The sequence below is a fragment of the Thalia democratica genome, chromosome 5 (assembly GCF_965202585.1).
Source record: "Thalia democratica chromosome 5, ktThaDemo2.hap1.1, whole genome shotgun sequence".
NCBI lineage: Eukaryota > Metazoa > Chordata > Thaliacea > Salpida > Salpidae > Thalia > Thalia democratica.
Genome location: NC_139169.1, coordinates 44,081,652 through 44,153,740, shown reverse-complemented (window position 1 = coordinate 44,153,740; position 72,089 = coordinate 44,081,652). Strand labels below are relative to the sequence as shown.

At 25.3% G+C, this 72,089-nt stretch overlaps 3 protein-coding genes across 3 annotated transcripts; 1 reads left to right on the top strand and 2 right to left on the bottom strand.

Moving 5' to 3' along the window:
* Nucleotides 1-4,893: 4,893 nt before the first annotated feature.
* Nucleotides 4,894-7,959, bottom strand: LOC145837044 (uncharacterized). The gene is made up of 2 exons (XM_082944813.1): nt 7,071-7,959; nt 4,894-5,112 (listed from the first exon to the last, which is right to left on the bottom strand). The coding sequence occupies exons 1-2, from the start codon at nt 7,947-7,949 to the stop codon at nt 4,912-4,914; spliced, it is 1,080 nt and encodes a 359-aa protein (XP_082800939.1). The 5' UTR covers nt 7,950-7,959; the 3' UTR covers nt 4,894-4,911.
* Nucleotides 7,960-18,686: 10,727 nt separating this feature from the next.
* On the top strand, nt 18,687-38,759 carry LOC145836576 (sodium- and chloride-dependent GABA transporter 2-like). Its single transcript, XM_082944369.1, has 14 exons — nt 18,687-18,754; nt 28,231-28,378; nt 28,567-28,701; nt 29,664-29,916; nt 30,741-30,873; nt 32,243-32,377; nt 33,636-33,740; nt 35,138-35,261; nt 35,572-35,684; nt 36,215-36,349; nt 36,693-36,795; nt 36,978-37,078; nt 37,504-37,671; nt 38,562-38,759. Exons 1-14 carry the CDS (start codon nt 18,689-18,691, stop codon nt 38,757-38,759), a joined length of 1,917 nt encoding a protein of 638 aa, XP_082800495.1. The 5' UTR covers nt 18,687-18,688.
* A 2,751-nt stretch (nt 38,760-41,510) lies between these two features.
* LOC145836574 (uncharacterized) lies at nt 41,511-47,943 on the bottom strand. The gene is made up of 8 exons (XM_082944368.1): nt 47,925-47,943; nt 45,771-45,968; nt 44,695-44,913; nt 44,259-44,477; nt 43,656-43,874; nt 42,978-43,145; nt 42,610-42,751; nt 41,511-41,817 (listed from the first exon to the last, which is right to left on the bottom strand). The coding sequence occupies exons 1-8, from the start codon at nt 47,941-47,943 to the stop codon at nt 41,511-41,513; spliced, it is 1,491 nt and encodes a 496-aa protein (XP_082800494.1).
* Between the last annotated feature and the right edge of the window lie 24,146 nt (nt 47,944-72,089).

Here is a 72,089-nt window from a genome sequence, read left to right as displayed (position 1 = left end):
GTGTATAGATTTGTTAAAAACATAAATCATTATTATTTTACTAGTATTAAATGAAATTTAGATAATTACCTAGTTAAAAAGTTCTAAACAACGATTAAAATGTAACAGCATGTGAGTTTTATTTTCGTTTTTCTTTTACCACTTCTTAAAATAAAAACTAAAATGACAGTTATATTTTAAGTAATTTGTCGAAGTATTAAAATTCAGTAGCCGTACATAAAAAAGTATACAAACTGATACTGAAAACTAATTTAAAAGTTAATTTTAGATTACGAGTAGTTACTGCAATAATATAATTTGGAGTCGTTTTAAAGTTTGGATCTTTTAAAGTAAAATACTTTGAAACGAAGAAAAGCTGCATATAAAACTAATTTTCAAATGCATGAACTTTTCGAAAAAAAAGTAAGTTTAGCTAAGCAACCAAAATAGCACTATTGTTCTTGAAAGCGTAATTAAAAATGTCTTATGGCAAATAAGCTATTTTTATTTAGTCAGTGTTTGTAGAATCCATATTGATTTCTCGACAAAATTTACTTAAAGCTAAGATTCTATATAAATATTTTTTAAGCTACTAGTGCAAGAATTGTAGAATCACATGCTTGCCAAATCCAATTTTTATTTATGTTTTTTTTTAGCTTGATCTTAAACATTATAAATCATTTACTTTTTTATTATTTAAGATATAAAACCATTATCAAAAAATTATTTCGAAAATATGGATATCAAAATTTATAAAATAAAGTAAAACTTTTCCAATCTATTTTTCGGGAAATTTTAAACTTTACTAATAAGTTCTTATACAGTCGTTGAGTGTATTGATAGAATATACAATAATTATGCAATTTTTTTTTTAAAGTTTAGATTGAAAGGTTTTAATTAGAGCAAACTAACTTTTTCTAAAACTTAAAGCGGTATTGATGTTTTAAGTTTCATCAAATCATGATTATTGCCCTTATATACTTAAACTTCATGTATGTATTAGTTTCAGATTTTTCATTTTAAAATATCTTTTCAGTATATCACTCTATTTGAAAAATTTTACTTAATTGAGTTTTTTTGTGATTAAAAGATCGAAACACTATATCCAGTCACCCTGTTTTAAACCTTTGTATTTTTCTGGTGATATCACAAACTAATATTGTAATCAAGCTAGCTTTAATTTCAACAACATAAAAAATAATAATTTTCAAAACTTAATTTAACATTTTTGAAATTAAAAATAACTAATTCTAAAAACGTAAAAATTTATCAAAAAACAAATTATTAGCTACTAGTTCACACCCGAATAGCTAAGTTTTACTTTATAAGTCATAGGAAACACAACAAAGTTTATATGTTTGTAAAAACAGCATTAGAATCTTGAGTATTAAAACTGTTTGTAAAATAAACCAAAGAAAAACTAATTTACAGTTATATTGAATTTTAACTTGAAAGAAATGGTTAAAAAAAGTCCAAAAGAAAAGTTAAATTAAGGTACAACAAATACCCAAAAAACTTAAACAACTAATATGGCGAATTATAAACCATTAAAAAAACTGCATTTAAACAAATCATCAGATAAACAAATATTATTAAGTTGTACATAATTCACCAAAATGCATAGTAAATAAGTACTAAAATAGATTTATCGAAAACTCAATAAAATACTACATAATTGAAGAAACTAGTTTAAAACTAAATTAGTTTTGAAAAAGTAGTTTGCTTTTGTACTAAAAATGTTAACATTTCAACCGATACTATTTAATAAAGTCAACGGTTTTTTAAATGATGTACACCATGATTTTTGTACCTTTATAAAAGTTTCGAGACATACTCCAAGTATCATTGTATAAAAATTACTTTGCTTGAGAAAAAATAAGATTACTAAGAATTTATGGTGCGATCATGATGCAATGTAAAATTTAAATGAGCTCTGAATCCTAATTTCATTAAGAAAAAGTTTGCGTTATCATCAAATTTAATTCATTATTTTATATAATCAAAATTAATTCTATTTTCTTATTCTATAATTATAATCAAACTTAATACATAACCCAAGTAAAAAATTACAGGAAAAAATAAAGCACGTATATCTAGTTACTGCAGAAAAATTCTGTTAAGTAGAAAACGAACTTTTAGTTTGAACAAAAAAAAATTACTACAAAATTTTAAATAATGACCTTAATATTAAATAAACAAAAATAACTCTTCGTCACAACATCTTTTTGATCCAGAAGTTTATATAACTACAATGACAAATATTCATGAAAACAAGTTTATTATTGAAATGATTTTATTAGAAAAATTGATGCTAAATCTATCTTTACTTGCATGAGTTTATAGGAAACTCAACATTTTGAAATACCAAGGGTAGCCATAAATTTTTTAAAATTTAATCTGACAAAAGATCTAATAAAAATTCATATTACACGATATTATTCAAGTTGAAAAGTGATATAATTTTGAAATTATTGCAACACTATACTTAGGTTATAAAAATATCTTTAAATTCTTTCTGCAACCATAATAACTAACTAGTAGCAAAAAATACTAGACAGATGTAATAACTTCTGGGAGTTAAGTAAGTTAAATGAAAGAGTCAAATTTTATTTAGTTTAATGTTACCACCTAACAAAGATAATTATAAAAAATTAAATTGTTAATATAGTACTGGATAAAAATACAACGTAAAACGTTATCTCTTTTTCTTTAACAAAGTACTTGCTGTGTTGTAAGTTTTTTTTCCTGTGTTATAACATAAAGTTATAACTATATAAAAAAAAGTGTACTTATACTTTTTGTTTAAGATATTTATATACACATATATTAAGATATTTATAGTATAAATAATAACTAATTTTCGAATCGTTTACTAAGTTTCAATTTTTAGCACATGTCTTCAGAACGAAATAAAGTACAAAGCAAAATTTTTAAAGAATCAAACAAAAAACACATTGTGACGTTTCAAACAAAATTGAATAATTTTAGTTAGCCTTTTCTAAAAACAATTTATGTACAAGTCAACTTATTTATTGTTTTGTTTGTTATTGTTTTTCTTTTATTGTTATTAATTAGTGGTTTTTGTTCTTTTAAAATACATGTTTTGATTATGGAGGCAGGGTTGCTGCCTTTCTTTTCTTCTATTTAATGATAAACCTTTTTTAATTTTTTCAATTTCGTACTTTTTCAAGCAACATAAATAGCATGTTTTGTTGTATTTCGGTTTTGTTTTGGTCCTGCAGAGTATTTCCCATTTTAAATTATAGTGTTTGTTTGCGTCTTTTAATTCCTAAATATAGTTCGATAATTCGGTATTGTGCCTTTTTAATTTTTTAGTAAAGCTTGCTTTATGGTTGCTATTTCTTTTTCAAATGTTGTGCTAGTGATATATCATATTAAGTTATATAAATTTAACTACAAACAACACTTTATTTAACTCAAAAAATGTAAATAGGAAAGTTAAATTTTGTGTTTTATATATTTCCTAGCTACATCTTGTGTTTTAGAGAGTTGTTTTAACCAGTTTTTCTCCAGAGTTTGCTTGTGGTAGTGGGAGCTATGAAATGAGGTAAAAAAAAACAATTATTGTTCAAATTAAAAATTTCCTTTTTGAAATATGTTTGTTTGTTGTTTTTAAATATTAAGATAAAATATAATTACTATAAGTTAAATTATAAGCACTCTAGATAGTCTTATAATTTTATTTCTTGATTGAAATGCTTCTAAAAAATAACGCAATATTTCTTGGTCCAATTTATTTCCAAAGAAAGAAATTTAAACGTACAAATGTATATACACGACCTTTTACTTGGCAAACAAGAAAACTAAAAGTACCACAAAAAAATATTCGAAACACTTTCAAAAATAAAATAGAAGAATATCAATAGACAAAATAAAACTTTTAAAAGTTTAATTAAAACACAAACATTTATAAAACTAAGTTTTGATTTATAATAAGAAAATAAAACTTTTATTTATCTTGAATTTAAAAAATCAAACTTAATTAACAACTAAAATTAAAAATTTTTAAGCTAGCAGCTCTAATAAATCTTCAAAGTAATTTCTTAGTGAAAAAATCAAACATTTTTTGACTAGATATTAAATATATCTATTCTTCTTATCTAAATATAACCTATTATAAAAGTATTTATTTACTAAACATGATTTACTATATAAAAAACTTGTTAGATTAGTTAGCAGGAAAATTATCTAAAAAAGGAACTATATTTAAGTGCAAACAATAACGAAGTATTAATATATTATCTATAAACTCTAAAACTACTTTTAACAATGTAAATTATTTTTTTATGTTAACAACTTTATTAAGTTTTGTTACTAACTCAACACTATATTGACGAACAATCAAAAATTTTCACGGTCCACATGATAACTTTAAGCTATGCCTTTAAAATCACTAACTTATTGTGAAAAATATTATAAAATGTAAAAAGCCATGTATCTTACAGTTCTATCGTATTTATCACATAATTAACTTGAAATATACAATATTTATATAGCAGATTAAAATCATAATCTTTCAACATAATAAGTTTATAGTTTTAAATAGATATTATATCATAAACTTTAAAAATACTACTTTTTAACTAAAAGCGAAGTTTACTTTTAAGTGTAAATTATTTTTGAAGACCTCGTGGTATTACGAACAATATTGTGTTTTTTGGTATATAATTTTATTTCTAAATAGAATGAGGGTTTTATATAAAAAAATCATGATCTTTTATTAAAAAAATGTACTTAAATATTTTACTTTTTTTTTTCTCTTAAAAAGTTTGCATTAGTTTGAAAATATTCCAAAATAGTTAAGAACAATAAGTTGTGTAAAAATTTACTAATATAAAATTAACAATATTTCTAAAATACACTTGAAGAATGGAAATTATGTACCATATAAAAACAAATCCATGTTAACTCCTAGTAACCGTTTATACCTAATTTTAGTACAAACTTTTCAGGCTTTTCAAGGCCCATAAAAACTCTTAAATCTTCAATCTTGGCTAAAATGCAAGCCACTGTGAGCAGCTTGTTACCTTCATAATCTTCCAACACTCTCCATGCGCGGTCTGGGAATTCAGTCTGCATTTTTATTTCTTTGATACAAAGTCCTCCTTGCAACTATAAATAAAACATTAATAATTTAGAACAAAAAAAAAAGAAATTATTAAAGGGTGGTTAATTTTTGATAACTGCCTTAAGCGTATAGAAAACTGAAAAACTTAATTTAATTAAAAAAAAATTAAGCTAAAATACACTATTTGCTTAGCTTTTTTCATTAAAAAATTAAACTTATTATAATTAAACTAACGATACATAACAAACAATATTTAATTAGCTTGAATAAAAACTCCACTTAGGTATACTTAAAAAATACACTGTTTTAATTTATTTCAGTTTAAAAAGATTAAGCTTGGTGGATTTGAAGGATGCATACCTAAAACTAACAAATTTACTAGAATTATTCAATTTTATAAAACTTTTAGATTTAAAGAAAATGAACAGAATCAAATCCATTTAAAAATTCAATGTATCTGAAGTAAGTTGGTCCACAATTTAAAAAAATTAAATTTTTAAGGCAAAATTGAGCTAGTTGAAAATAAATTGTTATACTAATTATTATAGCTTTATTATTATTTTTCTGACTGTTTCAAAAACTAATCTTAATTAAAATGTTATGGTTTTATGTTAGATTGGGGACACGCTAATCCACCCGCGATCTAAATCCACCCAGTCAAATTCCAGAACAGCTTACCAATCAAGGGTAACAATGATAGTGAAAAATTAATAAAAAATAAACAAAAAATTTATAAAATAAATTAATAAAAAAAAAGAGCATTAAAAAAAATCGGGTGGATTTTGAACACAGGTGGATTTTGATAGTATACCAGATTAAGGCTGTAGGTGAGTTAATGACTATTTGTTAAATTAGTTTTGTTGTTTACATATTAAACTAAACTACCATTTATAATTAAACACTTATATTAATTCAAAAAAATTTAAAAATATTAGTGATCAAGTTAGAGAGTACAACAGGTTCTTTATGATAGGCCAAACTAAAAAGGCAAAAATAGACTATTACACTAAAATTCTATCTCATACTTAAGTTTTTGAGCAATTGTTTTAAACTTTCTCAGTTTAATCATAAAACACTTTTTTCATAATTTGATCTTATTTTAATAAGTTTTTACTAGGCTATAAGATACTTTTTACAGATTTTAAAAATTTGAAATAATTTTTGAGACATGGCCGGTCAAAATTGGAGGCAACAATAGTTTCCTAATGGGAGGCTCAAACTATAACGGCAAATAACTAGAAATCACTAAAATTCTATCTCCTCCTACGTTTTTTGAGATAATTGCCTCAAATTTTCAGGAAATGTTCCTTGCAATATTTATAAAATTCTATCTGTACAAAATTTAACAAAATTAAAATATAAAAAAATTATAACAAAAAAAAAACTGTTTTGTTTATTTTCAACTTTTTTTAAATTCCAAGGACAGAATATTTTAAATATTCCAAGGAACATTTCTTGAAATTTGAGGTAGTTATCTCAAAAAACGTAGTAGAAGATAGATTTTTAGTGAAATAGTCTATATTTGCCATTTCAGTTTGTGCTTCCCATAAGGTACCTATTATTGCCTCCAACTTTGACCTGCTATATCTCAAAAATTACTTTGAATTTTTAAATCTGTAAAAAGCATCTTGTAACTTGGTAAAAACTATATATAATAAGATAAAATCGCGAATAAAGTGTTTTACCCCCCACTCTATGCCCTTAATTGATTTCTTTCTACAAAAAGTATCTTATAGTCTTTATTAGCTTTTAAATAACAGCCAATGTTAAATTTTGTAAAAGAAATGTTAGGTCCCCTATGGCTTTAACTTTCAAAATTTTAGTTAAATAACAAGTATATATAACTAATTACATAAAAACCAGTCGTTTCGGACATTTCTAAATGTTTATAACTCTTTTTATAATTAAAATCTTATATTTGAAATAAAACTATCTCAACCAATGGTCAATAAATGAAAATAGGTGATTTGATAATACATCTAAAGTCTAACAATAAGCATACCTTGAAGATATTATTGTTTTCTATAGACAGCTTTTGATTAACTCTGCTTCTTGCTTCTTCTCTGATTTCTTGGATGGGTGTCTTTGGTAGTACAAGAATGTTCATGTACATGTGATCCATCTGCGTTCTTTTATAACCATCTACCCATTTTGGCCTCTTGTACCACTCTATAACTGCATCAATTTCTACCCGCTCTTCATAACCATAATTTGATGTTTCATAGTGACCAGAGTTTTCATTGCTTACTGCATTATTTACTTGAAAAGTATTTTGCATTTCCTGATGCACCCCAATAAGCTGCTGTCCATTTTGTGTAACTTCACTTTTAATCTCTGACATATTAAGTTGCGAAGAATTGTTGTTATCAATTTTAGGTGTAACAGCAAAATTGTTTATCACTGAATGATTGAGATTGGTATTACTGCATGACACTGGTGTTGCGGTATAAATTGCCTGAGGGTTACTTATTGGCACAACCACTGGACTATGACTTTTTTGAAATGTAGTTACTACAACTGGAGCAGATGTAACTTTAATCAAACTTACCTTATTTGTTATGTCTGGAGCTTTTGGAGTGTCATTTATTTCTTTTTTTATTTCCAAATTTTTATTTTTATCAAGTAGATCATGATTGGACGTAAGGGGAAGTTTTTTTGTAGCATCAGTAAAACCACTTAAATTGACATTCTGTTTTAATACGGAAGCAATAGGAGGAATGATAGGAGTGGTTTGGTTAGTTTCCATACTGTTGCAAACAGCAGTATTTACTTCTGGCTTATCATTATTATAAGACATGTCAATATTATTCTCAGACATAATCCGGCTTGCACCAACCGGAGAATCTGTAGCGTTGTTGATATTTGGTGCCTCTAAATGCATTTGATGTCCATTTTTGTTGGTAGAAACCGCTTGTTGCATTACTACTGAACTTTGATTCATACCAAAAATTTATATGTATATTTACTGTAAATTTTCACTAGGTTTACTATTTTTTCAACAACAAAATATACAACTAAATATTATCAAATTAAATTATTATTTCTTTTAATTAACTAAAACATAACTTACCTTGATCCTTTTTATATTTATTTGAACATAAAAATTATCTTTAGTTGAGTAACACAGTTGAGTATTTAGCTTTTAGTAGTATCTATAAGCAATGATGCATATATGTAAGGACAAGTTTTTTTAAGAACACTGAAAAGTTTATCTTATTTGTAGAGTTTTATCTTTGCTACTAGACACCTTTAACATCAAAGTTCCTGATAATTTTAAGACATAAGCTAGCAAAAATTTCGAGTACAATAGGTTCCTAATGGAAGGTGCAAACACAGTTGCCACTCTTGAGGTAATAAATAATAATAGCTTAAAATAAATAAAAAACTTTTAATCAAGATTAATCTTCTTATAATACCAAAATAATAACTTGAGAGGACTTGGTAAAAACAATTAAATAAAATGACTTATAGTTTTAAAACTATCTTCATATTTAGGAAAAATATTAAAATTAGTCTGAATTTTAAAAAATAAATCAAATGAAGTTAAGTAAGCCTGAGTTTTTTAATACATTCCAAACCATCCTGAGTAGCCTGACAGTTTGTCAACTGGGTTATCTTATCTAAATTAACATGACTGCCACTCTTAAGTTAGAACAAAAATATCATAAGTGACAAAAAACTGTATTGGGTCATCTGAGTTATTTGAAATACTTAAAAAAAATTTAACGTTTCAAAATCAATAAAAATCTATTTTTTTAACAAGTTCAGCTATAAAATAAAAAGCATTGAACTAAATCAATTAAATACTATTCAAATTTATAAAAAACTGGCAGGAGATTTTCAGAAATCTTAAAACTATCCTTAGCCTTTTACAAAAAACTAAACTGATATGAGTCATCCTGATTTAAAAAATATAGTAGCTCTGATAATATTTTCAAAAAATACAAACTGTCCTGTATCATCTTAAATACCCTGAGTGTGTAGCAACTCAAGTTTAAAGACAAAAATATAATAAAAAACTAAGAAGAAAAATACTAGCAGTAAAACAAAAGTTCAACTTTCATTTTAAAAACTAAAAACAGGGTTGCAAAAGATTTTTTGTAAAAAACAACTAAGATTAAATAAATGTTTATTATGTTTTTAATGAACAAGTTTTTAAATTAAAAAGTAAAACTATTAAGGGCATAGGAGGGGGGGGGGGGGGGTAAACACCCTTTTTTGGTTTTGGATCTTATTTTGTATAGTTTTTACTGAGCTACAAAATGCTTTTTACAGATTTAAAATTTCAAAATAATTTTTGAGATATAGCCGGTCAAAGTCGGAGGCAACAATAGGTTCCTTATGGGAGGCGCAAACTAAAACGGCAAATAACTAGAAATTACTAGAAATCTATGTCCTCCTACGTTTTTTGAGATAACTACCTCAAACTTTCAGAAATGTTCCTTGCAATGTTTAAAAAATTCTGTTGGAACAGAATTTGAAATAATTAAAAAAAAAAATTTATAACAAAAAAACTAAAAACAACTCTAGTTGTATAGTGTACAAGTTTAATTGCTCTTGCAAAAAGAGCTATATTGGTCAGACCTCTAGGCACTTAAAAACCAGGATAAAAGAACATCTACCTGCTTGTGTTTTGAAATTCATTGAACAAGAACCTGAAATTAAGACAACAGCAACAAAAAACACAGCAAAAAGATCTTTAGATGCAGAACATCTAATAAACAATAGAGATTGTGCTAGGAAACATGACATATACAGATTTATAATAATCCATCATTGCAATAGTGTGTTTAAAAAAAAACTGTTTTTTTGTTTATTTTTTATATTAAATTTTTATTTTTTAATTAAAAAAAAAAAATTCTGACAGAATTTTTTAAATATATCAGAGAACATTTCCTAAAAATTTGAGGTAGTTATCTCAAAAAACGTAGGAGGAGATAGATTTTTAGTAATTTCTAGTTATTTGCCGTTTTAGTTTGCGCCTCCCATAAGGAACCTATTGTTGCCTCCGACTTTGACCGGCTATATATCAAAAAATATTTTGAATTTTTTAAATCTGTAAAAAGCATTTTGTAGCTTAGTAAAAACTATATAAAATAAGATCAAAAACCAAAAAAGGGTGTTTACCCCCCTATGCCCTTAAATTAATTATATATTAAATATGATTCAAATTTTTTTTATCTATTATAATTATCTATTAATAGTTATCTTTTATCTATAAATAATACTATGAACAGGGTGACCACTGGTTTTTAAGAAATTTCTTCCAGATTTTTTGAATTTTTTCCAAGTTTTTGAAAGTATTTGCTCTTAGGTCTATTTTCAGTTTAAAGATAAGTTTAAGGTTAAAAAATGTGTTCAGTAGTATAACAACATTTAAAAGATACAGTAATGCTATTTTAAATGCATTTTGTGGTAAAAAATATTTGATGATGACAAAAAATTTTTATTTATGTGATATATTTTGTGTCAAATCAAAATTTTACTGCTTAACATGTAAAAACTGTTTAAAATTCTGAGTCTTTTCAGGTTTTTTAGTAATTTTTGTTCAAAATTTCAGGTTTATTTTAACATTTTCAAAGTTTTTTTAGCCTAAATTGTCAAAATCTAGGTTTTTCAGGATTCCAGGTTTTGTGGCAACCCTGTATGAATAAAGTAATAAAACATGACAGTACAAAATTTATGCCAATGAAGAAATGTGCTGTCAGCTTTAAAAACTTACTGAGTTGGAAATTGCAAAATCCAGTATCCAACACATATGCAAAAATAATTTATTAAAAATTCACTTATTTTGAAATACACCACTTATTTATGATAAAAATAAGAAAAATTCAAACAATCTTATTTCCTTTCCCTACAAAAATCATCAAAAAAAGCATTAAAAGCAAGTGGTTGTAATTATTTTGGCTCTTACTGAAATTTACAACAAATGTTGTACTACTCAGCTATATAAAGAACTTTTATTAATACTTTACCTTCGTATTCAATTTTAATATTTTATAAGTGTTTTAGACAGGTTTCATTAGTGAAAATTTAGTTTGTTTACAAAAAGTAATAATTTTCATTAAAGGGTTGTCAATTTTTTGGCAAATTTTCTTCAAGATTTTAAAAGTACACATTTTTGGGTCTATTTTTAGTTTGAAATTAAGTTTAAGGTAAGAAACTGTGATAAATAGTATAAAAACATTGAAAAGATACTGAAAAGCTACTTTTGATGATAAATTTTTTTTAATCTATATGATAGATTGTTTGTGTCAAATAAAAATTTTACTACTTAACATGTTAAAATTGATGGAAATTCCAGGTTTTCATTCAAAATATCTGAAATTCCAGATTCCAGGTTATTTAGCCTAAATTGTCAAATTCCAGGTTTTTTGGTACCCCTGCATTAATAATATGTCCTGGACATGACATCAAACAGTTCTGGTGTATAACTTTATAACCAAAAAGTTTTTTTGTGCACCAATCTTTTTGAGCCTTTTTTGTTCTTCAATGAACAATATATAATATGAATTAAAAAAATTTCTGATAACTCTTCAATATCTTAAAAAAACAAAATGATGTTAATTTTTAGTTAAAACAAGGTTTTTACATTAAAATTAATTACATTAATTTCAATGTTATAATAAATTTGACAGTCTAAAGGAAATCATCAGTTTTAAGTAAAAATTGTAGGATAAGAATTGATAACAACAAATTAACAAACAATAGATTGAAATATCAAGCTAAAAATTTTTTTAAATGTAAACGGTAAAATTAAAATATTCCTTAATAAATAACAAAGTTAATGTAATACATCTAAAATCACTGTAAGAATGATGAGATCATTAAAAAAATAAGTCTAACCTAGAAATCATAGATATTATTGATTTTTCAATGCATGATACTGTAGTAAGAAAACTAGCTTTAAAGCGCTCCTTGATAACTACGTACAAAATGGATTTTTTTTATAAAACTTATTTGTTTTGCAGTGTAGTTTATCATTAGCTATGCAAAAAAAGTGCAAAAGCAATTTAGCTAATCAATAAAGTTGTTCAAAAGAAGTGGCTAAAAGTATTTTTTATAAATATTTCTTAATTCTTGATAAGATTATTAAAGGAAATTATAGTGAGTCTAATTATTTCTAATAAAACTTAAAAAAATAGTTTATAAAATGTAAATATTGTTTAAATATATTGTTTATTGAACGACAAAAAAGCGCTTAAAATTTTGGTCTGAGGACTTTGTGTACGAAAAAACCTTTCGGTTTTTCAGTCGTACACCACGGATACCTTTTAACGTCTTGTCCAGGACTGTTCTAATGGAGCTGTTCTAAATGTTCTAAACGTAGCTTTTCTAAATACTATAGTTTCTAAGTTTAATATTTCAAGCATCTAATTCTGACAAACTAAACTAAGATCAAATAAAAAATAGTTTTAAAACAGTTAAATTTGATAAAGTTTTATTTTTAAGGACTTATTTAAATATAGGGGTTGTTTTATACAATAGGTTCTATAACTATATTTAAAAAATTTGTATTTTTGTGGTCATTTAATTATAAATTAAAAAAAAAAATTGAGCGAAAATATTATATGAAGTTATGAAAAATAATATTAAAAATATAATTACTCGATTTTAACAGCAAATATTCACACAATTACTTGAGCACGACCTTTTAAGATAAAAACAAGCTAATATTTTAATTTATTTAAAACTTTTTACTTTTTAGAGTCTATTAACACTGCTGCAAAGAATATTATAATAATTAAAAATAGTTTCACTTTTTTTTTTAATAAAAAACAGCATTAACAAAAACATCGGCAAAAGTCTACGGAGCAGAAGCCTGGACTTTCGTTTGCTGTGAGACATTTTTAAAGATAACAGGATCTATGTATTTTTATTTATTTTATGAATATAAAAAAATCTCTTCAAATCATAAATGTGCTTATAATAATAAAATAGACAATGTTTTAGTTTTATAACTGACAAATGTTTTAATTTTTTACTTATACTTTAAGCAACATTACAAGATAAAAGAAAAAATGACATTTTCAAATTACTTTGTTACACATTTCACAGGTTCAGTTTTCGTTAAAAAATTTAATGCTTAAATTTAAACATTTTTAATTAAATTTATATAATTACTTTTGTTGTATTTAAAAGACATAAGGTTATTAAAATTAAAAAAAAAAATTGTTTATATATTGATTTTCTTAAGTTTTCTAGCTGCAAATTTTTAATTGTGAAGGTAAAACTTAGGTAAGTTGCGTTTCTTTATTTAATAAATGAACTTAATTATCAAATTAAAAGCCTTATAATCACGGCTTGTAGTTTAGTTTAGAATTTGTAAAGCACGTTTTTATATCAATTAGCATTGTTTTTTTAATTAAAAAAAAATATTTAAATGTTCATTTTTTTGAACTTAGTTCCTTTATTTAAAATGATTGTTGCCACAATAAAATTTATAATAAGAATATAAACCTAAAATTTAAACATCAATTAATCAAACTAAAAAAAATCTTTAACATCAGGAATTACAAGCACCTTGAATCATGTCAACGTCTGTGGTCAAAACTTAGAAATTTAAAAGCACTGACCTCCCACTAAAGGAGATAATGACCGCGAAAATTTGCGATCTTCTATACTCAAATAAACGAAAGAAAAGGAAACAATGCTTTAAGATATCCACGTAAATAATGACATCAGAGTATATTTCTATTAGGTTTTTGATATATTTTTGTTATTACTATATTGTTAATAATTTTCTTGCATTACTGTATTAATATATATATACGTAATGTTAAAGAAGTTGTCACTTTTAGATATTGTGCACGATTCATTATTTATTAGTTTATTTTACGATTTATTTTAATATGTGTAGTATTATGTCTAAAAGTCAACAAACGAAATATGCTATAAACCAAAAGTTAACAAGCTTTAAATGTTTAAAAGTTACAAGTTTAAGCTTCAACAAAACTTTGTGTTTAAATTGTACTAATAGTTATTTTAAAACAAATCTTAATTTTTTTCTTAATAAGATAAAAGTAAATTAAAAACTTTACTTATATATTTTACTATAAAACTTTAACAAATATATTTCTTTACCTTTGCTTTTATACTTTCAAAATATTTTTTTTATAAACCTAGAAAAATATACGAGATCTAGGTTTCTTAAAACATAATTTAATAAGCTTAAATTAGTTTCAATACGGTTAAGTTTTAAGCGTAAACTTAAATAAGAGGTGTAAAATATAAATATTTAAAGATATTAATAAATGATTTAGCTTTTCATTTAAAGTTCTGATAACTTGACATATTAATATTTTATATACACATGTTATTTAAATATCTTTATACAAAAGATGTTAAGTGCCTCTTATTTCCACATACACGCGTCTCGCAACTATTTTTATTACTTACCTATGGCTTATAAGTTTAAATATATACTAATACAAGGGTAAATAAACTTAATTTGAAACTTTTCTATCAGTTTAGTTGTTTTATCATTTTTATTGTTTTAATACTCTAAAAATCAGCTTAATTTAAATTACCACTAGAAAAAGAAAATTTGAACTTTATTAAGACTATACTTTGAAAAGTGTTAGAAATAATTTTCTTATTTATTAGTTTCTTAAGCTAAATAAGTAATAAGCAACTGAACACCATTTTAATGTAAACTAAAAAAAAAAAGTTATAAAATTACTGACATTCAAAAAAATTATATTTGTTAAAAAAATTCCTAAACACAAACAGATAAACAGACAAACCTTTATTTGATCAATTTTCATAATATTGTTTCTAAAACTATTTAAAGAATTTTCGAATGCAAAACTAGAATAAAATATTTTTAACAAATCTAACTGTGAACAAAAAAATAGAAAATATAAATAAAATATTTACTCTTACCTTATCAGCCTAGTTAAATGTCAAAATAAATTTTAAAGGATTCATATGTAATTTACATGAATTAATAATAGTTACATAAATTTATACCATATAAAATTTACGAATTTTTTATTTAGTGTTTAATAGTTTAATTACTATTAAATTAACCAACATCTTGCTTTATTTCATGGTACTTATTTTTATTATTTAGCATAGTTTTTCTCACAGCTTATAAATGATTTATTTTAACTTTTTGCTACCGGCGAGCGATTTCCTTAAGTATATATAGTACTTTATTTAAATAGACTGCCGAGCTTTCTTTTTCAATTTCCTCTTCACTGAAATGTAACTCTAAATGAAAATAACTTTGGTAAGTATTCTACCTCTTGAATTCACACTTTGAAAGGTCTAAAATGTTTACTGAAGAAAATGGTGACTGTATAAAGTTCAATAATAAACATTTTATTCAATATTATTTTAGGTACTACTTAACTTATCAACAAAAAGTATCATTCGTGCTTAATTACAGCTACATGGAAAAGTTACACTTCGTGCAAAAATTACGCCTTGCTTTAGTGTCACTCTGTGCTAAAGTGTCACTCCGTGCTATAGTCATGCTGTGCTTTTCTGTAAAACTGACTATAAACATTTTTACTAGTCAAATTATATCATATTGTCCTAAACATGACATTAATCTGTATCTATAAAGTATGATAAGTACAAAAAGACCAAGATTTTAAACAATATTTTGTTGTTTAATAAAACATTTTACTGTTTTAGTCTTTTACTTAAGAGCAAAAATTTAATTACTTCTATAACTAAAATTTGTTTAAAAACTCTAGAGAGTTTTCAAAAATTAAGCCTAACTAACAATATTTTTTACACGTTTGTTTTTATTGAAATTTGAATTTAACCCTTGTATTTAATTTAACATGTTACTAAGGAATAACAAATCCAAAAACTAACTAACTCGAACTCGTGAACAGCATAACAAGTTAAAGCTTTAACAAACTAGCGCAAAGCATTAAGGAGTGTTTAAATCTTGATTGAAGAACTTTACTGTTCAAATTTCATAAACATCACCGGATTTCTCGCGCTCGGAGGATTGTATTCTATGCAGAATTGGACAAAGTCAAAAAATTCACTGCCGGTTAAGTTTTTGATTACATAAAAACATAACTTAATAGTATCATACTACTAATGCAGTTTGCATTGGAAGGTAACAACAAAGTTGTTGTTCTGTCAAGTAATACGTTAAACTACTCTTTATAATTTGTTTTTTTTACTTGTACTCGTGTTATTAAAAATTAAGTTTTAGATGTTTCGTTAAGTTAGAACCGAATTATAGCTAGAACTAATTCACTCAACGTGATAAAGAAACCGACACTTAAAAATATGATCAAAAACCTGTTGTATAAAAACCATTACTATATTAAATAACTATATTTATAAAAACTAAATAGAAATATTTATTAATTTGTACAATAACTATTTTGGGTAGGTGTCAGAAAAGCACAGCGTCACTTTAGCATGAGTCGTCATTTTTGCACGAGGTGACACTTTAGCACGGAATGACACTTAAGCACAAAAAGACACTTTAGCACAGACTGACACTTTAGCACGGAGTTACACTTTAGCACGGGTGACACTTTAGAATTGAGTGACACTTTAGCACGGAGTGACACTTAAGCACGATTGATACTTTAAAGTAATTAAACTATATATTAATAAGAATATATTTCAAAAAATGTTAAAAACTAAACTTTATATAATCAGCATCCTGTTGATTACGCATTTTAGGCTCTTTAAAGTGTGAATTGAAAGGAAATTATGTCTACAAAAGTCATTTTTATTTAAAAATATAGCTAAGTAAGGAGTAAATTGTAAGACAAAGCTGGGCAGCCTTTAGAGTAAGTTACGAAATATACTTAGAGAAATCACTCGTAGGTAGCAATAAATTATAAAACATCTTTAGTAGGCTATATTTTTTGAGAAGAACTATACTTAATAACAAAAATAAGTACTTGAAAACAAGAAGTTGGTAAATTAATTGGTAATTAAACTATTAAATACTTAATTAAATGTTCTTAAACTTTATACTAGTTTAAATCACATAATAAAATACTAATATTTTACTTACAATCAATTTAAGCATTTTGCTTGGCTGACAACGTTAGAATAAATACTTTATATATGTAAAACACTAGTTCAAACTTTATTAGAAGAACAAACATAAGCGAAATTTACAAAGGTATATTAATCTAAACTAAATTTATACTGTATCCCGCTTACGAGTTCTAGTAAGTTATCTTTTTCATCAAATTTAGAAACAATACAAAACAGCCGCTCGTCCGCTTGCCGTAATTTTATCCTTTTAGGATCTGGTTGTATCCCTGCCAAAAGGTGTTCAATACCCAAATCTCGAGAATTTCGGGTGGTTTTAAGTAAATCAACGATACTCCAATGAATAGGGTGGCTTCTGTTGAGTACGGAGTATAATGCTCGGTGAGCTGCTTTTGCGATGTTATTTGTCCTATCACTCTGCGTAAGGACTTGGTGGTATTGATTCCAAAAGTGATAGGAATTAAGGGATGGCCTCTAGCACCTATAAGTTTTAAGTTTTTTACATTCTTTTCAAAAATAATGAAATCTATTATTTATGTACATTTCATTTTATGAACATTTACTTAAAATTCCAAATAGTACATTAAATTATAAATAAATATACTTGACTATAGCTTTATTTAAACATATTATCAAAACTAATTTATTTTAGCAATACGTTAAAGTGTACAAAATATTAATACATAGATTAAAATGTTCTTAACCTTCAACTTATTAGTAGCGGAACCATTCTAGAACCATTCTAGAACTGTGACTAGTTCTGTTGAAACTTTGGCAATTAGAGTTTCTAATCCTGAACTTCAAATGGTTTTTAAACTTTGTATGTGCTCAAAATATTATATATGACAAAATTTTCCGAACTTAAGATCTAAAAATCTGAAACTTACCTTTATAAGTGACATAGTGCATTAAATTGAATTTTTGTTTAAATCTAAGTTTAATCAAAAGTTTATTGAGTACTTATAATGCTTTATTTCTGTAATACTTGCATCTTAGGGTCAGAAAAATAAATATGACCTATGATGTAACTTAAGAAAGAAAATAGTTTTTACACAAGAAATAAAATAAAAACTTTCAAAAAATGGTTTAAGTGATTACTTATTCTTCTTTTTTAAGTTCCTAGTCAGACTTGTCTAAAGTTTCTTTATACTATAGTTTTGTCTTTAAATTATTTTTAAATAATTTATAGCTTAGTAAGTAAACTGACCAAATTAAGGGTTTTTTTTTTTGTGTTTAACAAACTTCTTTAGCCGTAAAATTTTCTGAAGTGTCGGTAATTTATGTTGTTAGATTTTTTAGAATGTTCATCTAAATGATGTTCAAACTTTTTATATTTATTAAGCTTAAAAGCTAAAAAATGCAAAAATTAGTCCTAAAAATTTTAAAACTATCGTCTTAAAACAACCAAATAAAAGTTTTACTAGAAAAACTTTAAGTTATGCTGTTTCTTAAAATTTATAAGAATGAAATGGCTAAATAGATAGAAAAAATTGTTAAATAAGCTAATTTACCTTTGCAGTAGTCTATGTATAAACCTTATAACACATACATACGTATAAAAAGTTGCGACACACGTGTATGTAGAAATAAGAGGAACTTAACTCTTTTTTGTACTGCGATATTCAAGCCTGTATGTACTTTAAAAATAAATTAAGTAAATTTTTAATAATCTATTATCGAAGCTTTAAAAAAACAAAGGTAATTTATTTATCAATTTTATAATTATCTATATTTTATTAACTAAAATTAATTTAAGCTTATTAAAAATGTTATAAAAAACCTGGAGCTCGTTTGTGTTGCTAGGTTTATACAAATAGTTTTATGTTGAAAGTATAAAAGTAAAAGTTTTAAAATACCAACGTTAAAATTTTTTGGTAAAATGAGTTAATAGAATTTGTAAAATTACTTTTATACTATTATTAAAAAGTTAAGTGTTGCTTTAAAATAACTAGTAGTATTTTATATTAAACACGAAGTTTTTCTTAAAGCTTTAGCTTGTAGCATAATTAAAGCTTGTTAACTTTTAGTCTATATGTTGCATAGTTTGTTTTTAGATTTTTAAACATAACAATTAAAATGTTATGTAAGCATTAAAAAAAGAGTGTCAGTTCATGCTTAAGTAACGCCGTGCTAAAATGTCACACCGTGCTAAAGTGACGCCGTGCTAATGTGTCATTCCGTGCTAAAGTGTCACCCCGTGCTAAAGTGTCACCACGTGCTAAAATGTTACTCCGAGCTAAAGTGTCAATCCGGGCTAAACTGTCACTCCGTGCTAAAATGTCACCCCGTGCTAAAGTGTTACTCTGTATAAAAGTGATGCTGAACCGGTCGACCAATGTTGTTACTTAAATTTACGCGGACCTGGCAATTAACTGACTTGACGTGCTATAACAATATCGGTGACGGTTACTTAAGCTAACGTTTAGAATTGACTAAGCTAAACAACTTAGCTAAGTCGATATATCAAACGCAACTTTAACTTATACTATCATTTAAACTTAGCCTATTTAAGTAGTAAGATTGTTGTAATGCTTAAACTACTAATATAAAGAAATCGAACCTCAGAAAAAAAGGTGTATTACAATGAATAAAAATACGAACAAACTGCTAACAGAATAACACAAAGTAAACTACTTTGGCTCAAAAGCCAAAGTGAAAAACATCACTCTTTATCAACAAAATGTCGTTAGTGCCAACTGCCAAGCTACAACAACTCAAAACGTAAGCGATAAAAAAGCTCAGCAACTAAATCCCTCGAACGTAGCTCTAGCTGTTTTAAGGTAAATAATGAGAGAAAAGAAATAAAGCCACTTTCGACTGCAAAACACTATTAAGTGTTTCAACGCCCGTGCTTTTCTGACTCATTCCCGAAATTGTTAGTTATCGTTTTTATAGAGTAAGAAGATAAAAATGTATGCACACCTTAGATCAGGGGTCGGCAAGCTAAGACCCACGGGTAATTTCCTTGGCCCATCTTAATCATTCTGAGTAAATATTAAAGCTTATTCAAGATAACTCCACGCCAATTCTTCTTATAGCCTACAAAGAATGATTTTTAACTTATTGCTACCTGCGAGTGGCTTCTTTTAGTAAAAATAGTAGTTTACCTAAATAGAGTGCCGATCTTTCTCTTACAACCTCTTCATTACTTGATTGTAATTTTAATGAAATTAACTTTGGTAAGTATTCTACCTCTTGAATTTACACCAAGAAGTTCCTAAAATACGAAGTGAACAGAATTCTGACTGTATTAAGTTCAATTTTAAATATTTTATTCAATATATTCTTAATTATTATATAAATCATTTACTGAAAGTATCAATTGTGCTTAAGTGAAGCTATATGCTAAAGTTACACTCCGTGCTAAAGTGTCACTCCGAGCTAAAATGACGTTGTGCTTTTCTTTAAAGCTAACTAATAAGTATTTAGTATTCAAACTAAATTATAGTGTCCTGGACAGAACATTAAGTTGTATCTGTAAAGTATGACTCGAAAACAAAAAAGATTTTCGTACAAACATTCTTAGACCAAATTTTTATAGCAGTTTTTAGCTGTTCAATGAAACAAATTACTATTTAGACTTCTCACTAAAAACTAAAATTTAATTGGTTCTATAACTAAAATTTGCAGATTTCATTTTCTTAGTACTTTATCAAAAAAAACAAACTTTTGCTAAATTTATTTTCAATTTCAAAAACAAACAGGTTTAATCAGAAATTTCAAAATGAACGCTACCCCTTTAAAAGTTAATTACCTACAAACTTTTTTGCGCCTTAACAATTTATTTTACCCCTGATAGTCGAAATCGTCCGTTTTGGAAAACCCTGATCTATTTAAAGATTTTTCAATTTTTTATTTTTATGAAGCTTTAAAACATGCTGCAAAAAGTTTTACTTAAATGTACAAGAAAGCATTACAATTTAAAATGTCAACTTTATCATGGCTTGTCATAACAAATTTTATTCCATTTATTGTGCTTTTTTTTAACAAATTTTTTACTAAATATGTTACTAACACGATGTTTTATTTACTAATGTCAGCTGTGAAAAAAAAAAATATTTTCTTAAACATATGGCTTTTTTCACAAAACCCAAGCTTATATAAATAATTTTAGATTTAGATGATTGATTTTTTGTGTAAACTTGTTTAAATAATCAACTTTAGCTTGTAGAAAAATGTTTAATACATTTTACTTGCAAAATTTGCAATAAAAACAAATTATTATGGTGTAACAACATTTTTTTTGTAGCCGTTCTCCGCACTTATATAAAAGAAATAAAACAAAGGTGATGACAAAAACCAATTAAAAACGATTCTTTTCAAATTATATAGTATATAATATAAATGCCAGTGTTTCTTTGAAACAATCACCATTCTGGAACATGATATTTTAAGTTAAAAAAATAACTTTTAAACGAATTTTTTTCCTAGAATTTTGGTAGCCGTGGTAAAAAATAATCTTTAATATTATAATTCCAAGAAATTTAGAAAAGAGCCCAAAAGGGCAGATAAAAGAGAAAAAAGGTTAGCAAATTCTAATAATTTTTTTGAAAAGTTTCATTTTTAATTATTTTTATATTTAAATGACTAATAAAAAATTAACTTAGATAAAATTAGTCAGATAATACTATATTTGACACAAAAAGAAAAGTTTTCAATGTGATATCGAAGATTTTTAACTCAAGAGTTAAGTATTCCGAAACCCTAAAAGGATACAACACGTCGCCACTACTTTTTGACTTAAATTAAAAAATGAATGTATTTGATAAAGTAAACTTTCTGCTAACAATATATAACTTTGTAATGAGTAAAAATGTAAACTGTTGATAACAAAGGATACGCGTGTTGTTTACGTCTATCTATGATATGAATAATAGTACAAAGGAAGTCATTTGTAATTGTAAAAATTTATACTAGTGTAGGGTTTATAGCTTTTACATATTAACTAAAAAAGTTTATGACTACTAGAAATTAATTTTAAAGATTATATTTAAAAAATATGCATTTTCAAAACTTCTTGAATGCTTTATTTTTATCTGAAATTATACGATCATATATATGATTTTTTCTCTAAAACTTTTAGTTATTTATCAAAGAAATTGTTAGTAATCATGTTAATAGAGAAATAAGATAAAATTATATGCACACTTTAGATCAGAGGTCGGCAAGCTCTTGAATTTGTTGGGAGTAAACAGAAAAGCTTATTTAAGATAACTCAACGCCAAACTTGAGTCTGGCCCTAGAAGACTTTTTTATAAAAAACATGTACTGCTAAAGATCTTTTCTAGATAGTCAGGTCTGTCCTTTGTAAATAGCTAAAAACCCTGCCTTAGATTATTTTTACACGTTTGTAAAAATGATCTTTTATTTTTTTTCAGGCGTTAACTTTAATGTTTTAGTACTTTAAATAAACTTCCCTTAAGTGTCCCGTGTTAAAGTTTTTAAAATGTAAATTTCGTAGCAATAAATTATGCATAAAGTAATCGTCATATGTTTATTAATGAAATTAGTTACTAAAGTGTTTGATAACTTTAGATTTATTATGTAAAACTTATGAAAGCTTTATATTTCAATAAACTGTTCTTAAATATATACACACGCTAGAAAATATAAATACAGCTACTTGGTAGTTTATACAAAATCAAGTGGTACAAACGAATAATTATAGAGTGGTCTTTGCAGAATAAAAAATTGTATTTAAAACTTGTTTTGTAAACTAAAATCTTTCAAGTAACAATCATTGAGCAAAAAACTTTACCTACGCTCTTTTATTAGCCATTTTAAACCACTAATATTTTGTACAATAAGTTTAACCATCAATATGTTTATTTCGTGTTACTTTTTTATATTTAAGACTAAAAGATTGTTATTCTTTAAATTAAACTAGATAGGTTTTAGAATTTATTTTGTTTGAATATTAAAAGGTTATTTTAAGAGTCTGCTCTTTTGTTTGTGTTTTTTTTTGGAAATCCTATATGTAGTCATTAATTTTAATTACTTTAAAAGTTTTGAGTTTTATTTATTGTTTCTACTGCAGTAAACTAAAAAGCAAAGAGTAAACATTTATCTAAATAAGCGTAATGTATAAAATTCTAATGTTATAATTTTCTAATAAAAATCTTCACACGTTATAGCTATTTTAAATTTAAATATAAAAATTAAAAGTCAGCCGTTTTACGTTTTTAGCTCAGAACTAAAAGCAAGATATAACTAAAAAGAAAAGGTAGTTGTGTCCTTTCAGAAGTTATAATTTTGAACCGTTCTATATTTTTTTGATTAGTCAACTGATAATAAAATATTTTTTACTAAGGTATTTGTGTTTAAAGATTTAAGTAAATACTTTATGTTAAAAACAAAGTACTAGCTATCATTTTTGCAGTAGTATGTAATATTTTTTCAGTAAGTAATTTAAACTCATAAAAGGAGTTATAATTGTTTTCGATGATGTAATTTCCGTTCTTCTTATAAAGTATTATTTTGTTTGTGTAGAAAAAAAAACAATGTATAGGGCACTAAGAGCAGGAAAGATATTATATGTATAAAAGTTTAATATGTTAAGTAAACATTTTACAAGTTTTATGCATTTTATTAACAACATTCAGTTATGAATAAAATATTTAATTTATATATATTTAAAAAATATTTATTGTTTATCTTAATTTTTTATCCACACTTTTCGAGTTTTCATATATTATAAAAAAAAATTATAAAGTAAGCAATTTTTTAAAATTTGCATGTTAGTAGAATTCCTTACATCCTTAAATTTTTTTTTATTTATATACATAGTTTTGCACAGTACTATTATTATTTTTAGTCAAAAGTATCGTTTCTAAAGTAATTGTTTTCACTATATTGAAATTAAACTAGACAAAATTGAACAATTTGTTATTTAATAAAATTATTACACCAATTAAAAATTTTAATTAAACTTATTCAATATCGTATTCTAAAAACATTTCTGAATAACTCATACCAAATTAAAAACATAAACTTAGTTTGAAATTATAACATATAGGATATAAACGATAAAGCCATATACCAATAATTTACTGATTAAAAAAGTTTTTTTAAGTTTTGACAGTTATATGAAATACTAAATCAAATAAAATTTAATTGTACCGTTTACTTATTGTATACATAAAATTTCCTGAATAGAATTCTATAACTTAATGTGTTTAAATAGTTGTCTGATAAAATGGGCTTTGGTATTTTACGACCAATTTTTAATACAACGTAATGGTTTGAAAATATAGCTTTATGTTTACACAAAAACAGAAAAACGGTCAAAACTTGAGTAAATATAGTTAAGTTTAATGTTCTTTCATAGAAAGCTATAAATCAAAAAGTTCAAATAATTTGAACATACTAAATATAAGGTTTGTTTTTAGTTTAACTAAGGTAGGAAGGCGTTGAAATTTTTCTTGAAATTGTAGTTTCTACTTTATATTTGTAAATTAAACGAAGAGTAAGCATATTTATTAACTACATTTAGATATTTTAATAGCTTTTTTATTTAGCTTGATATAAAATGTTGATATAAAATATAAAAACTTTCTAACAATTTAAGTTTGCAATTAAAGACAATATTAATACTTTAACACAGACTGTCTTCTTTACAGGCAAGTCTTTTCTTAATGTAAAGCAGTATTTTTATTGTGTACAAAAATAATAATCAAATTTAATGAGTCGAACTATCTGATCTTTACGCATTTGTCATATGTCTTAAATTCTAAATTAGTACTACAATAAAGTAAATTAAAACTTGAAAAAAATGTTTTTACGACAAATTATACTTTATAATTAATTTAAAAACTTATTTGAGTTTTTTATAAAATATAAACACCTTTTATGTGATTCTATATTTATCGAAAAAACTTAGAACTATACTACTTAATTTAAGTTTATAAGCTCACTAAAGTGAAGCTGAATTTTTAGAAAGCTAAATTTATATATTTCTAGCATAAAATATAATTTATTCACTATTTCAATGTAGAATAAGTTTTGTATATTGAGTTTATAATACCAATCAACCACATTTGTGTCCTTTGTTATCAAAATATTTTGTCTTGATAATTTGTTTTTAAACACGTTTAATGGGTTTATTTAAAAATAAAAACAACTCATTATTTTATTATTCAATTTTCTAAGGATAACAATAGTAGTTATTTTGAGCGAAACGTTTTATCGTATAAATATGTATTATTTCGTAGTAGAAAATTAGTTAGTTCAAAGTACTTTAAAAGTTCTGAGATTAAACTGTGTATACATATATATTTAAATTAAAAAAGTTCGAAATGAAATCATTTTTTCTATTAAACTACTTTTTTTAAAACAGGATTAAAGTTACTTAAAGCGCTCAAAAAATTGAAAAAGCCCTTATAAGTTTAAAGTATTTCATAATTTTTTCAACAGTGTCAGATATAAACTTTAAAATTTAAATGTCTACAGCAAAAAAGGAAGATGAAAACAAAAGTTTTCTCAATAATGTTAGTTTTAATTCACAATAGCTAATCACACTTTTAAAAAAGTCATACTTATTTCTGCTACCTTTTTGAATGCGTTTTCACTTTCATTTTTACAAAAATATTGCAGATATAAATGATTTAAAACTATAGTATTACTTAAGCTATAGGATATGTTATAGGCACACAAAATTCATTCTAATATATCTAAAATTAATTCAATATAAACTAATATACTTTATGCAATATTTTAAGAGTGTGAAAAATCTAACTTTGTTACGAGCTTGTTTAGGTATATATATATATATATATATAATTATATGTTAATAGTTTTAAAATAGTTTAGGTTAATAGTGCTCGACAAGTTAGATTGGAGCTAAACATTTATTTAATTATATAATAAACAACAGTTTTATGCAGCCGTTTCATACATGTTTCATACTAGGTATTTCTACCTCATATAATCCTCATTAAAGCTTTAGTTTATTAAACATGTTTTGTAGAAATTTAGAATCTAAAGTTTTTATAGATATTATGACGTAGTAATAATAAATGTTTATGTGCAGTAAGTAAGTTTGAAAAATACGCTGCTTTTAGTTTTATTATTGGTTTAAGAGTTTGTGCATTTTGAAAAAGTTTTAATTATTGCTATAAAAGATTTTGTAAAGGTTGAAAAGGAAAGGTTGTATTAGAATAATGTTTTAAACTGCTTTAGTGCGCGGCTTAGTTTTAATTTGATTTAAATTTAATTAGGTTTATCTTTTCTTTAAAAGAATTATTAGTAATGAATGCATATATTTTGTTTTTCGATTTTCTTGTTTAGTGTTATAGTCTTGTCTGATTCGTCAATTTCGATTTTTTAAGTTACAGAGTTTGCAGCCGAGTTTAGCATTAAGTTTTTATTTTGTCCTATTAAATATTTCCAATTTAACTTTATAGCCTGTGTTGTTATTTTTCAAATCCCAATTATAGTTTACCAGTTCTGTTGTATGTATTTTGTTAATAGCGTTAAATGAAAATTTGTGATTCCTATATCTTTGTTTAAAGCTGTTTCCCGTAGATCCCACGTACTGTTTAGTTGCATTACTGGATGCTACTGTTGATTTATAGATTATATTAGAAATTAGGCATAGGTTTTTCAAAGGGCAGGGTTCTTTGCGGCAATTGCAAAGTTTATCTTTTATTTTACTTTTATTGTTTATATTGTTTTTGTTTAAAATCTTATTGTTGTGTGCTAACATATTGCTTCTAAAATTACTTGTTTAACTGTATGATATTTTAATTGTCTTGTGATTGAATACTTTTTTTTTATATAGATGGTTTTCATCAAAGGATATGCAAATATTTATTTTTTTTGCCTATTTTAGAATTTACAGTTAACCTAAAAAGTGGGTTGAAAAATGTTATGCTTATTTTTATTTGTCTTTTAATTCTTTTTGATAGAATGGTCTTGTCGTATTTTAAACTATTATTGTAGTTGACTCAAATTAATGCTTTTATGATAATTAAATTTTACACTGTTAAAAGATTATTCTTTGTTAGAAAGTTTTATGAGTTATCTGTTTATTATTTCAGGTAGTTGTTTTTAGTACTTGTCGGGGGTAATTTGAATTGTTGTTTACGTATAAAATTGGTGAGTTTGGTTTTTTGTAAGGTTGGTGACTTGAGTTTAATGTGCTAAAGGATACATCTAAAAAACTGTTTGGAATAATTTGGATTCTATTGTTATTTTAAACTGTTTTGTTTAAATAATTTTATAAAGTATCTAGCAGTTTTTTCAGCTTATCTCGTTGATTTGCTTCTTGTTATCCCTAGTCCGTTATCTCTATATAATACGAATTCATTATCGGTAAAAATCTTACTTTTTTTATTTCAAAAGTTTAACAAAATTAAAGATAGTTCATTTAAATCGGAGATTTTTGCACCATTAATTATCCCATTCTAAGGTTAAATAACTGGTTTGAACTTATTTTTTCCCAGGTTTGATTGTTATGTGTTAAAATTGCCTGTAATTGGGTAAAAGTTTTTAGCGAGTTCTAATGCTTTAATTAAACTACTTTTTGTTGTAATTGGATACAACTTAGTAATATCGAAATTTATGAATCTGTGGTTTTTATTAAATTTCAATTTTTCGAACCAGGTAATTACTTCGTCTGGGTACGGAATGTTTGGTTTTCTTATAATTTTGGTATCTTGCCTTCTACGTTGTGTGTTTTTTGTTAGGTTATAGGTTTCATTGTTAATTTTATTTACAGTGTTTTTGTTTGATATTTTATATTGGCGCATATTTTTTGTAAATGAGTTTTATATATTTGTCTACTTTATATATGCTTTTTCAAATGCACAAACTCTTAAACTAAAAACAAAACTAAAAACAGCGTATTTTCTTAAACTTAACTTACTGCACAAAAACCTTATTATTACTACGTCAAAATACTTAAAAAAATTTAAATTCAAATTTCTGCAAAACATGTTTCATAAACTAAAGCTTTATTGAGAATTATATGAGATAAAAATATCTTATATATGAAACAGCTGTATAAAACTGTTGTTAATTATATAATCAAATAAATAAGGAAAAATAAATAAATATTCAGTAGTTTTTTTAAAACCATAAGAATACCGAACGTTGTTCTACTTATTTCAAATGACTTTCCAAATGACTAAAACTTCTATAATATTCTATTGAAAAATTAGATTATTTTTACTTAGAAGCAGTATGATGAGTCAATTGAAGACGTAAAAAAAACTCGTGAAAAGTGGAAAAGTAAAACCGAGTTTTTGCTTTCAGTTGCTGGAGGTTCCATAGGCCTTGGAAATGTTTGGAGATTTCCGTATCTTGCATTTAAAAACGGGGGAGGTTTGCATTAAAAAAGAAATTAATTTTCTGTAAATCACTCTTATAATAACATTTTATTGTAAAGTTGTGTATAACAGAATTAAGGTATTTAGTAATATATATATATATATAAATATATTTGGATTTTTTTAAAACTAATTATTTTTTAAACTGAAAGTATCGGATAACAAAGTTTTTTATCTCTAAAGGTGCGTTTCTGATACCGTACATAATATTTGTGATATGCGGTGGCATTCCAATATTTTTCTACGAAGTGGCAGTTGGTCAGTATTTGAGCGAAGGTGGGATTACTAGTTGGATGAGGTTGGCTCCAATCACTGCAGGTAAGAAGTATTATGTAAATGGTTGATATAATATTATTTATTATCTCATACTTTTATGAAGATTTGTTTCAGTTTGACAAAAAGGAAAAATAAATTATAACTTAAAAGCTGCATATTTCTAACAGTTTCAACTACGTCGCTATTGAAAAACTCATAAACAATATAATAGTTTTTAAACATATTGATTTATAACTCGTAAACTACTGCAAAAAATAATCTATACTTAAATTACATCATTAGTTTTACTAATTTGAAAGTTTTTATAAAGTTATAACTAATTTGATGATAATATAACATTTACTTTTCAAATCACTCTAAAGTTTATTACTGGAACTTAAGTACTACACCAAAAAAGTTAGCTTTAAATAAATTTATTCATTTCGCTTTAACAATTTGTTTTAAAGCATAATTATTCAAATTTTGGATAAAAAATTCTAAAATATTTTTTAAGACTAACAATTTAAGATAGATTAATTAATAGCTCATGAAGTGTCATTAGTAATTTTGTAACAACTTTACGATGAAAAATTTCGTTCTTATGATTTTAAATTTCAATGTAGCGGTACTGAAGATTAATGATCCGTATTTTTATTTAGTGTTTTTAGATACAAAAAGGTATTTTAAAAACTAAACTTTTTAAGATTTAAGTAAACTTAATTCTAAATTAGTTTGGCGGTTCGCAGTTAACGATTAAGATTATTTTTAAAATTGCATGCTAATTTAACCTTTAAGGATGTTTTATATACTTCAAAACAACTTTTTAAGTATTGAAGTAAAGTATAAACAGCTTGTATAGTTTTCTGAAAATTCATACAAATATAAAAATATATGAAAAAATGTTTTAGTTAAGATAGTTATCGACTATATAAAATTTTAAATAAATCAATTTACTAAAGATTCCTTCTAAAAATTAAATATAAAATTCTAGAATAAAAACTTATGAAAAATAAAACATTTTAAAGGTATAGGATACGCATCGGGTGTGATAGTGTTTCTACTAAACATTTACTATATTGTCATTCTTGCGTGGGCAATATTCTATTTATTTCAAAGCTTGATATCCCCAGAGTTACCTTGGGCTAATTGTGGACATCCCTGGAACACCGTTTGTTGTTCAGATTTCGTTTCAAACGAAAATAACTCGAGTTATAATAACACACTTATGGACTTTTCAAACTGCACAAAAATTGAATCACCGGAACAAGAATACTGGCAGTAAGTTTATAAAAATAAATATTGTACCAGTTTAATGCAGACAAAAAAAATGAAAATTACTTTTAATTAAATTAAAAATTAATTTGCGTTAAACAGTTCAAATTAGTAGAAGAATTTATTCAACTAATTAAATAAACTAATTTGATGTATACTACTTTCAAGCTAAGATTTACAAACGTTTCAGTTAGTTTTAACAATAATACACTTCAAAAACTTAAGCTTCTGTAAAACAGTTGAAAACTCGAAAAAAGAAAAGTACTTTAACTTTTTTTTTTTTATCTTAATGTACCTTTAAATAAAATTTTCAATGTTTTAATGACAAACTATATTGTGACAATTAACATTTGTCATTGTAAAGATTTATAATTTAACTAATTATTGTTTACTTTACGCAATGATAAATAAAGCTTTAAGTATTTCAAGTTAAACAACGGATAAACAACATAAGTTTTCTTATGGATTTAAACACAGGATACTACTGAATCTTGCTAAAACTGCCAAGATTTGAGTCTAAAAAAAGTTTTATTTAAAAACCATTTGTATACCTTCAGGGCTAGATCAGACTTTGTAGAATATTCCTATCTGGTTACGATAGGACATGAATTTAGATTAAAGTTCTGCATCTGGTAAAACTTTGCCAGACCTATAATTTAAATATTAATTCACGTCTAATCGGATATAAATAGGAACATTTTTTTCAAACCAAGATCCAGGTCTCGACAAGTTATAGTCAGATCATTCAGTATTCGGCGTTTGGATCCGGTAGAAAACTCATAAAAACATCTAAAAATCTTACACAACCGACAAAAATTTAATTTAATTAGGCGTCGAGTGCTTGGACTTTCAAAAGGCCTAAGTGATGTCGGTACAATCAGATGGGAACTTGCTCTGTGCCTACTAATTGCGTGGGTCGTCTGTTACTTTTGCATCTGGAAGGGAGTTAAATCTACCGGAAAGGTACTTTTATGTGTTATAAACCATATTTTACTTTATTTTATTACTATGTATGATATTTAATATACATAAGTAAGAGCTTGGACATTTGAAAAATCTGTAGTAGAGAAAAAAAATCTTAAGTTAATTGTATGTAATTTAATACTTGTATTAATATGTATCTTTAAAAACAAAACCTTATTTTCTCTTGCAACTCATTCATCTAGTTAAGTCTACTAAAATATATTATTTTTTCGTATAAAACAAATCTTTTCCAACAGTCATCAAATAATAACTAACTGTTTCATAACTAAGTAAAAAAAGTTAAAGTTTAAGACTAAGTAGTAAAAAATGTTAACTAACTGTGATATATGCATTTTTTACTTTAAATATTTAAATTTGTATATTCTATAGTATTTAAAATTAATAAAACAAGATTTTATAAGTGCAGCTAGGCTGAAATTTTCTAATAACAAAGCTCAGTAAATTTTATTTGTTTTAAGTTTAAAGTCAAAACTCTATAGAAAAACATATAAGATTGTTATTTGTTTTTACATATACATATTAACATTAACATATTTATTTATTTAACATGATTTAAACCAGTCACATTTTTTTAAGATTTTCTTAAAAACATATTTTCTTCTTAACAAAAAGTTTTTAAGTTTTTGACTAACAATATATAAGTTATAGTGAGGCAACCTGTAAGAAGTATTTTTACTGGTGTTTTTAAACGAATAACTTAAATTGACTTTTTAAAAGTAAACAACTTTTAACAGTCGCGTATATTATGACTAAGAACTAACTATCTATAAACGTTTTTTACGCTTTAGATATAAGTTAAGTTTGAATACCTTTACAAGCATCTTTATAAACAAAACTTAAGTAGTATAAAATGAAAAAAGTATGAATTTGTTAAACAAAGAACTTCTTATACGTGAAGTGCATTTTATAGATTAAATAATAAGTATTTCTAAAGGTTTTTTGCTTGATAAAATACAATTTATTTAAGTTTTAACTTTTGTTAATTTTTTATTACGTAATACAACTTAAGAAAAGATAAAAAATTGAAGATTAATATCTAGCCAAAAATTATCGATTAATCCTAATTATACAATTTTACTTATAAAATTTTTATAAGTTTATACTGTTGTTATACAATATGATAAAGTTGTTATACAAACATCAAATTCTCACTTGGTAGATTTAATACTTTTTTAACAATTTACTTTTATAACTTTATTAATTAAAAACCTTATGATAACATTTTCAACGAAAAAAATGCTTAAAACCTGTTGCAGCAATGTCAAATATAGTCTACATATTATGCATTAGTGATTTTTCTTACAGTGAGTATAAAAGTATAACATGTGTAATTATATTACTTTGTTAGGTAGTCTACTTTACCGCAACATTTCCGTTTCTCATGCTGATAGTTTTTGTGATCCGTGGTGTTACACTAGATGGTGCGATGGACGGTATAAATTTTTATTTAACTCCAAACATGACTAAACTGTCAGAAGCACAGGTATTAAACTTTTTTTTTGTAAAAAAAAACTTTAACTCTAAAATTATTAATTTGGATACATGATTTTATTTTTTTTATTAACATACTGGTACAATTTTTTTTATGAGTATAAGCAGACATACTTTTGTTTACCTAAGTTTTAGTTTGTAATTCATTATAGTTTTTACTTCTTAAGTTAAAAAAAAATAAAACTATTTCGGAAACTCGAATTAAAAACTTTTTACACACTATAAAAGTTAAATATTTTACTGTTCTTTATAAGTTATTTGTTTTTCAAACGGACCTAAGTAGAACTAAATTACGTTGAGCTGGAATTAAAAAAGGGTGTTTTAAGTAAAATCAATATTTCTAAATATTTTCACCAATTATGTTTTGATGTAATCGAAGATTATATAAATTAAACTTTTTATACGAAATGAAAAACCGTTTTTATTATAACAATGATTACCAGTAGTTCACTTCTTAGATGTCATGATAATCTTTAAAAGTTTTCAAGGCTAAGGACAAAAAAAGTAAAAAAAAACTTTTTTGTCTTATTTAAAAATTAAGTAATAAAAATAATGAATATACATATTAAACAACTTTTAAAACAGTTTTTATAAACAAATAAAAGAGAAACACAAATATTTTATGTGAAAGTTGTTTTATAGTGTTTTTTTTTGACGGTTTATTGTTAAAGATATCAAACTTGGTCTAAAAAAATCCCCCAAATTGACTTGCGCCAAGTTGCATAAAATCTATTATAAACGAACTTTTTTAGTTCGGTTTGAGATTTTCTAAACTAAGTTGAGTTTTTGAGTTTTCGTAACAAATTTCAAAAGAAATTTTTTAGATTTGATATACTTCTTATAACCAGTTGCGGGTCAACTGGTCCAGGGACGGCAATGAATTAACTTTTTATTTAACAAGATAGCTGTTTAATAATACTTTTCGTTTGGCATAACTATGACCAAAACAGAAGAGTTATACTATATATGTTTAAAATATGTATATAACTTTTTATCGATCACCATTAGAATATTTGGCAAAAATACCATTAAAGTACAATCTTACACCTAAATGTAAATAAACTTTTCAAACAAAGTCATCACTAATGAAGCTCACCTAATTCTAGTGTTTCTAATAAATATCTTTTTTTTTGCTTTTCATTTGACAAGAATATCGTAGCATTAACCATCACTAAGTTTTCAAAGACTCAAATTATGGCAACTATGCTATGCAGTTGTACAATATAATTATACAGCATTTATTACTACAGGTTTGGGTTGATGCGGGAACCCAAGTGTTTTTTTCTTACACAATATGTTTAGGAGCAATGATTTCTTTGGGAAGCTACAATAAATTCAACAATAACTGCCTTAAGGTTATAAAATTTAATACAAACCTCTTTTTAAATTTATTTAACTATGTTTCGTTGCAGCATTTTAGCTTTAACTGTGTTTAACTTAACTATATTTAATTACCATAAAACTTTTATTATCGTAGGCAATTTAGTTTTACTTTAGTTTCTGTCACTAAGTTAAGTTTTTTACAAGCAAATTTACTACCCTAAACTTATTTTTAAAAGCACACTCTAAAAATAAAGTGATTAACTATGTTATAACAAATTTATATCTATAAAAATTAAGCAAAAGTTTAAAAAATGTTATCATTTAAATTCATTATAAAAATTAATTTCTAATTTTTTTAATTTTCAAAATATTTGAGAAATAAGACACTACAAGTAAATTTTACTTAACCTTAATTTTATGTGCGTATGTTTTTGTTTTTCGCTTCAACTAAGATTTCAAATGGTTATGTATAAATTTCAAAAACATATTCACCTAAGTTATTTTACTTTTTAATCCTATATAAAATGACAAAAAAAATTATTTTCTAAAAATTTATTTTAGTATGTTTCAATACTAAGACTTAAAACATCATTGTTTTACTAAGATGTTTTCTTTAATTGATATTTTAATTTAGACTTTTACTTTTTCAACTGTGTAACCTAAAAAACTCAATCAAAACTAATAAGTTATTTTATAATTTCTATTTGTGTTTAAGTTCGTGGTTCACTTATAGTATTAATAAACGATTAAAATACTTATATCTTTTTTTTTAAGTTTAAAGTTTATTTTATGCTACTAGTTTGAATTTTTTTATACAGTCGAACACTTTAAAAAAGTAGAGAAAAAATATTTAAAATGCTTAAAGAAACTAGAAAATGTTTTTTTATTTTAGTTTTAGTCCAAGTTATAAAATATTTAGAAGCGGAAGAAAAAATATTGCAGTACTTTATACAGTAGAATGATTTGAAAAATTAAATGTCTAAAGTTTAATAACAAAATACATTAGCTACTAAAACTTTTTAAATTATGAACAAAAAAATTCAGTTTATGTTAATGTAAAGTGAAAATATACTTACATCAGTCAAGTGGTTAATAAAGAAATATCAATGACACGCTTATAGTTAAAAATTTTTAAATTTATCATTAAAATCAATTGTAAATTACTGCTGTTTATTGATACTAGCCAGTCTATCTTACAGTAAAAAGTACTAATTAACAGGAGAACAATACTGAACTGCTCGTAATTAAAATTAATTAGAGAACTTTCAGAAATTATAATAAAAACTTTTTTTTTTGGATATGATTTTTTGAATCATAAGTAAATATAAAATAGGTCAGTGTACTAAATTAATGCTTATTTTATTAAATTTTGTCGATAGGTACTTGTGAAATTATTTTTTTGATTTTTATAACAAATAAACTAAAACAGGATTGCATAATGTTAAGTATACTTAACTCTGCAACAAGTTTTATTAGCGGATTCGCTGTGTTCAGTGTTCTTGGGTTCATGTCCAAACAACAAGGACGTAAAATACAAGAAGTAGCGAGCTCCGGTAAGAACTACTTTGTAATAATATAAAAATATGTTAAGTAATTAAAGTTTAAAAAAAAATAAGTATTTTAGGTATCTTATTGATTATCAAAGACCTACTTTTGATGCATTACGTCTTTTTAAATTGTATAATACAAACTAATTATAACCAAATAAAACAAAATAAATGTGTTTAACTTATTATTAATCTTAATGAAAATGAACGATTTAAGGTTATCATAACTATAAGTTTTCAAAATATGTAAACTTTTAGTTATGATAACCTTAAATCGTTAATGGTTTAAACTTTAAACTACTATATTGTTTGTTAGGTCCAGGATTGGCATTTATAACATACCCAAAAGCAATAACTATGATGCCTGGATCTCAATTTTGGGCAGTCCTTTTCTTTATAATGATACTTTTGCTTGGTTTGGACAGTCAGGTTGTTTGGTTTCATATCTTTATTTAAATAAAATTTTAACTAAAATAAATAAATAGTCTAAAACTAGTTATTTAAAAGATTTTAAACATAAAGCATCTAAAATTTTACTTTTATTAAATAATATGTTATTTTTTATAGTCATAGAAGAATAGTTATATTATCTTTTAAGTTAAAATTTAAAAACTTAGGCATTTATATTGCCATTATAGTATAACTTGAAAATTTAAGTGGTGAAAATGTTTTTAACTTTTAAACAAAATAAAGCAGGCATTCATTAACATACTCATAAATAGAAAATTTTTAAACATATATATTTTTCACATGTCTATTCTAACTAGTAAAACTTTCGACAACAGTTATTTGTTTTTTTTTCGTAAAACGAGGAAGAATAAAAAAAAGCTTAAGTTAATATAAAACATTAAATAGATGATAGTTTAATTAGTCTTAACTTTTGCCAGTATATAATTATCTATACGCTACGATTAAGAAATAACTTAAGAAAAAATAAACAACTTAAAAAAATCAAACAGTTTGTTGACACGGAAGGCTTCATAACTTCAGTTACTGATTTGTTTCCTAAGCTTCGTAAAGAAAACAACAGAAAAGTTTTTATCGGAATTATTTGTTTTTTGTCGTACCTGTTTGCGCTTTCTATGGTAACAAACGTAAGTTTAAGTTGTTCAGAGTACTTCAAAGTACTACAGTATCTTAATCTAAAATTTATTGTACTAAAGTTTCAGTCATAAAAAGTTTTAACGAGATCAGTAAACTTGATATCCTAAAATAAAAAAAAAATGTCAAGAACTTTTATAAATGTTTAAAATATTTCATAATTACTTTTATATCTTTAACATATATTTGTTTGCTCAATCATTCTTAATGATTAAAAGTTAATTATTACTATATTTCTAAAAACAAATTAAAAAAATCATCAATTATAACTATTTGAATCGTAACTTGGTGAGTGTACAACGGATTAAAACTATAAAGTTTTATTCATACTTTCAGGGTGGAATGTATGTTTTCCAGCTTTTTGACACTTATGCAGCTAGTGGATTTAGTCTCTTATGGGTGGCATTCTTTGAAAGTGTTGCTATCACATGGATTTATGGTCTGATTTGTAGTTTTAGTAAATGTTACATATTGAAGTTTAAATCCAAGTAAATAAAGCAGTAATTTTTAAAATAGGTATATTAACTGAATTTAAGCTATAAAAATTACTATTTTAATTAACTAAAATTACTGAATTATTTTCCAAGAACTAATTCTTTTAATCAGCTTTGTTTATTTTAGGAAGTGAAAGAATGATGCAAAACATAACAAGAATGATCGGTTATCGACCGAACAATATTGTTAAATATGTTCTGATGGTCGGAACACCATTGGTTACGAGTGTCAGTTAAAATTATATCTTTTGCTTTATAGTAACACAACAACACAACTAGAACTTTAAACATTTTGCCACAAAATTATGTAGTATCTGTTTTTATAATACATTAGAAGTTAACCAAACCCTACAAGTTTTCTCGTTATTATTAATGCAAAATTTACAATTCAATCAAAAGTAGATTTTTTGACAATTTTTTGAAACAAAGGAAACTAAAACTAGATAGATTGACTTTTTTCTAAAGAGTACTATTCCTCAGTAAGTTTTAAATCCTTAACTACGGTGGTACCTTACAGCTACCTTACAGTTTTTTTATTACTAATATAGCTCATTGTAAAAGATTACTTTTATTATTGTTGATCGGTTGTAAAACTTTTAAACATTGAAAAGAATTACCATATTTAAAATCATCTTAGCTAATTTATGCTGCAGACTATATTCACATTCTCGTTGATCAAGTTTGAATCACCTACTTACAACGATTACACATACGATAATACAGGAGCCGCTGTCGGCTGGAGTCTTGCTTGCTCTTCAATGATCGTTATACCTACTTTTGTTTGTTGGAAGCTGATTACAACTCCTGGAACTTTAAAACAAGTTAATTTATAAAAAATATAATTCTGAAATGAAGACTTATAATAAATATTAATAACTTTGACCTTAGTTTTTTTCTGTTATCAGATCAATGTAAAAGGTACAACTAAGTATGTAGTTAGTTACAGGCTTGAAAAGAAATGTGGTTACTTTAAGTTATAGACACTTTTTAATTTATTTATTTGAAATTAATAAAAGAAGACTCGTACATTTAATTTTTTTTGTTCTTTTGAAAATATTTAAAAACTTTATAATTATGAAGTAAAAGTTTGGTTTGAAAACTAATACTTTTATTTCGAACGCCAAAATTTTTTGCTAGTAAACTCAATTGCTCTATGTTGTATATTGAAAAATTTAGTTATAGACGTACGTTTAAACGAGCGTATGCGAAACAACCTATGTAAAACACTTTATTGAATTATGTTAAATGTTTTACAGTTATCGCAAAAAATGAATATAATGTGCACAAATTTAGTTTAAATATTAGAGTGTACCTAAACTTTCTTAAAGTTTAAAGTTTTATCAACTAACAAACTATTCAATAACTTTTTAGCTTATATAGGACTAACTAAATTAAAAACCTCTATATGTGGGTTTCAAGTTTATTCATATCAAATTTACTTAATTTAATTTATGTTATTAGGACTAGATCAACTAGAAAACAGAATAAAAAGTATTTAAACATTTATAAACTTTAATGAAGTTTTCATTGTGTTTATTTTTCGTCCTTTAACTTGTACTTTAATGTGTTTAGTTTTTGTACACAAATTATAAATTCGTTCTCTTTAAAAGCTATTAGAAAATTGTAGTTTTAGTAAATTAATAAAACGTTATTTACTAATTAAAAGTTATTTGTTTAAAAGATTGTTTACTTTTATTTTTAAACATTACAGAGATGGAATAGACTGACTACGCCTTCATTGCACGGTGATCATCAAGATTACGGCGACCCTCTTTATTGCAAAAAGTTTTCTTTAGTAGAACGAGTTTTTAATGGAAAATTTACAAACAATACAAAAGAGCTTTCTATATGCCATGAACCATCTTTAGACGTACCGCTTTACACGAAGTGTGTTACTAAAAACTCTTAGTTAAATATTAAACAGTTTATTTTTACGTGTGTTTACTATTCTAGTGTATATGTTTGTTAAAAGATTTCATAGAAAATTAAGTTTTTATATATTAACAGTTTACATGGCACATGTTAGTTTCATATAACATTTCTAAACTAACTACTTTCATTTACACTACTATAAAGAAATGATTTTGATAGGAAATAATAAAGTAAACCATAATTTTTTTAATTCTAAACTTTCATTTATAACTTAATTTGAAAGATTAACATCGTTTTACATAAAAATTTTAAACACAAACTGAGCAAATCAATATTTTTTTGTACAAATAAAAACAAGACTTGTTGTAATAATTAATTCTATTGGTATTGTGTTAAATAGTGTAAATAAACTTTTCAAATTCTTAATATTTAATATTTTTGATTACAATACATACTTAACATTGTAAACAAGACGTTGTTTACTAAGCTATGGTTATGAATAAAAAAAAAGAAGCTAAGTATGATTGATTTTCAAAAAAAGTGATTAAGACTGTATTATAATTTGCTTTTATAAGTAGGTTGTATCCTTTGTATATACTTAGTATACAGTTGTAAGTATATATGGTATACTGTAAACAGCTAGTGTAGCATACTATAGTATTCTTGTTTCCAGAGTGTGCATAGCATTTGAATGACAAGCTTTAATAAATAGTCATAAAACTAACTTTAAATTCATTTTAAGCAAATTTATGCCGACTTACATTTTTCAAATCATAAACATTGAACAATTCAAGCATAATTATGAGAAATTTTATTGTAAAAGTTAAACAATAATAAAATGTAACATTTAATTTGATCGAAAAAATTATTGATCGAGACTGCGTTGTCCGGAGCCTAATATTTTTAAGTACTTTAAAGAAATCATTCTTTATCATTCCATAAGTCGTAAAAGATCGAAAGTCAAATACGATTTCAAACTGTATACCGTATTTTGTTTGTAGTCAACTTATTTACTAATCAATGTCGTATATTTATACTCTTCAAAACAAAACCTAAAAAAAATAACAAAATAATATAATTAAATAAATTTGCTCAAAGCAGTTTAAAGATTATTAAATTAAAAACACAAAGTAACAACATACTGTACTTTTCTAACACTAATTTATGCACATACTTAACACTTTCAATCTTTACTACTTCAGTATCTAATTGTATGCAAATCTGGCTATTCTAAGCTACGATCATTACTAAACTCAAAAACCATTTATATATTTTTTAAACAATACTTTACACTTAGAATTAAAGTATTTTGAGTAACATTGATAAGTCCTGGTTCTTAATACAATTCCCTTACTTCTATGTTTGCTCTAGCTAAAATACGATGTTTTGATAGACTTATAAGTTATAAGCCATGTCTCTTCAAATAAAAGTTTTATTTTTGGATTTTTTTTTTAAACCAGGGTTTAAAAAGGACAATTTTATTTGTTTGGGGGCAATAACTAGTAAAGAGAATTGGAAGTGTTTAAAATTTTAGGGCAGTCATATAATTCCAATTTTATAGCTAGCTGTTTTACTAATTTAGCTTGCGAATAAAAACTTGACCCTTAGGTAAGATTTAAAAATAAATTCATTTTGTTCAAGCCAAACTTATGAAAAGAATAATAGTTTTCTTAACATTCCTGATAATTTTTGGACTTTTCTGACTAAAGGCTAACTTATTGTTACGACATAAATTAAATTTGTTTGAGTTTTTTTTTCATAGAACAGTAATGTCATTCGACCTAAAAGATTAGGTCTAATTTGTTTTAAAAAAAACTCAAATTATGGCATCTATATTCATTAGCTTAGTTTAATTTATATGTATGGTTATAGTAGTATTAAAAACTTTTTAGTTGATACTATACTTATTGAAATACAGTATACTTTTAAGTGGTTATAAAAATTTATAGTTAACAAATGGAATAAAATAAAAGTTTATAAAGGAATAATAAGTAGATAAGCTTTTAAGTAGTATCTTTTTAAATAATTTTAAAAACATAATTTTTCATAGGCTTAGCAGATTTTATACTAAAACCAAAAAAGAATTTTTGAGTTTTTACACTTTTACAAAAGCATGTTTTTCAGCGTTTGTAAACATAGAAGGTGCCAGCAAATAGCTACAGTTATGAACTTAATAGTTAAAAAATAAGTATAATTAGATAGAAGTCTGAGATTAACTGTAAAAGATTTATTTATAAATTATAGTTTAGAAAGCCTTATCAAAAATCTTTAAAAACTTAATTCAAACGAAAAACAAGCAGATTTTTTTGGGAGTTTAAATGGATAGTTTAGTTTTGAAAACTTAATTTTACTAGCTTGCACAAAAATACTTCAGAGTATTCATAAAATTTTCAAAAGTACAAGATTCTTGATAATTCGATGATAAATGCAAATGTATGAAATTAAATGTATAAGAAACAATAAAAATAGAAGAAGACTATTAACAAAAAAAGGCATAAAAATTTATACTTTTATAATAAAAAAGACAGTCATATTGACACTGTTTATTATATTGGAATTTCACTTATATATCAAATTTTACAATTAGATAACTTGTACTTGAAATTTTTTTGTTTATCGCTTAATTCTAAACGTAAACAATAAAAAAAAATTGTTTAAGTTTAGTATGTACTTGTATAAAAGTTATGAAGCTATTTATCACTATTTATTCAATTCTTTAACTTTTATATAGTTTTTAAAACTTATAAATTTTCTACAAGTTGACTCTTTTATTACGTATAAAGCGCAACTACTTATCAGGGCAATCATATTCGCACAAAATTACTGGTGTGTAGTTATGACCCTGCAAGCTTTCAACAAAGTTGAGAGTGAAGTAGCAGGTCAGGTCGTTCAACTCGTTGTCATGCCAACGCACAACGCAGTCCTCATCGTCTATTTCCCCATAATAACCTTCTACAAATCTCGTAGGTTCTCCCTTCGCCCACCCCTTAACTTTGTCGCCATCTTCCCAGTAAAACTTCTCGTCATTTCCATTTATTTGAGCTGATACCCAGTAGTACACATTTTGGGGAAATCCCAACACCGACTCAACATTCCTGATTTGAACAAAATTATAAAAATTAATAGAATTCTGTTACTTTAATTATATAAAATCTGGTTATAAATATTTCAAAACTAATTGAAGCATTAGAGTCCTACTTTCAGTAATGGTAACGTTTAAATGAATTTAATTTTTCTTGCATTTAAAATAAATATATAATTATATGTTGAATTGAAAACAATACATACTTAAATCAGCATTAGTTTATAATTTTTGACGTAGGATAAAATACTAAAGTTTTGTTCGCTTAAAATTGTTTTTGCTATTTCTTTTGTTACACGGTTGTACAAATACATCAGTTAAAAATTGTCCTTATTATGGTTTTTATATGCTTTTAACAAGACACTTTTACACGAGCTTTAAATATTCTAATTAAGAACTTTTATAATTTAGTTTATTTTAAACGTTGTTTTCAAATAAGTAAATAAAAAATTTCTAGTTCATTTAGAATGGAATTTTTTATTAAACTGAAACCGTTTGCAAAAATAACTATCCCTGCATTTCTGACACCTACTCAAAAACATACCGTTTTTTTAAAATAACAATAAAGAATTTTTATTTACGAATTTTTTTTGGAAAATAGTACCACATATAGTATTAAAATATATTGGTGTTCAATTTACACCTTTAAAACTTTTTAAAAAATACGCAAGAAGTTACCAAAAGTTTATACAGTTAGAAAACAGTTTAGTTTTGTGAAAAAGTACGATACTTGGTTTATTTAATTATATTAAGAAACATAGTTTATGTTACTATATAATGTAAAATAAAAAGTTTCAAAAAATACTTTCGGTCTTCTTGTGTTTTCATATTTTTAAAAGGTAGACGTCCACCTTTTGATTCACATATTTTTTTTGTATCTTCGAAATCATAACCTTTCTCTTCCCAAGAATATCCAAGCTTGTTATACTTAGTTGAGCATGCTTGGTCTATATGTAAATCGAAGTAATATTTATAAATGCTGATCTAAAAACTGGAGTTTACTATTAAGTAAAACTCTTAGTGTTTTTAAATGTTTTCATATAATACTTAAGAAGACTAACTAAAACCTACAAATTTATTACTTACTTCTAGCTTAGAATTACAAAGTAACATAAGTTAAAGACATGTATTGATAAGTTTTAGTTAAGTAAAAGACACAATAAAAAAATTTACTCGTTGGTTCGCATTTAACACTTTTTGTATCGATTTGACCGTTTTGACACAAAAACTTAAGATCTGATTGAGATTTGTAATCTTCATCACATTCGTATTCCACATAAGAGTTATGCTTGACTAATTGCTTATTGGGATTTGCATTGGCAACAACTGGTGCTAGACAGCCTTTAAAAAAAGTTAAAACTAAAAACAGCTTAGACTACTATTAAGTTTTTCATAAAGTTTTAATGATCTAAAGTAGGTATCGGCAGTTATTTTATAAACAGTCGAACGAATTTACTAAAAAAAGGATTTTGCTGGCCGCTGTCTGTTTAAAAAACTGAAAAAAAAAAAATTTCTAACCAAAATTGTAACGAAACATACATTAAATAAATAAAACCAGTTTTAACTATCAAATAAAGATCGTATTTGAATCATTTTATCAAACTAAAAGCTTGTTAGTTGTTTTGTACAAATTTTTCTTCAACAAAATAAAAAACTTTGCAGACTATATGTTTTTGCTTGACAAGCAAAATATAACCTATCGGCCGTAATGTACAGAAAAAGTGTATTTAAAACTTATTAAGTTTAAAAAAAAACTTATTCATAAGTTATTTTAAACACAAGCTAGGAAAATATTTTAAAATCAGAAAAACATACACTTTTTTATAGAAACTATATGAAACTTTCACTAACTTTCAGTACAGGTAAAGTTCGAAAAACTTATTTCATTTCCGTCAATGCATTCTACTGTACTCACAATGTCATTTGGTAAAGTTGCTGTTCTGCTGATACATTCCATATCAATTTTTGCTCCATTTCTCATTTTCAAAGTTCCATTTTGATAATATTTAACAGCCGAGTTATCGTCTTCCGTTCGATAAAAAAGATGAGATGGTAGATAAATTTCACAGCCTTGAAAGTTTCATAAAATATAGTTTTATTATTATTGATATAATAAAATTAGATAAGTGGTTAAGCATACTAAACAAAAAAAGTATTTAATTAATTTTTTTATTGTACCACAACAAGAACTACATGGATCGTAGATTAAAATTTCTATCAACAACAAGAAGCACTTACCACCTATCAGTTCTTGAATCGTTGTCAAAAAGTTGTGAACAATGAGAAGTATATAATTTAAAAACATATAAAAAGTTGTTTTAGTGTTCTTATGATTCGATTTTTTTTAATTCACATAAACAACAATACTAAAATGTATAAATGTTAAAAAAAATTAAGCTGTCTAAAGATTAAAATTTATTTTTGAACTTATTAGCATCTTATACAACGACTCACTTTCTTTGCAGTTCATTAAAGACAAATCAAATCCCTTTCCATTTGTGCATGTTTTAGTAGAGTTTATATTACCCGTAAATCTGGCTGTACTACTTCTACAGCTAAACTGAACTACTGTGCCGTGCTTTAATGTTAGAGTTCTGTTATTACTTGTGTCCATAACGAAATTCTTCTTTTTCACTTCGTAAGTAAGATGATTTGGGACATCAATATTACAGTCTATAGGCAAATTAGATGTTCTAAATAATGTGACATTTTATAGGCGGGTTAGCTTTGAACAACAAAAGACAAATTGTGTCTAAATATTGTACTTCATAAGTCAATTTAACTACAAAAGTAGTAAACTAAAAGTTTAGTTTCAGTTTGATTAGTTTTATACAAAATATACCAAAAAAAGACATTACTTTAAATGTTGTGCTTTACAATTACAACATACTTTCACTACAAATGTAACTATTCAAATTAATCTCTTTTCCATTTTCACACGTTTTAGTTGGTTCAATATCATCTGGTAATGTTGCTGTTTTGTTCAAGCAGCTGAACTGTACTTTTGATCCATGTTTCAAAGTGAGCCTTTCTTTCTTCGAATAACTAACAACATTGCTTTCATTGCTCACATTGTAAGAAAGGTATTTTGAAATAAGAACTGCACAGTCTGTAAAAACATCACCCTGTTAGTACTTGGATAAAATATTAACAAAACTGTAAGAATTTTTTTAAATTTTTTTTAAATGCTGCTTTTGTTGCTACTATCTATTTAAAAGCCTGAAAATATAACCGAACAAGAATTTCTTCTCGAAAAGGAGTTTTGAATGAAATTTTGTTCTCAAATTTGATAGTAAAGACCATTTGAAAGTTTAAAAATTAAATTTGGATCTAATTTTGGTACTTTTTTTACCATAATAATTTTTCTGGCATATTTTATATTATATATTTAATAACAAAATGTTTTTTTTAAGTTTATAATGTTTTAAAAAACTTAAACTCAAGTGCTTCCTTTAAATGGATTTAATATTTGTTGAAATGTATATTTTTGTTAGTTTTAAACTTAAAAAAAAAAAAACATTATTACATCAATTAATTAAAATTTATATAATGACCTTTGTGGCATGAAGCACTTGTGGTATTGATTTTTCCGTCCACACAAGAAAACTTAAGGAGTTTATAAGTACTGAAATTCGAATAACAAGTGTAATAAACAAGGGAGTTATGCTTAACAACACTACTACTTGGAGTTGCATTAGCAATAGTCGGTGGAATGCAATTTGTTTTTTATAAGTTGAAAGTGTATTATTTACTACCTTAAAAAAAAAAATAATTGTTCTTTAAATATATGCTTGTTCTTCAAAATTTTATTTGATACGCTTAATTAGAAATTAATTGTATTTTAATTATATTGTCAAAAATATTAGCTCTAAATATAGATACATTTCTAAGGTATATGAGAAAAAGAAAAAAGTTTTGGGAGGCATTATGAATAAAATTACGTCATTATTTCTTTTTGTTACTTACCAGCGTAACACTTAAGTTCAAAATCTGTCGCTGAAGAAGTTAAACTCCCATTACTACAAGTCCAATTATTTTCTGGAGTGGAGTATCCTGCCCTACACTGTACTTGAAACGTTTCGTTGTATTTTACAATTTTTTCAGTGTTTTCACCGTTTTCAACGGATGGTATAATACAGTCGATGATTATCTCTTTGTTTGGTTCTTGCGAGAAAATAAAAAATTAGTTTTATTATAGTCTTTTTATTTATTAAAGTATTTCAACATTTTAGAGCAGACTCATTCTCCACTAGAAGTTGAGACTCTTTTATTAGTTTTTGATAAACCAAAACATGTAATAGTCTTTATGTTGAATTTTGTTTAAATGTATTTTTAAAAGTTTAGTCTTCTATCAAAAATAACTTTTTGAATAGATCTAGTTTATATGTTTTAATGAAAATTTACAGATTTTGTATTCAAAGACTTCATTCTACTAACAACGTTTCGCTGCCTATAACGTATAAAAACTCTACTAAGTCTGTTAAGATTAACGTACATTAGAAAAAAGCATGCAAATGTGTGAACAATTTTTATTTATGCACTAGGTAAATATATATATATGCTTCAACTTATATTTATAACTAAAAATACGATTAAAAAAAATCTAAAATAAGTTATATAAAGTAAGGAACATATTTAAACATTACTAATTAAAAACTCAGATTAGTAAAACAGTATAACTTTTAACGTAACCTTGATTAAGGATAACGTTTTGAATAAAGTAATTAATTAATTAATTATAAATATGGAGTTGAAGAAAATTGATGAATGGCTGTGTAAAAATAGATTGTTTATTAATTATTCAAAGACTAAGTTTTGCTGTTTAATAGAACTGCAAAAAAGAATGAATTCAGTGTTAAGGTAAATGGTTTTGTGATTGAGCAGAGTGAAAATATTAAATACTTAGGTGTGGTATTAGACGATAATTTAAATTGGAAGGCACATTTAAAGTACCTTAAGTCTAAGCTTTCAAGAAGTTGTTTTATGATGTCAAAATTAAGATATTATTTGGATACAAGTACTTTGAAAATGGTGTATTATAGTTTGTTTTATCCTCATATCCTGTATTGTATAACTGTTTGGGGTGGTGCTGCTAGTTGTCATTTGAAACCAATTGTTTGTATGCAAAAAAGAATTGTAAGATATGTTTGTCGCGTACCTGCACTGACTCCTACAAATTCATTGTTTTTAAAAACTGGTATACTGAAATTTAATGAGGTGTTTAATTTGCAAGTTTGTAAGTTGATGCTGAATACTTTGAGAGGATTTGAGGTTGACCACAGTTGTTTTACTCCATTAAGTATGGTTCATACACACTATACAAGACATTCAAAAAATAATAATTTTGTTATTGAAAGACCTAGAACACAACTTGGCCTAAACTCCTTCAAGTATTTGGGCCCTAAGTTGTGGTCTAGTGTTCCAGAAATTTTTAAAAACCTAAAAAAAGATCAGTTTAAATATAGTTACAAAAAATTCTTGTTGAGCCAGTATACTGAGTAGGTTTAGAGTGCTGTGGTTGAATATTTTGTGTTGCATGCAGATTTTGATTAATTGCTTTTGGTTGTTATTTTTATCTGTTTCTCTTATTATATGTATGGTCAATTTTGTTTGTGTCTACTCTGATCATGATTGGCTGGTTTTGGTCTGTTGATGGGGAAATATATTGTATGGTTGTGCGTGATTGCTTTTTTTTTGCTACTATCAAGTTTTTATTATATTTTTGTTATATTTATTTGTTAGCTGTATATATTAATTATTATTGCATAAATAAATTGTTTTTTTTTTTTTTTTTCTTACTTTTATTAGACTAAAATTAATTCCACCAATACAAGTTTCAGAAACTACATTTTTCTTAATAGTTTTTGTTTAACTTTTATTTATTTATTTTTATTTTTTTTCTAATTTAGCTTAATTTTTAGATTTTTTTTTTCTGAGTACCATTTCAGTAAATTAGTTAATTACCAAGCTTTAAGATAGTTATTTAATGCTAATGTATTCATTATAATACTAGTTTTATGCATTTGCTCAACAGCTGATTGTGAGTTCACTTTGGTGGCGGTGATCACATGATTGGATTGTTGGTGTGATTTTTTTGTTGTAGCGCCGGTGAACACTTACTTGGGGATTTGAGCTTCATGATTTTCCCACACTTTGTGGTTTTTAGTGTTGAGATTTTAGCCTTGTGAGTGCTCTCCAAATGGCGTGTCACCAAGGGCTTTTTATTTGTTTAAAAGATAGTTTTTTGTTTATTTTATTTTTGGATAGTTAAAGTTAAATATTAATGGGGCAGGTAAAATTACATATGATGTAACACACTCACTTTTCCCCAGAAAACGTTTATCGTTGCAAGGGGTAGAGTTTGAGACTGATGTTTTTTTACCATAAAAAAAAAAAAAAATATATATATATGTAGTACAATAATAAAAGTAATTGAAAATTTTAAACTCAAGTAACTTATAAGTTCCTAAGTGTGCAAAGTTTTCAAAACAAAAAAGTTGTACTGTAATTAAACCTGTATTATATAACTATATGATCGTTCTGAAAAACTCAATTATTAGTTAATAATGATTAAATTTATTTTTAATTTTAGAACTTTTTTGATATACTTTTATATCATACAAAAATCTAAGACAGGATTCATTCAAAAATTTTTTTATTAAAGCAAACAACAAATAAATTCGATTTTGGCTAACGCTTTTCAACTACTTTTGTTAGCAACTATTTTTAAGATTAAATTTTGAGTAAATAAATAGTTAGAGGTTACATCAGAAAAAACAATCAATTAACACTAATTAGCATAATTGAGCAAAAATTAATTAGACATTCGCAATTCATAAATACTTTTGTCACAATTTGTCGCTTATTTTATTGTTTGTTTTGTTATTGTTGCTAGTCTTAGTTAAATTACTGATCAACTATTTTAAATATGTATTTATGAATTGTTAATGTCTAATTAATTTTTGCTCAATTATGCTAATTAGTGTTAATTGATTGTTTTTTCTGATGTAACCTCTAACGATTTATTTACTCAAAATTTAATCTTAAAATAGTTGCTAACAAAAGTACTTGAAAAACGTTAGCCGAAATCGGTTTTATTTGTTTTTTGCTTTAATAAAAAATGTTTTTGAATGAATCCTGTCTTAGATTTTTGTATAATATACTTTTATATTTTAATTGTAAAATTAAGTGTATGTTTACAGTAGATACACCTAATACATAAATACCAATTGTTCTTTTTTTTTGCTTTGTATGTTTTTTTACTGTGTTTTAACCTTTACAATTTCTTAGAGCTGTTCATAGTTTAAGAGCAGCATACAATCGTTAGTCAAACAAATGTTTACGTACACAAATAGTTTACTTGATTTATCGATGGATTTTACTTGTTTTGATCTCTAGGAATCAACGCCTTTTTAAGTTAAATATGATATATCTTAATTTATAAAGTTTTTGTTTATTCGGATGAGTATTTGTATAAGTTTGTTATTTCAAAAAATAGTTTTTTTTTAATTTTTTGTCAGTTTTATAATTAAATTCTTTATTTATAAGTCTAAGTTTATCAATAGTCTTTTTTAACCTTTATAGTTTAATTATACAAATGAATGAACAAATGTATCTTAAATATAAAACTCGTGGTTTATAAATAGTAAACATATACTTTAAATAATAAAAATATCATTTGCTAAAAAAAATTGTTTCATTTCTCAAAAATATAAATTTTGAAAAGTATTATAAACATCAACAATTTTACTATATTTAAACCTCAACAATACTTTATATATTTATAACAGCTAGATTACTAACTATAAATTTCTTCACATACAAAATTTGACAAGTCTATGTGTTTTCCATCAAAACATGTTTGTATAAAGTTGTTATCGGTAGACAATACTTTAGAAATATTTATGCAAGCAAGTTGCATCTCAGCTCCATGTCTTAGTATAACTGATAAGTTTTTAGTATAGCCGATCAAATCGTCTTCATAGCTTACCTTGTAGCTAAGTTCATCGGGAATGTTCACTATGCAAGCTGTTATTGAAATTATATATTTTTTAAACAGTTTTCTAAAATGATAAATTAATAAGTAAATGTTTTTTAAGTGATATTAATTAGAAAAATAAATGAATGGGGAAGAGATTTGTCGCGTATTTATGTTTGTACAAGTCTATTGAAAACAATTTAATAGTTTTAAAGTAGGCCAGCATTCATATGAAACTTATTATCTTTTTTAGCTTTTGATTTTTCATAATATATATTAACGTTTATAACAAATTATTGGATCATATTCAAGTCTGGGTATGATCTTTCCATCGCTACATTTTCGTTCCATCTTATTGGTTGATTTACTCACGTGATCAGATTTACATTCATACAGAAATGGTTGGTCATGTCTTACAAAACCTACATCCGTTGTTCCAGTTACTAAAGGAAGGTTCCTACAATCTATATTTTATCAAAAAACTTTTAGGGTTAAGCAAATAAAATATTAAACAGCATTAAACGTTAGTCAAGTTTTTCAAAATTTTTTTTTACATAGTAAGTATTTAAATTAGGGGTAAGCAGCTTTTATAGTCGGCCGGCTGAATTTACCAGAAATTTTTCACGTGCTAAATTTATTAATGCTCAAATTAAGAGAACACTTGACCATATGAGTTTTTAAGTAGCTCATTTTAATTAAATTTACTAAGATGTTTTGAATCTAAAAATACGTTGCATTTCATAGAGTTCTCTATGCAGGCTGATTCCGTCCTTCGGTCTTTACGTTGCTTACCCCTAAAACTAAAATTTTTAGATTAAAAAAATTGCTAAAAACTGTAATAAAATAAATATTTTTTTGATGTATAAACTTAATTTTAGGAAAATTTTTCCTTTTCTAACTTTTATTTTGTAAATTAGAAATGTTTTACCTACAGTTATAAACAACCTTTAAAAATTTACTATGCAAAAAACTATACAAATAAACAAATCTACCACTGTAAGATACAAGTTAAGTACATTATTACTTATAAAAAATGTAAATTACCTCCCATACATTTAATCAACGTTAAATTTTTATCTTGTCCATCTAAAAAATATTTTCCATCTACACATTTTACAACATTGTGTGCAAAAGATAGCGTTCTAAAAGTATCAGAAACATCAAACTCATTTTTACACCAAACTGTTATTTTAGCATTATTTCTGAGTATAAGCGATCGATTATAAGAAAAATAATTATCGTCTACTTGACTTTCGTCAAAAGCATTGTAGATGATTTCATCGGGTATGCCAACTTTACATTCTGTTGTATTCAAGTCATTTACTTAGCAAACAATCTACTTAGACTTAATTATTTATCAAAACCCTGAAGTTTAAGTTTTGCGTATAAAGAAAAAACTTTAGATATGGTATTTAAGCATCGAAAATAAAGTTCTAACAATATCTATTGATTTAAGATTACATTTTCAAAATTCAAGCTTTCTTAATATTACAGTAGCAAAGTCTACAGACGTTATTTACAAATATGATATACAATTTTTAAAACTAGTTTAAAATTTATTTGAGAAAAGAAAACTATAAAAACACTAATTTAGAACTTAATCAATAACTTTTTAGCATTTATTTTTACAAAAGATGTATTTTTAATCGGGTTGAAGTGTTTCTAATTAGTGCAGTATAGCTTGAGTGAATAATTTTAGTTTAAACTTTAATTCAATGAATTAGAAATAAAATCTAAGAACCTTTAAAAGATTTTTTGCATTCAAAGCCTTGTGTATCAATTTTTCCATTAAAGCAACTTAACCCATCTGAGTGGTTATCAGTTTTATTAAATTGGTATCCATCAAAACATCTATAATTAATCTTCCCCCCATGCTTAACAATTTTATCAGTTGGTGTGGCATTTTCAACCAACGGCGATTTACAATCTTTCAATATAAAAAATAACTTGGTATTTTCTTAAACTATATGAATATTTAAATTAAACAATTAGCGATTTACGACACCATAATAAAATGGTTATATTGTTCTAGTTAAAAAACTTTACCAGCATAGCAGCCTAGCGGGAAATGGTCAACCGATGGTAATATTTTTCCTTCGCTACATTGACGAACTTGAATTAGATTTGAGTATCCATCTTCACATAACAAATGAAAAAAATTACCGTGTTTAACATGCGAAATTTGCGTTATTAAATTTTGTATTTGAGGTACTGAACAGTCTGTTTTAAAAATAAATGTTTTAATACATTTACTTTTTCTGCTTAATACTTTTCTACGTTTTTCACATGACTAAGTAATATAAAATTGATATACACTTGAAAATTTTATGTAAAAAGTATAATATGCAAAATATTTGAACTTTTTTTACTGTTATTCACTATTAAAAAAATAAATTAACGTACAACAGTGTGTACAATTTTTTTTTTGTATTAAAATTTACAATAATCAAAATACTTGAACTAGGTATGAACCTTTTTATGTATGTGTTTGAAACTATAAATCATAAGCTATATCAACTATCATATATTAAGTACTAAATTATATACTAAGTAGTAAGTAATAGTTAAGTATGACGAACAGTTTACTTCTATCAAACTTATACTTAATAATCTGCATGAAATTAATTGTTGGAAAATTGTAGTTTTTTTTGTAGCTGAAAATAATAAAATACTTTGAATTGTACAAATTGAACATTAAAGTTTTATATTTAATCGTAGTTTTATTTACTGTGCATGAAGCTAAAACGAGATTAATCAACTTAAATGATTTAACTAAAGATATTACTGATAAATTAATTATATATTATAAAATAGTAATAATAAGTTGTATAGAACTTACTGTTTTTAATTAAATATACTTTAGTACCTCTTCAAACTCTTTATTTCAACAAATATTATTAGTATCGACTCTTTAACAAAGCTTTAAATAACAACCTTTACTCTGTTTGTTGATGACAAAAGTAGTATCTGAGTCACATTTTAGTACTAAGACGACTACAACTCCAATAGCCAAGAAAAAAATAAAAAGTATCGCTACTGCGAAACTGAAAGTAATTTTGTTGTTTCCGCTCATTTGTTAAATGAACAATCACTGAACAAAAAATATGAAAGTTTTTTGGTTAAAATTGCTTTAACTATTTTTATCTTTTAAGAATTGCTTTGTGAATGAATAACTTTTAACTGCTTGTGCTTAGATTTTAAGTAATATTGAAAAAGAAAATCTTGTTATTATTCAAAATAGTATTTGTACAGGAAACTTAGATTTACAGTAAAAAGCTTCCTTGTTATACTGTATATGTAAATTTTATATTTAAACTTATGGTTGTAATTGAGAAATTCATCGATAAGTTAACTGCAAAATTTTGCTTGCTTCGTTTTTACTTTCGTTTACAAAGAATATTAAATTGAAAATAAAAGTTTTGTATACTTTTTAACAACTTTTAAAGTTTATGCACTTTTTAATCAGCAACCAAAAAGTTCTAAGAATAAAACCAAAAAAAAAATTAATGCTTAACTGACAAAAGTTAAAAAAAAACTATATGCTAAAAAAAGTGATAACCATTTTTAGGTTCACCTATAACATAAGTATCATCAAAATTTACAAACATTATAACTTAGTAAAGTTGAATATTCTTTAATTTCTAATCTTATAGATTATTTATTTTATCAACTATTTTTGTTATTTTTAAACGACAACATTCTAAAAATTATTATGTCGAATTTTCATTATGAATTTTAATTTTCTTTTATGATTTTTTTAAATCTTGCAAAATAAAAGTTATGACTTCAAACCCTTAACAATTTTATTTCATACTCAAGTTTAGTTTTAATAAATTTAAAACTTTTTAGAAACAGATTTTTTAATTTCTTGTTAGAAAAAAAAAACACGATTTGGGTTTAACTCACGATACGTTAAAGTTCACAGGCGCAAACAGTTTTCGATTAATATATCACAGAACAATTATTATATTTAAATACACTGATCAAAGAAAATTTTAACAAATTAATTTATACAAATTAATGATAACCAAGACCAACTGATAAGAATTTAAACTTAACTGTGATTTTCTGGTTAACTAATAAGAAAGTTAGCAAAATATATGATAGTTAAAATTACCATTGCTTTTAAAACCAACATCAGATGAAGCTAAACAGCTCATAATTTATAATTCTCCCAATTTAACATGAAAAATAAGCACAATCGTTAAGTCTAGAAGATAAACTGCTTCATCAGTATATATGGTTTTATACTTAATTAAAGGGGAGAAAAGCTCTTTAGACTAGTTTCATCTTTGACATAGTTTTTTAGGCTGTTGCAATGTTTAAGTATTTAGTAAATTTAAGCTTGCACGAGCATACAGCAAAACTGTACAAGTAGCTCGTTTATTGTTTTTAAAGATTATTAAAAACATCTCCTTATTTAAAAAGCTGATAAAAATACAGCGTTTTTTTTAACTTAGCTAGAAACTACATTGGCTTTTCTATGCATGCATATAAAAAGTATACTAAGCCACTGAGCTTGGAATAATTGGAAAATAAAAATATTATCATACTTACATCAAGAAGTCAATAGTCTATAATATATTATTTCTTTACTACATTTTAACTTTAATACATAATGATTTTTTGTTTAGTAGCAATTATTTTTTGAACTAAGAGTGAAGTCGTTTCATTTTGATTTTTTAGAATGAAAAACTTATTTATAATTCCGGTGGAGGTATGTTAATAGTAGTATTAGACTTTCTTATATTTAGGTTTATTATAAATTATTAACTTAATAAAGTTTTTTTTTGTTTATCTAAGACTGTGTGGTAAAAGTAGAAAACTCAGTGTTTCTTCTAGCTGTTTAAATGGTACTGTTAATACAGTTACTTAAAAATTAAAGGAATAAATGTTAGTTTAATTTTATTTGAATACTCCTAAAAAGAATAAAAGCTTTTTTTTGAAACATTTGATTCTTCTGCACTAGTAATTTAAATAAAGTTTGGAAAGCATACACTATTTGAATTAAATAGACAAGTATTTTTATTTAGTACACAAATTTTTTCAAAAAACGCCATACAAAATCTTTTCAATATATCAGAATTTTAACATTTTTGAAATACTAATCACTTTATAATATTTGTTGTATATACTATAGTGCAGCTTTTCTAGAATAAAACTTTCAAAGAAGCATTTTAAACAGGCTGAACTTATTTGATATAAAGTCTATGAAGAACTCGTAAAAAAAATATTTGTCAACAATAACCTCTTAAAAAGAAACATTTCAATGAATTAGTCACATCATAAACACAAATGTTTACTAAAAAATAATTTGAAGGCACATTAATAACTACTTATTATTGGAAAGCTAAACTTTCTTTGACTTTTATTGGATTATTTAGAGCTAAAAATTAACTTGCAGACCACAGAGTTCTGCTAGCCCCACACCTAGACGTTGCTTACCCCTAGTATAGTGCCTATCATAAAATAAGATGAGTTGTTTGAAAGCTCCAATTTTATTTGCTTACTTACTTTAAAAAGTATATTCTTCTAAATCAGAATTTCTAGCAGTGGGGATGTAGATCGATTTTGAGCGATTTATCACATAAGTAGGTAATAAAAACTATGAAAATGGTAAATAAGATGATTTTTTACCACCAGTTTTATCTAAACAAAACTATTTTAAACTTTCGTTTATTTACTAACGTTACTGAAGTTCTTTCTGCTGTAAAAAACTGCTCTATAGATACATCACATGATAAAAAATACTTAAGCCTCATAAATTAGAAAGTGTTACTAGAGAATTGAGAACCAAAATTATCAAGAAAAAACGAATTTAAACTTTTAGGTTATTATTCTAAATAAAAACACAATTCAAGGACTATTATTTTTTATTAGTATCAAACAAGAGTTCTCCAATGGTTTGTTTATTTAATGACAGTATTAAAAATCATAAAATTTATTGACTATGTCTTGGACAGAATTAAGATTTATAGTTTATATATAAAAATACTTGTCTAGTTATAATTTTGAAATAAAAGTTTTTTTATAATTTTTTTTTTCATGATCTTAAGTTAAGATTCTTAACCTTCTGCTAAAACGATATATTTCTTACTAAAATAGGTTAAACACCTTCTTATCTTCAGCCTTTCCAATTGGTTTTATATCTCTAATGAAACAATATCAATTTTTTTGAATACGCGGGTCAAACAATTTCAACGTGTTCATCACCAAACTTTCAAATTCTCATTGTCTGATACCAGTACCTCAAATATTTCAAAATTTTACCTTCTTAAAAAAATGTCCATCTGGTTAACTTTCTGAAACAAGTCTCCACTTCCTCAACTTCACCAACAGTTTTAGATAATCTTACATTATCTGCTTTTAATTTTTTTTATTGTTTTATTTTTATTCTTAATATTTTCATAGCCATTAAGGACACCCTCAGGCCTCAACTTGATTGCTTAGAACTTAACTGTTACTTCTAAACTATCAATTTTTTCCATCATCTCCTTCACAATATTCTTCTGACCTTTTTCAAGGTCAGCTTCCATATTCATTATAAGTTTTTTGTAAGTTTTTTAAACTGGGTTTTGAGTTTGATATAGACATTTTTTTTTATAACACCTTATTCAATCAGCATATTTTTACAAGTTCTATTGATCCTATTCAATCTAACTTAAAAATATCGGTAAGAAGATATCTACACAACAATTTATGTTATTACGCTTAGATTAATTAGTACTTCAAATTTTATTGCTCATTAATAACTTGACAGAAAAAGTTATTTTTTATTTTTTTGTAATTTTTTTCTAACTATTTTTATAAAGCATAGTCGATTTAAAAAACTTTCAATTAAAAGTTGTTGTTTTTGAATTTTTTTAAAGACTTTACCTTAATTCAATAAGACTAGACTATTGACGATTTAAGTTTAACAAGCTATAGTAATTAAGTTTTTTAGATTAAGGCCATACTCAAGTTTTGAAAACTTTCTATATTGTCAGTCTTGGGTAGGGGGTGATTTTTTATAAGCCTTGAATAAATTCATAACAGCTAAGGGGATTTTAAAAGGACTATTTAACTTTTTTTTGACAATGTACAGTGTTTAAAAAAACAAGGCTGAAAACTTATGACTATTTTTTTTTATAACAATAAATTTTTTAAGTTCTAATAGTTAAATTGTAATAAAAAACTTAAAGTTAACATTATTTCATTAACAAAATATGTTTAAATGTTATACATTCCATATCAGAGGGAAGTGGATGTAAATGAAATGTGTTATCATATTTTTTTTTATGGTAAAAATTAGTTCAAGAATTCAGTAAGTTTTTCATACTAGATCATTTTAAAATTATCTTAATGTAAATTAGGGTAAGCTGAAAATTAATTTTTGTTTTTTTGATATGTATTTGAAAGTTTGATTGAGAAAGTGTTTAGTAGCAGAGTTTATGTCATGCTACAATAAAAATTTTAAGCAAAAAAGGTAACAACTTAAAAATTAAATTATGGATAACAAAAGGTATCACAGGGTGGCCATGTAACCTGAGATCATTTAAATATTGAGTTTGAAAACCTAAGATAAAAAAAAACTGGAAAAGTTGGAATGTTAAACTGAAATAATTAAAAAATCTGGAATTGTGAATATTTTACATGGAAATAACAATTTTATTCTAGATAAGAAATAAAAAAAACAAAAATTTATGTAATATAGAATTTCATTTAGCATAAAACATATTTATAGTAGTATTACTACTGTTGAATTAAAAACAATTTTTAGCCTTAAATTAAGTTTTCTACAAAAGTAACAAAAAACTTGTACTTTAAAAAACTTTGAAAAAAAACCTAAAACATTTAAAAATCCTGTAGCCACCCAGGTATTTTTAATTAAAAGCAAAAAAAGTCTATTATCAATTTAATTTAAATAAAACTTTTTAACAAATTACTGCATTTACAACTTTAAAAATTCATATAATGTTGCCTCATAGCATAGGAGCGCTAATTACAGCTTTGAAAACTCTCCAAGTTCAACATTATAAAATAAAAACCCATGACCAAAACATATATAAAAATAAAATATGTGTACAAGGCTTAAGTTTTATATAAATTGATAATGAAAAAATTAGACCACTTTCTCATTTTTTCACTTATTATGTTTCTGGTACTATAAAATTGCCCAACAACAATAAAATTTTGACACTTCTTTCTATATGTGTAAAACTGTTGCTAAACAATGATTCAACTGTCAACTTTAAAAAGTAAAACAGTTACTGTATTTACAAAAATTATAACAAAAACAAGTAAAATGCCTAGTTCATACTTGTAAAAAGGCAGTGCTTTATTTAATTAAGCATGAAATTATTATCTTAAAATAAACAAAAGTTTATACCCATAATTGTTCAATTGGTATACAACTATTAACATTTTGACATTTTTGGCCTAATTTTCTGAAGTACTCACTACATTTAAATAGTGTTTCCAGTACTTAAAAATCATGTTAGTAACATTAAAGCAATGAATCTTTGATTTTTTCTATATGTGTAAAACTGTTCCTAAACAAAGATTTAATTGTTAACTTTGAAAAGTAAAATAGTTACTGTGTTTCGATATTTTTCATAACTCTTACTGTTACCCCTAACCTTTGATCAGTAATTTTTTTTATATTCTTGTGCAAAAGTTACCCTTCATGCATATTTGACCCATCTCCATGTATAGTAGTTTTATGAAAAATAAAGTTCTGGTTTTACTAGAGTAGTGTAGTGGTTTATAAGGCTACAATCTAAATTAGATAACATACTGATTTTTTTAGAATAAAGTTAGAGTGTAGAAACCTTATTTTAGACTAAGTTGGCAAAGTATGTAAGCCTTATGTTGCCCAACTTTAATGTACAACATATTTGTCATGAACTTTGTTTTTGAAAATTTATAGCTATTAATCCTTTGTTTTTTTTACACTTTTATTGTCAAAAATTTACTTATTACAGGTTTAGTGCTAGGAGCCATAAGCTTTGTAGCTGCTAGATTTAAAGTAGCTTTAATTATAATGGTTCTGATTGAAAAAAATGATTGATTACTGATATTAGACAAATAACTAGTTTATGATTTACTTAACAGTACAAAAAATTGTAATAGTTAATTTTTTGGGTGACTAAAGTTACTGATAACATTTTAAATGCATCCGATAGGCCTATGATATTTTATTTAAATGATAACTGATCTTCTAAAATTATCATAAAATTTTAGTTCAAATTGTTTATAGCAAAAGTTATTCATTAAGTATTGTAGATACTTTTATAAATTTTATAGTATGGTGTTAACACACACTCAGGCCAACTCAGGCTAGTTTTATATTATTTATAAAAACCTGGTCTAGGTTAGTTTCAGGATTGATTTCACCTTGAAACCTGTTGTTTGAAAATTTAAGCAAAAAAAAGAATTTTCATTTAGATTTAGTAACTAATTCAATACATCTTATATTTTTTTAAACCTAAACTACTATGTTTCAAGTTATGTCTAATTTTATTTACATGTGTTTTAGATTTCTTACTCAAAAACAAATTTTTAACAGTAGCAAACAACAACCGAATATGTAACTTATGCAGCTTAAAAAAATATGAAATCACAAAATAAAAAGAAATAGCATTAAATAAAAATTAAGAAAAACAACAAACCTTATTTCAATTATTAAAAAGAGGAGCAAACTAATAATAAAAACAGACGATGCTAAAACAAAAATTACATGCTTCTCAAATAGTAATTTTTAAATGGACTGACCAAAGTTAATTTACTAAACTCTTCACAACATGAATACTCGAAAAAATTAAGAAAATGGTTCTGATCAAATTAATTTGCTTTGATAACTGGTGCTAATTTTGCTAATAGCTGCCAGCAATATTGGAAAAAAGATTTTTTTAATAATATATATATATATATATTATATTTCTATTAAATTAATTCAAAAACTTTGATCAATATTTAGAAAAAAAGCACCCTGTAAACATGTGATTATCATTAGAACATCTATTCTAATCAAGTTGTAATAATTTTAAGTTTATAACACAAAGCTTAAAACAAACATATTAGCAAAAAGTTATTATACTATAAGTACTCTGAGAAACTCAGTTTACATACAATCAGATAAAACTGAATTATATAATGAAATTTCTATTCATCCTCTAGCATTTTATTGTTTAAATTCTTCAACATTATTTTTTTTATTAATTTTAAGAAAGGTTTTTGAAAAAAAAGTATTAATTTATAAAATAAGATTAGAAAAGCTTTAGGCAGTGATTAAAGTCACCAAGGGGCTTATGATTTGTGAAACAGTTTTATTAAATCTTGATATTATAATTTTGTAAATAATTAACCAAATCATTAGTTGCTTTATACAAGTATTTAAAATTTAAATTCCATAAGAAATAGTATGTTGAAGTTAAAAAGCTCAATAAGTTGCTTATGGAAGGGGAAACGTAAAACTAATTAAGTTCTTTAATTTAAAAAAAATATATAAGTTTAAAGCAATGGATTTTTAAAACTTTAGTCTACTACTTATAAACTTAAAAACAAAAATTTGCAACTACCAAAAATTCCTACTAAAAGTGTTTACCAAAATATTTTGAACATTAAAACTCTTTTTAAAAGATGTACTTTTGTTGAGCTTTAAATTTTTTCAGAAAATTAGTCAATAAATGTACGTTCTATATGTTTCTAATAGAAATTAAATCTCAATAGTAAAATAAAAATGTTATAATGAGTATAAATTATTTTTTAGTTTACACTTTAGACTTTCATTATGTAGAAAATTCTTTGGACCCCTGTGACCTTTATAATATAAACTTTTAAGAGCTTTTGCTCCAATAACCTCCAATTTTAATTGAGTTTCCTTTCTTTTTTAGTATGATAGTTAATTTTACAATTTATATAGTTATATAATTGGTATTAATAGGTATACTACTATTTGAAATGTAATACAACAGCAAGATAAAGTAATTAAATCTGATGATATACATTGCTTTTAGGTACATAAAATTAAATTTGATTCCAAAATATGCAAATCTTATTTAAGCATTTTTACTTCCGTAACTTAAGCCTAAATTTGCGTATATTAATATAAGCTATAGAGTAAAATCTTGAAAATGTGTGTAGAGCATTTAGTAAAGTAGTTGTTAACTTTAGATATAATTAGTATCAGAGTATTTGTTAAGATAGCAAAAATATTTTTCAATTTATTGACATTATGGTTATAATATTATAAACAGGGTTGCCACACACTCAGAATACTCAATACACTAAAAATAACTCAAAATATTTTGATGTTTTTGAAAATTTCAGGACAGCTCAGGATATTTTGAACTTTTTGTTAAATCTCATAGTTTTATTTTTTATTTAAAAATGCAGGATAGTTAAAGATTTTTTGAATTTCAGGACAGTAATTTTTTATAGATTTTGAATGAGATTTAGTTGATTTATTTGCAATGTTTTGTTCTTTTATTTCCAATTTTGTTGAAGAACTTGATTTTTTTTTAAAGTATAAAAAAATTTTTTTTTAGGGAATTTAAGTATTTCAGGATGGCTCAGAACAATTTAAGGTCACTTAAAACAGTTACTTTTACTTAAAAGAGTGGCAACTCTGTGTAAAATAAAGTTTTTTAATACTTATATTTTTATCAAAAATGTTTCAAAAAAAAGCAATTCAAAAAAAGTATAATACTTTTCCAGATCATAGTTATGCTTTTAAAACTAACAAAATTTCAGAAATTACTTATAGCAAATGTACCTGTTTTAATATTTGCACCTGATGCAATTGCTTCTTTTAAATCTCTTAGTGGAGACAAAGAGTATTTTCATAAAAAAGAAGAATTTGTGCCTATAACTTCTGTTGAAACTTTTGGTAAATTTGATGAGATAGTACACAGTTTCAAAACAATAATCGATAAAAAACCTGTAGACACTGCCAATTTATCAAAAATACTTAATGAAGAAGTAACATATAAAGACACTCTTGTTCATTTAATAGGCCGCGATGAATGCTTGAATTATTTTGGCAGAGATACCTTTTTTGAAAAGTATTTGTTAAGCTTTAACTTTCTGGAAGCAAAAAACAATGTAGAAACTTTTATTTCTTCAGACACATTGTGCCTACTGTACAAGCCAGACACAAGTGAACAAGATCAACCTGAAATTGGTAATCAGTTTTCCAGCACATTGCTGATAAAGTTAGACAAAAATGGCCAAGTATCTTCAATAACCAATAATTTTTTGTCTGTTCCTCTTATATCTGATGAAACTTCTGGATTGGTCGGGAAGGCAAGCAAGTTATTTGAATATAAGCGAAGACTTAATGCTTATTTCTTTTTAAGTTTTATAAGTCTCTGGAACTCATTCACAAATAAAGAAACACTAAGTCCTACTGAAATTGCTCTAGAAAGACCTAAGCCTAAAAAAAACTTGGAAAAAGATGTTTGAGTTAAAAATGTTTTAGAAATTTTACTAGTAAAATTGTTATGAGTTATAACTACTTATATACTAATACTTCAAAGTTTTATTAGATAATTAAACTTAAACTCGAATAGTCTAAATGTTTAAATTTATTCATATTTCAAAGTGTTTTGTATCATGGTTTAATTAAATAAATTAAAAAAATTAATTTTGTTAGACAATTTAGTAATTTTTTCTATATAGTAAAGTTTTGCATAGTTTTATTAAAGAAAACATTTTGTAAGTTTCTAAATAAAAAACTCTGATTGTTGCTTACTGAGTATATTTTAAACTTAATTGAAATACACACATTAAATGCTTAGTTTTAGACTTGCATTTATGTTGTAATGTTTAATTTGTACTTAAATTTAAAAGTGTAATTTTTTTAACTGATAAATTATATTAATATGTTTAGATTAGGTATTTATTAATGTCGTTTTTAACATATTTTTTGATAGTTTACTTTTGTTGCTTAAAGTAAATAAACTGAAAATATTAGAAAGTTACACTTGAATAAAAATCAATTTTCAAACTTATATTACTTTTTTTTTTACATTTAGATACTTATTAGGTTATAAATTTATTATTGAATGTATAGAATAAATTTCAGACTTCTACTTGACAATTTTTGTATGCAGGCTAATTCATAAAGTGAATGTACTAAATTTGTCATTTTTTTCCTATTTTTTAGTTGATTTGTTTTTTATTCACAAAATACCTAGTTAGATTTTTTTTAATTATCACTATTTTTATAACATAAATAAGTTTATAGTATAATTTCCTTACGAAATAAAGTTTTGTAAGTAATTATTTCATATATAATTATTTGCCTTATATAAAAAAGATTGCTCAATTTACTGAAATATAAAGAGCTTATTTAAATAGCTTATTTAAATATTTAAGTAATTATTTCAAAATCTATTGTGAAGTTTCTTAAAACAGTAATCTAAAAAATAAGCAATTATGCTTAAAACTCATTTATCAAATAATAACTTTCAAAAGATTTTTTACTTCTCAATTGAATTTGAACTAATTTTATAACTTAGGATTTTTTAGAATTAAATAGATCTAGCTTATTATTTCTAAAAAATAGTATCATTCATTTTATTGAGTCCTATAATAAACTCGAAATACAATTAACTTACAAGAAGCTATTTACGTAAGCCTCATTTTATATTTTTTCTAATTCCAATAAAAAGATGAACGATAATAGTATTATAAAGAATATAAACATTATATACGATTACTACCGAATAAGCATAAATTTAAATTTTGTAATTTGTTTGATCTAAACCTCAACAGTATACTTATTTTAAAACTGTTAGATTATAACACTGTTTTTAAAGGTTTATTGGTACATTTAAAATACTTGATGCATGTTTTTCAAAACCAAGTTCAAACGGTTTATACATATATGTTTAGTTTACATTTACTGCTTATACTAATATTTTTAATCTGAATGAGTTCGTAATTGAACAGTTATTAATTGGGAAGTCAATTTAATTTTTAATTGCTTTCGCAGTTGTTTCACGTTTGTAACATTTTCAACTCATTTGTTTGCTTTACGGTAAAATTCAATTCTATAGTTATTTCCGTTGTAATTAAATACTGATAAACTTTTATTAATTTTTCTGTTATTTCGATCAAAATCAACTCAACTTTGTTTATTAAGTTTTTCAACAATAGTTTTAGGTATTTAATTGAATTAGAAGCTTTAATCGGCTCTTCTTAATTAAAGTAAATTTCTTATAAAAATGGTACTATATTATATGTTTTCATTTTTAGTAAACAAAGAGATCACAACTACTAGAGGAGAAATATTATATATACTCTTTCAAGACTTTATTATGCAAACTAAGTTTCGGTCAAAACTTCGTCAATGCTTAAATAAAAAATCTTATTCAAAACTTTCAGCTCTACAGTATTTTAAGAAATCATTAAGCTAATTCTTTTCTTGTATAAAAATCAAACCAATTCTTGATAAAATTTGTAAAATAAACCAAAACTAAACATATTTTTACTTTAGTATTTTTTCTACGATAGTAACAGGGTTGAAACTCGTTTACAAAAAAATATAGAAAATTGTTTTTTGAAAGAATTAAAAAAACATGAGTTTTTAAATTTAGTGATTTTAATAAATTCTAAAAACTATTATAGAAAGCTAAATGTTGTGATCAATGTATTGATAAGTATTAGTTTCTACTATAAATTTAACTATTTTCGGTTGTTGAAAAGTTTCAAATAAGCTTAATTTATTTGCTATAGTTTTTAAACTTCCGTAAGTTTTTAAGTGATATGAAAAAAATTATTAAACTCTTTATAAATGAAGTGATACTATTTTATGTTTAACAAAGTCTTAAGTTTATATTAGTTTCTATTACCTTTCACCAACCTGGTATTAATATCTGGGCTTTAAAAAAATAATTTGTTAGTTATTTTTGGTACAATTATAGCGAAAATTGTCAGATTAAAAAACTTTATCATTTGGGTACTAGATTCTTCTTTATCATATTAGCAACTATTTTTAGGATAGGAAACTTAGTAATTTAAGTTTATAGTAAAATCTCATAAAAATTTTGAAAAACTGTTGTAAGTATTTGGTTTAGCCCTAGGCTTTTAAATTTGTTCTAGAACAATTAGTCATAAAAATCATTTGTTTATGTTAAAGTACAGGTATTTTTTTGAAATATAAAATAAAGTTTAGTTCACGCAAAAAATATTTCTACAAAACTATATGAAAATTTATAGTCTTAAAAAAACGCTTATGATATACAATCTAATTAAAAACAATTTAATACTGTAAATTTAGATACATTAAAGTGAAAAGACTTAATACAATTAAGTATATCTTTTGGCCACGGTGTATTTTTTGAAATAAAATACTTTAAAAGTAAAAAAAATCATTTTAACCAAAACTGCGGCTTGTGAAGATCTTTAATATAAAAAAAATAAGCCGGGCTCCTACCAAATGCTTGCCGATCCATGGATTAAAGTCTTAAAAACTGTTTTTACTACCGTCGTAAGTAATAATTTCTAATGATACTTTTTAAAATAATGGTTTACTGTCCTTGACATGACATTAAGCTGTATCCTGGTGAATGACTCGATAACGAAAGGTTTTTTCGTACATCGGGTCCTTAAACCAAATTTTAGAGCGCTTTTTTTTTGTTCAACAAACAATATATCCATTATGATATTTGTATAAGTATTTACCTAGTTTTAATTGTGTTTTGCATTACAGACTTTATCATTCTTGTAATTAGTTTGTGAATAAACTCGACCAAGAAAGATATATTTATTTATGATAAAGTCTAGCTGAATTAAATCAACAATGCCTGTTATTAAATGCCCTCTTGAGAGTTGCACATATGAAACACCAGACGTCGATGCTTCTGTAGTTGCCTCTTTGCTTATCATTCACAACAATGTTCACATTAATGCAAGTTCTTCAAAACCAAAGCCTCCAAAAATGGTCCGTCCTCGAATAGGGACAGACTGCAATGAAGAGGGTTGGAACATATTTGTACAAAAGTGGACTATTTTAAAGATAGCATGGAGATGACAGAGGTAAAAAAACGTCGTCAACTGTACCAGTGCTGTGAGGAAGATCTAGGTGATGCTATTTTGAAGGGAAATGAAGATGTAGTAAATTTAAGTGAGCAAGAGCTTTTAAGGATGATCAAGCAGCTTGCAGTTTTTCCTGTTTCAGTTGTTGTACGACGATCAGACTTTCTTAGTTCAAGACAGGATTTGACTGAAAACTCTAGATCATTTGCTGCCCGTTTAAAGGGAAAAGCCAGTACATGCTCGTACATATGTAAATGCCCAAAGGATGGCTGTAATCAAATGATAAGTTTTACAGACATAATCCTAAAAGATGTCATGGTAAAAGTTTTAGCCGATTAGGATATCCGTAAAAGGTGCTAGGATGGGAACATCTAGATGAGAAAAATGTCAATGAGATAATTGGTTTAATTGAAGGAAAAGAGATGGCACGTGATGCGATGTCAATACCCGCTGTTACAGCCTCAGTTTTCTAATACAAATCCTTAAAGAAAACCACACAAAAACCAAGTGGTAAAATAGCTAGTAGCATATGTAATAAATCAACTTATAAATTTGTTTGGAGCAGTAAAAATAAGAAGTACATTGAGTGTTCTGCCTGTAAAAAATGCTGGTTAAAGTCCCGTAAAAAAGTTTATCAAAGTCACCAAAATAGTGCTGATGAGTCAAATGCACTTCTGGTTGGTGGATTGTCCACACAAAATTCTGATAGCTTTTGCATCCGTGGTCGTAGGCAAAATATGTTCGAGCGTAAAAACGTAAAGATGAAAAAGGAGGTACAGGGACGGAAAAAGGTATTTCTACACACTGGATGGCGACGAAAACCGCACAAATCCCAAAGCAATCCTCGCCTATCTCCAAATGAACTATTGATTCGAAAAGTTCCCTTTGAATTGATTGTTTGTAATTATTTTTATTTCAGAGGGTGGTTTTATTTTGTAGCCGCTGACAGACTTACAGCTTGGACAGAACAACAAAGAATAAAATTAGGTACAAATGAGTCTGGTTCAAAAGGATTATGTAAAGCTTTGCGTCGTATTTTTGTTACTTTTGGTGTTCCAGTTGAAATATCTACAAATGGTGTTCCAGAGTTTTCAACAAAAGTTACCAAGGATTTTCTTAAACAATGGGGTATACACCACCGTATGTCATTTGCATATCATCTTATGTCAAACGGTAGAGCAGAACAAGCAGTAAAAGCCACTAAGCGTTTGTTAATGGAAAACGTTGGTCTAAATGGTGAACTAAATAACAACATAATTTTACAAGCTCTACCTACGCAGAGAAATACACCTGATCCAGGATGCAAACTATCCCCTGCACAGATCCTTTTGGGACGAAATTTAAAGAAGTTATTACCTTACGTCGAAAAGAGTGTTATGACTTACAATAACCCGCAAATCTCAAAAATGTGGCGTGACGTATGGAGTAAAAAGGAAGAATCTCTCAGTATTCATTTTGTCAAGTCTTTGGAAAATATAAGTGAGAACACAAAATCGTTGCCACCACTGAATTGCGGTGATCATGATGTGATACTAAATCAAACAGATAAATTTCCTAGCAAGTGGGGGAAAAGTGGAGTGGTGGTGGAAGTGAAGGACTGCCATCAATGTGTTGTCAAGGTTGATGGATCAGGTCGCTTAACTGTTGGAAGTCGTAAGTTTCTAAGAAGATTCACCCCTTCTGTTTGAAAATCTTTAAGTAGTATTCCTTATCTGAGAAAAGCAAACATACTACTGTAGAAGTTTGTCTTTTCTGGTAAAGTTGAGAAAAAAGATGTCAAGAAAAGTTTCAATGTACTGTGTTTCCAGAAGGTAGATTCTTTTAGAATAAGCATTGTGTAATTTCCCTCTGTAATAATGGCTTTCTTCAAAATTTATGTTGAACTGTAATGGCTCGGATTTGCTTTGATCTATATTTCCTTGATTTATATTTTCTACAGAAAAGCAAACAGACTACCAAAGTTTATTTGCGATCAACAATGTGTCCGGGATAAGTGTGTGAAATTATCGATTGTTTGCAGCGTTTCCGTGTAAGACTTTATGATGCTTTTCAAAAGCTTCGTGACACCGATGTTGCTGATATTCATTTATTGTCAAGTTGGAATGTTCACTGTAAAATAATGTTTTATGGCCTAATGAATGAGTTTCAGTCCAATCGTGACGTCATAAAGTTTGTAGTTGACTTTGCAGCAGACTTGTCTAACAGCCGTCTGTTCAAAGTGATCTTGAATGAGGACGCAGAGATTTTCTTTCAAAAAGTCGAACTGTTGGTTAGTATGAATATTAGGAAAATGTGTGTAGCAGTACTTCCTCAGTGTTTACTGCAATCAGTAATGCACCTTCTACTTTGTCTGAAGTCGAAAATATGATAGAGATGTTTATCAGCGAATTAAGTTAAGTTTCAAGGTGGTTAGATAAATGGCGTGTGGTTTCATTCTTCGAAGCTGAAAAATTCAAATCGGTGAAGCAATTAAGTTATGAGATGCTTGTATTCAGCAATTGAGTGAAGAATAGTAAATATTAAGTTTCAAATTTTTTTGTTACAGTGTGTTTGTTTAAATTGTAGTTTGTTTTAACAAGTTATTTAATAGTGAACTAAGTTCGTAATTTTTGAATGTTTTATGTGTTTTTGAGTTTAATTTCGTTAGTTTTTAGACCTGAAAACTGTGTTTAAGTTTTATTAAATTGTTTTGAAATAAATTTGTTTCGCTAGGTAAATTTATTGTTTTATCTCCTTTGTAGATCAAATCTGAGGGAAAATGTATAAGTATTTACCTAGTTTTAACTATGTTTTGCATTACAGACTTTATCATTATAGTAATTAGTTTGTGAATAAACTTAACCAAGAAATAAATATTTATTTAATATTAAACAACTCATTAGTATTTTATTGAAAAGAAACAAATATAAATACTTTTCGACCACGATCATCAGTATTTAATTTGTGATTTAAACTGCTGTTATATTATTAACTAATAAAAACTAAGTCTTTAACACAATATTAAAAATATGTAACACAACTTTACTGTTTAACTAAAAAGAGAATATAATCAATCAATTTAAGTACAACGAAGTAAACATTACGGTCGAATAAGAAAATTTCTTTTGTTTGAACAACTCTAGTTTTAGTCTTGTCAAAAAGATTTCAATTGTCTCCAGAGGTTTTAGATGAAAATTATTGTGTACTCTTGATATAGTTTGAAATTATTCGCATTTTAATTTACAAATCAATTTGAGTTATCGATTAAATTTTGACAAATTGCTGAACTACTATTTATTTTCTGTAGTTTAATACTTTTTTGTTGGATTTCTTAAACTTGTTTAACAAACTCGTTTATAAATGTTGAAAAATTCTGTTGATTAAGTTGTTGCTAGTTCTACTAACATATGTTTGCTTAAAGAAACGTTTATATTTATAGATTACATTAATGCGTTCAGGATGGGTAGCTTATCTTTTTATTTGGTCAGGAACAAATAATTTTTAAAGACTATAGTAATTAACAAGGTTAGGGTATCTAACAAGTAAACTGATATATTAGATAAAACAAACAGTAGTTCAGCGATTGGTCAACATTTGATTAATACTCATCTTTGATTTTTTTTAAACAAGCTTTTTTCTAATTACACCCGTTGTTCTCAAGTAAAAATACAGTTAGTTGTATAACAAAATAAACATGCTTGTAATCTTCTTTTTTTGTGAGAAACTATCAAATTAATTTTCTACACTAATAGTTATTTTAGTATTTAAGATATTCATTCTCTAATACAAAATCTTTTTTGCTATAAAAAAAATATTAATTCAAGTTTCTTACACTAAATTTTTGAACAAAAACGCCTTTAGTTTCATTTTGAAAAATTTTTATTTCTCAAAAGTAAAACAGTTGTAATATTTTTCTACAAACTACAAATTATTTTAAAGAGATATTAATGGAATTGAAGCTAGGTCAGTTTTGTTGATAAACCTGTTTATAATTAAAAAAACCTAGATTATACTTAAGTTGAATGAATTTTTAAAGTAGTTGAAAAAATATAATAAAGTAAGTCTTTAAATCAGCTTGAACTCTTTAAAATAATGTTGATCAAAGTAGCATAGTTTTTATTAACACACTTTTTATTTATTTAAGAAGATAAAAAGTTTAGTAGGTTAAAAGATAATTACAATCGGTAACTTATAGTTTTAATAAACTTTAAATTTTTTATACTTTCTACTACAACTTTAGTAGCAATATTCTCAGAATTTGTAAGACTAACTTGTTTAGCGGTTAAAAAGAACTAGGTGTGTTTTTAGTTATAAATTTTAAAACATGATTTAAGCTTAAGTTTTTAATAACTTTCTTAACATTGATAAATAAATCTAGTTGCTAATAAGTTTATGACAGAATAATTTTGTGAAAATTTAAGGAAAGGCCAAAGCAGGGGTCGGCAAACTGCGGTCTCCGAGTATACTAATTTTAAATCAGATGTGGTCAATAAAAAGTAGAATTTATGGCTTGCGAGCATGTCAATTCGGCACGCTAAAGGAAGTTTTGAAGCTTACACTAGATATTCTGGGAATCTTTTTGAACAAAATTGGTACAACTAAAAGATTTGAGTGAAGAAGAAAAAAAAAAAGGATTGGTACGCTTTGCGAGAAATTAAAAGTTCATAAAAGATAGTTTGGTTTTGTTGCAGGCTGGTTTCCTGTTTTCTGTGCACCCGCTAAAAAAGTAGAAAAAAAGAAATTAAAAAAAACGAAGCTTAGATTATTTATTTAAAACGTGGTTTAATCATAAACTTTACATATTTTAGTAGATTTGATTGTGCATTTTTACTAAAATTTTAAATAATGGTCGTTGAATTTACATGAACAGTTTAATTTTTTTTTGTAAAAAATTCATAAACTCTATAAAATTTTTAAATGATCGTTTTTAAAAAGAAAACTTTTAACTCGAAATTAGCCAATAAGCGTTTTACAAAGCTATTTTTGAATGAATCCATACCTCAAAGGGAACTAATAACCAAATCATCTATTGTTATGGTTTTTCAACATTAGAAAAAACCGTAACTTTGCAATCTACTTTTTATCTAGTTGTAAAATAATTGATCACATCTGCTACTAGTATGTTTTTTTAATTTTTAAATTAACTTACTTTTAATTTAAGTTCGGTTTTAGCTATTTTTTTTTAACTCGAACTGTTTGTCTAAGTAACATTTTTACATACCATTTAATATTATTTTCTATTATTTCTTCAACTAACCCCAAACGGTCGCTTCAGTGCTTTGTATTTAACCCCGCTTGGTTAAGATCACAACAGTGGTTTCTCTCGATTATTCCTGCCTAATGAGTCCTAATTAGGACGAAACCGGTCGTAGGATTGTCTCGGATGCTATTGTTGTTAATCTTGAGGTAAAGTTCATTGTTTACTATTAATAATTCATTTTGAGTTTCTTATGAAATTGTTCGTTATAAATGTTAGCTTAACGATGTATGCAAAATTTTCTAATTGTCAATAACAGCAGGACTTAGGTTTATATTTAAATTATTTTACTAAAAATTAAAGTTTTTTTTTTATTGTTAAAACTTCACATTCTGTTTAACTGGTATTTTCAAGTTGTTTAAAGTTTATGCTTTGTCATTTACCTTAAAATAATTAAGACAGTTATATTGTAGAACTTTTGTTATATTTTATGTACAGTAGACTACCGCTTAAGTACGCACTTTTTTGGTACGCACTCTGCCTTAAGTACGCACTTATTCAGAAAGACAAAAAAAAAATCAATTTTTTTATATTTTTTTAATAATTTTTTTACATATTTATATAAAATTTAGACATACTTTTAAACTAGGGTGAGTAATCCTGAGTAGTCTAAGTGGCCTGAGATTGTGACAGTTCTGTATTAAATGTTAATAAACTAAATACTTATGTAGTGGTTGCAGAAAAGTGAAAAGAATAATGATACTTGAGCTGTAATGCTATAAAATAAATAAATCTAGATGACAATGTTAAAAAAACCTACAAATACAACATAGTTAAGTCATAGTTTAAATTAAATGTACACACATTGATGTTTTGAAAATGTTTGGTAAACAGAATGTAGTTTGGTACTTTGCCTCTAACAAAACAAAATATGGAAAATATGGCTTAGTAATCTTTTTTTTATCATTGACTGACATTGAATTTCTACATTAAATGTATGTTTAAATTATGTAGAAACTTTTTATAGAAAAAATAAATCATATGAAAATCTATTAACAAACTTTGCAGATTAGAATTGTGTATTAAATGTTATTTAGAATATAAAGAC

What these genes read in the sequence shown, in the direction of transcription:
- LOC145836576 (XM_082944369.1), top strand. Translation starts at nt 18,689, where the DNA reads ATGTACTTTAAAAATAAATTAAGTAAATTTTTAATAATCTATTATCGA. An exon ending in CTAAACTGTCAGAAGCACAG is followed by an intron (nt 32,378 to 33,635) that starts GTATTAAACTTT and finishes TTATTACTACAG; the next exon opens with GTTTGGGTTGATGCGGGAAC. An exon ending in TCAACAATAACTGCCTTAAG is followed by an intron (nt 33,741 to 35,137) that starts GTTATAAAATTT and finishes AAACTAAAACAG; the next exon opens with GATTGCATAATGTTAAGTAT.
- LOC145836574 (XM_082944368.1), bottom strand. An exon ending in TGAACTTAAGTGTTACGCTG is followed by an intron (nt 44,914 to 45,770) that starts GTAAGTAACAAA and finishes ATGTTTTTACAG; the next exon opens with ACTGTGCAGTTCTTATTTCA. An exon ending in AAAACACAAGAAGACCGAAA is followed by an intron (nt 41,818 to 42,609) that starts GTATTTTTTGAA and finishes TGTTCAAATCAG; the next exon opens with GAATGTTGAGTCGGTGTTGG.
- LOC145837044 (XM_082944813.1), bottom strand. Translation starts at nt 7,949, where the DNA reads ATGCATTTAGAGGCACCAAATATCAACAACGCTACAGATTCTCCGGTT. An exon ending in AAAACAATAATATCTTCAAG is followed by an intron (nt 5,113 to 7,070) that starts GTATGCTTATTG and finishes TTTTATTTATAG; the next exon opens with TTGCAAGGAGGACTTTGTAT.